Here is a 72089-nt window from a genome sequence, read left to right as displayed (position 1 = left end):
GCACATCAAACCTAGAGAGGTGAGAGTTCTATAATAATTATTAGAGAAGCAATAACAAACCTTGAGCTAAACCTTGGATATACATCCAAGTATTCAAATCATCATCTTCAAGACAACCCTAGAGAGAGATAACCATTATTGTTAAACATAGACCCTGATGATCACATCAACCTCCATGGAGCCTAATATTAGGTTAGCATTGAAGTCCTTCCCAAATGAGAGAGACCATCCATACTAATCCTAGTTCTATCTATGCAAATATCCAAATGGTTAAACCATCAGTTCTTGAGAGAACTTTAAGTGAATATCTCAGGCATTCTCCTGGGATATAAGCTATTGAGACAACCATAGTCATGACCATCTAAGAAACTATAAGAGAGATATTATGCTTAGTTGATCAAGAAAACACTTGATCATGGAAGTGAAAACCATTACATTAGAAATACCTTAGGAAGCCAGATATTGATCATTATCAAATGAGTGATGATCATAAACCCTAAGAACTTGAGGTAGAGATATTAAGAACAAGTTGATCATGCCTAATCCATGATCATGCTCTTGAGGTATGTGAGGATAAGTTAAACCCTAATATGATTATTAGATATTATTCCCCACATGAAATCATAGGGAGGTAACTAGTAAACAAACCTAGACTTATATCCTAAACCCTAACTTGTGAACCACTTGGTGATCACAAGTAGAATTCTACCACACCTACATTCCACTTATTCTTCATCTAAGAAAGCTTTAGAGTAAAACTCCATACTTGATATGGTGAGAAATCATCAATCCATATGACCAAAGTTAACTATAAAAAGAACTATAACCACTGTAGTTACTTTAATGATAAATTGAGGTTAATAATAGAAGTTAATTGGTAGAAGATAAAACCAATTCTCAAATCCTTAGTAATTAGGGAAGCACATAAGGTATTAAGCAAGTAACCCTTATCATAGATAGGGAGATTAAACTTTAGCCAATGCAATATGGTGTCACCTCATTCATACAAACTAAAAATTATATCTCAACCCTAGTTATGGTATCACTATGGAGATAGCAATATAAACCTAGACCATAATTGAGAATCAAACCCATGGCCATTATGTAAATATCATTAGAACCCTGGTAAGAATATTAATGAAATCTTATGCTTCACTTAATACACCTGAGGAAAACCCCCTGTGATACAACTGGTAAATAAGACCATAAGTGTGTTTATTCACCACTTACCTATACAATTAAGTTCCAACCCATGTGTATTTAGGTAAATCATATTGGGACCCTAGAAGTGTCCATCAATTAAATCTTATGTTTCAAATTGTTAACATATACTTATGCACATCAAATAATAAGCAAGGGATCACTCCCCAAATGGAAACTAAGTCCTGATACTAATCTCTGAAAAACCTTAAGTTCAAAGTATCAACTACAAACATTCCAAAGGATTTGATTCACAAGAGAAACTTAAGAATAAAATGAACACCTCAAACTCATGTTTAATTGAAATTTGGAATAAAGCTTCCAAACATACAAATAAAATAATATATTTGTGTTAAACCATCCAGTGACATAGTGATTCTTCTAAATAGAATTAATAGGATTTAAATAACCAGATACCTGCAAATTCATGTTGAATTTGAATCAGCAAAACATAAAATGAAATTTGAAAACAGAAAATAAAAACAGAAAAAGAAAAGAGGAGAGAAAAACCTACCTGGATTTACCTGGCCGAGCAGCCCATGGAGCAGTCCAGCACCAGAGCCCAACAGGAGCCCAAGGTCCAGCCCACCTCGGCAGCCCAACAGCACGGCCCAAACCCAGCCCGTACCCCTTCGTCCAAAATATCGAGGACGAGTTCATCCTCATCCTCTCCATCGTGCTGGAGGCCACGGCGACGCCGTGTTCTGCTTCTCCCTCTCGCTGGCGTCCTCTCCTCGCTCGGTGTCTTGACGAGGCACGCGCCCAGGCGCCGTATAAAAGCTCTGGACGAACCCTAGTCGCCCTCTTCTCCCTCGCTGTCACAATTTTTCCCTCTGGACGAAACCCTAGTCGCCCAGCTTCCGACCATCGTCGTCGGTAGGGACTTCCCCAGACCTCTCCGTGACCACCATTAGCACCGCCATGGTCGACAAGCTCTCCGTGCAAGAGGAATCGATCCCGGAGGCCCTCAGTCGCCGGAGGGAGCTCGTTCCCTTTCGCCGGTCACCTCCAGCAAACCGGCGATTGCCGTCGATTAGGACCACCTCCGGCCACGCCGTCAAGCCCTACAGCCTCCTGGTGAGCTTCCGCATCTCACCGTGCCCCTGACCTGCTCGATTATGCCCTGTAGCACCGTCTCGTCGCCGTTCCTTCGCTGCCGCCACAGCACATCATCGCCGGTCAAGCTCCGGTGGTCATTAGCGGGCGGCGCTGGTACTGTTAGATTCGCCGTGTCATGCTGGGTATCGTGGAGTGGTTGGCTTGCCCGCGGGAGCAGCCCAGCGCCGGCGACCGTCGGCAACTGGCCGTTGGCCAGCCTTTCCCTGCCACCTCGATGCCACCGTGGCGGATGATGTGGCTAGGACCCCACCAGTCATTGACTGTGGGTGTACCCTGGCCGGGTGTGTTTAGCCAATTCATTTCAAATTTAAATTCCAGAAAATACTGCAACTTCAAACAATTATAGAAAAATCATATTAACTCAGAAAAATAAAAATAAGACATCAAAATTCTTATAAAAGTAAATTCTATTTAATAAAAATATAATATGAAATTTTTATTTTTAATAAAAATTTAATTAGTTAATACTTGTTATTTAAGCCTTATTTATTAATTCTAAATTCAATTCAAACTCCAATAATTAGGAAAAATATTTAAAATAAATAAAAACCAGTAAAGTAAATAAAGAAAACATTAACCCTAATTTTCTTTATTTGTAACTTATTTAATCTTTAATGTTGGAATTTAAAACTTAATTAATAATTGTCCTAATTATTAATTGTTCAAAAATAACAAGATGCCAAGTCCTATGTTATTTTAATTTCAAAGTCAATAATAACTTCAACCTTTTTATGAAGTTATTAACCTAAGAACAACATAGTAATTAGGAAACCCTAATTACTATTAAATGAAATCACAACCTTACCAGTTCATGTGAAAACCCTAAAACCCTAAATTCATTTGGAACCCTAGTTCTATTATTACATGTGAACCATAATTTGCTTCTAACCTAAACCCAAGGTTAGAACAGGTGATCATGGTACCTTATTTTAATTCATAGAGCCATCATTAGCAACTAAAGGACATTCATATGTCCACATAAAATGTAGAAGGCCTACCACTAATATCTGGGTATCCCATGTGTTTATCATCATCAGACCTAAACAATCCAGTAGGGTCAACCAAGTGTAAACCCTAAATCCTATTACCAAAGTCATCATCCTTGTTTATCCCTATTTAGCATCACACCATTGGTATGAACCCTAATAGCAACCATACCTACTATTTTACCTTACATAACCCTGTTCCACTAAACCCTACTAGTGTGAGATACTATTCCACCATCCTACTTAGAAGTCAATTATTCCTTACTTAATAGAACCAACAGTAAAACCTAGACCACCTTAAACCTAATTGCAATACTTCTTAATATTTAAGAAGTATGTTCTTCAAAAGTTATTCTTTTGAAGTAATTAAAGAATCATCATCAAAACTGCCTAATAGGACCTATAGACAATAGCCATCGATCACCAGCAAAGTAGCACCAACCTTTATAGCACCCATATGTAATTAATTGCTTAGGATGCCTAGGCATAACTCCACCTACTATTAATGAATCCAACTCTGTTGTGATCCATCTAGTACTTACTCCATAAACTAGATGAAACCATAATCAACCATAAAACCCCACCAACCTAATTATCATACTTGTTCTTTATTCAAGAACATGTTCTTCAAAAGTTATTATTTTTAAATATATAATAAGTAATCATCAACCATGCAATATTAGACTTAAAATTGACAACTGTTCTTTCCTTATTATACAATTACTATTCCTGGGTGTGTATGATTGTTACTACTCATTTTGCCACATGTTTATGATACCATGCAACCAACCCTAAATAAGAACCTTGTTTGTGAATCACTCTAAAAGTGCAACACACCCTGAACTAATCATTACCACTTACTGATCCTAAATCATCGGGGTTAGGCCACGCTTAGAGAGATTGCATCTCATACTTATGCATTATTGCATCCTTGCCAATCTTTTAAACATCGTCCTTACCGGACGATGATGCTATTTCAGAATTTGGAGTTATTGCGTATCGAAGACCTTGCCTGCATAATCTTGCAGTCAAGAAAGGCAAGTTCATCGCTTGCTCATGTCATTTGAGTATTTTTACCAAATTACTTGCAAAGTATTATGTTTATCACTATCGCATGAAAAGCAAAACCACTATTTTCATAACTATGAATATGACTATGTGGTGGGCAATGGAACCATGGATTGTGTTGATATGGTGGAGGTTCCATTGCAAGGGTTAATATCCATCTAGGATTAACAACAAATGTCGTCCAGTGATTCTTGTGTCGTAATACCCGTATTAACCATAAGATCCGGAGTGGGATGGAGTAGTCAAAAGTGTTTCCACCTCTCGTTCATCAACGGATGCGCTTTACCGTAGTACACTTGTAATCCAAGGGGGCAAGCGGTGAGGCTGGGGAGTCCTAAGTCCCCACGGCATAGTCCGTAGTACACTTGTCGCCCGAAGGAGCAAGCGGTGAGGCTGGGGAGTCCTAAGTCCCCACGGTATTGCGGTCTAGGATGGGTTGCAGCTACCGGCGTAGGAGTGTATGGTAGAGCCCAGCACTAACGTCGTGGTCGGGGTCCACCTTGAAATCTACAGGAATAATGGGACCGACGTGGACCCAGGGTCGGGGCATGCAACAAAGGGTGGGTGTTCGAGGTAGCGGAGGAACATGATTGGCTAGACCTTATACCGGGCCTCACACCAAAGGAAGTGTGGACGGGAACATATGCCCGGTTGGCACCAAGGTTAAGATCTCTTATGGGTAAAGCAACACACCTCTGCAGAGTGTAAAGAACCGTGACCTGTCACTCCCTGTTCCGGGATATGGAACTGCGAACGCGGCCGGAAAGGAGCTCCATGAAGTTCTAGTAAACCGGTGAAGGCTGACGGACATAGTTCTTCTGAATAAAAGCAACCTTTTGAAGAAATGATTATGAAAACCTGCATTGGTATTAGACTTTCTGGTCTAATGCCGTAGCTAGTGCATTAAACACCTCTTTCCTATAATGAACTTGTTGAGTACGCTCGTACTCATCCCACTCTTAAATCCCCTGCTTAGATATGGAGGCATCGAAGGAGGATCTACAGTGCAACTCGAAGGCCAAGGAGCCAACAACTACTTCACAAGACAGGACCCTGTCAATGGAGTCAGATACCACATCCATCAAGGAGAAAACCTAGTTTAGTCATAGAAGTGAACTAGCTTCCTAAACCTAGCTCCTATTTAGCTAGAATCTATTCTTAGCCTCTATAGCTAGGTAAATACTCTACAAATAGAGTTCGTGATAGGATTAGACTACGAGTCGTTCTTCTGGAGTTTATTTGCAGATTTACCTCATTGTAAAGTAGGAGGCTGTGTTGATCTTATGTAATAGAGTCAGAATTGTAATTCTATAGACATGCCTTGGACCCACATATGTTTCTGTTGTACCACTCTGAGCGATATAATACTAGTGGAACGGTGTTTCATTGGTGTTATATCAGACTTGCATACTACACCATGCAGTGGTATGCCGGGTCACCACAGTTGGTATCAGAGCAAATGCTTTGACCCTAGGATTAAAACCCTTTAAAGGAGACCTATAGGATTGGTAGTGTCTATAGGAAGTTGTCCTAGGCAAACCAAATACTTCTTATGACTTAAGATGGATATTCACTTGAGAATAATCCTGACACACTTGAGTCAACATTTCTTACCTATCTTTCCTAAGTAAAGTTAGATAGTTAATCCCAAGTAGGTAGTATACCATTAAGTCCTTAAAACAATAGATGAGTAGATCACAGTTGGTATACAATACATGGTAGTCCAAAGAGAGGATACAACCATAAGGAAGATATCCTATTGGAAGATGTGTACCAGCACATGTTATAGTTAAATAAGAATTACTCAGACCTGCACTAAAAATAATATCAAGTGATGAAGATAATTATGATGTCCTAATAGAAGAGGTAGACCAAGTTAAGTAATGGGTAAGTAAAATTTATCTAAAAATTGTGAAACAACTGATAGTAAGGGATGAATATAAGTTATACGAGGTAGTATAAACCATGATGAGTCAATCATGGGAGGTAAGGAAGAGATATAGGAATAAAATATGTCTACTTCCATGGTAGGGATAGTAATCATATAAGATTCACCTGAGAATCATTATGTGATGGAGTAGAACATCATAAAGATTTAGGAGGAAAACAATAAGAAGCCAGTTGTTCAACAATAGTGCAAGAATTGTGTTCCAAAACCATGGGAAGTGTGCCAAGTGACGAGGGAATACCTCGGCAATGCCTACGTATTGTAGACTAGGGTTTTCGGGAAGAGCGACGATGGAGATTCCGGGGACGAGATTAGGCACACGACGTACCCAGCTTCGGGTCCCCTCGGTGGAGGATCCCTACGTGCTGCTAGCAATCCAGTATATGAGTATAATATGTTTACATGGTGTCGCCATAGGCGGATCTATGTTGTCTAGATTCTGTCTATCTGTTGTCCTCCTAATTTCGGGTGCCCTGGCTAGCTTTATATATGCAACCAGCCTAGGGTTTTACAAGAGTCCTAGTCGACTACTTCTTCGGGTTGCCTTGTTGGGCCTTCTCTCCATATTGGGTCTTCTCCATATTGGGCCGAGCCAGGTATACTAATAATGGGTATCCGAAGGGTATGCCCATGTCAGTAGCCCCCGAGTTTATAGGGAAGTCGAAGACTTGCGTAGAAACTCCAAGCATAACCATCTCTGAAGTCGAAGAAATACAAGGCGAGGTCCATGTCGTAGATCATGTGTAGCGTAGATGATGTCGACGATTCTTGAAATTATCGGGTGCGCGGCAGCGCTCCCGATGGGAGTAGCCCCCGAGTCTATGGGCAAGTGCTTGCACTTGGGCATAGACTCAAGTTGTACTACTCGATGAAGAACTTAACTATATTTCTGGAAGACTTGATGAAATCCATGTGCTCCCGATGGGAGTAGGCTCCACTCGAGTCATAGAATCGAGTTGAGTCTACAAACCTTGATCATTGTAGATGCTGTCGAAGTTACTTTTCTATCGGGTGCGCGACCAGCGCTCCCGATGGGAGTAGCCCCCGAGGCTACAGCCAAGTGTTTGCACTTGGGTGTAGGCTCAAATTGCTTTTAATCGACTCCACAATTTTTCTCTTTCTTGTATCTTATCGAGAGGGTAAACAATGCTCTCGATAAGAGTAGCCCCCGAGCCTATGAACAGGTGCTTGCACCTAGCATAGGCTCAAGTTGTACTACTCAATAAAGAACTTGGCGCAGCCCCTCTTTTTATCGACTCCAAGCCGTTGCTATTTTTATTTGACATCCATATCTATATTGTACAGGGATAATGGTAGTTGGGGCTAGTTCATCTGACGGATCAGGTACTAGTTAACTGCTCTAGTGGCAATCCGCAAAAACCTACTTCAAGATCACGTCCCCGGACATGATCTCGGGATACTGGTGTTAACTCGACAGGTGCCGCTTAAGGTCTTACCATTCTGTCGAGTCCCAGTCATGTTTTATCGGGTACCTAACGCGTCCGTTAGGATTTTTCTTCGTATCTGTTGATACGGAAAAAAGTAGCAGAGCGCAGTCTTCGGCGATGCCACGCCCAGCAGAACGGATCTGGGGTCTTACCTTCGCAAATTTGCGGCATTCAGAAATTGATCGCAACTTTGGCGTTCTGAGAATATATTGGCGAGTGCCTTATTCGGCTGAAGCAATGACCCATTTTGCGGGTTCCTGTATTTTTCTCTCGGGCTTGATGAGACAGCCGAATACATTGGTTATTCTATATTGTCGGGTATATCACCAATGCTCTTGCTCGGAACAATATGACGAGTCAATGGACCCGAAGATTTGTCCATCCTCTTTTTTTTTTTTTTTTTTTTTTTTTTTTTTTTTTGGTTCCTCCTTGATGAAAATTTCGTCGGGTCCTCCTTGAGGACAATTCTTCGGGTCCTCCTTGAGGACAATTCTTCGGGACCTCCTTGAAGATAATTCTTCGAGACCTCCTTGAGGATAATTCTTCGGGACCTTCTTGAAGATAATTTTTCGGGACCTCCTTGAAGATAATTTTTCGGGACCTCCTTAAAGATAATTCTTCGGGACCTCCTTAAAGATAATTCTTCGGCACCTCCTTGAAGATAATTTTTCGGGACCTTCTCTTTTTTTGAAGACAATTTCGTCGAGTTCTCCCTGTAGACAATTTCATCGGGTTCTCTCTTATATATTTTGAATTTTGCTTTCTCCTGCACAAATAAACAAACTTTTTCTATCTTTTCCTTGACTCTCTTTTTCGCATGCGGTGTCAGATGCTCGTATTCGATGATATGTAAAGTGAATATATGTCGCGCAGCCCCCGAGCGTCGGGTGCGACGAAAGTAAATGATAATCAACTTTATGTAAAACAAAGGAACACTTAGCTTATTGGGCACGACGGAGTCGATGCGATGAAGTCTTCGAGTGCCGAGAAGAAGTCGAGCCGAAGTAGAAAACATCAAATAGTGAAAATAGATGTCGCCAAATTATTGATGAAGAAATAGCCAAGCCCCCGAGCACTGCTGGGGCGATGTCATGATTGTTGTTTAGACGCCTTGTCACAGTTGTTACTCGAGGCGAAGTCATGATCGGGCCCCCGAGTATTTAGCCATGATGTCGAAAGAAGTTAACGGAGTCACGGCGTCATATAAGGTAAAGCCATTTAGGATGAAGCCATTCTTCATAATATAATATGAGCCCATGAAGATGAATCGAAGATGAAGTATTTGAGATGAATCCATATTGAAGATTATGCCATTAAATATAGATCATATATTGAAGATGAATCTGCCGATATCATAGAGGATGAATCCATTGACCCGAAGAATCCCGTAATAACCATAGAAGATGAATCCGCTGATATCATAAAGGACGAATCCATTGATCCGAAGAATCCGGTAATAACCATAGAAGATGAATTCATTGACCCGGAAACGCATCGGGTAATATTGTATGAATGGACCAATAATAAACAAAAGAAAACCAATCCAGTAATCCGAAGAAAATAAATCCACTAAGCCGAAGAAAATAAAGCCACTAAGTCGAAGAAAATAATTCCACTGAGCCGAAGAAAATAATTCCACTGAGCCGGAGAAGATATATCCAGAACCGAAGAAAAGAATTTCACCAAGTAACCGAGTATATTTGTACTTTAAGTCATGCAAGCTCCAGAATCTTTTTTTATCAACGAGTTCCTGTCTGGTTTTTAGCTCATGATTGTTCCAGTGAAATATGCATACATAATAGATGTGCATGTGCTCGTGGGGTTAGAACCAAATAAAATAATGAATGAAATAATCAGACACATTGAGCAGTAAAAAAGGAACCCGCTCTGCAGATACGTACTAATAGATGATAATACTTAACTTTTATTTTTCTGCGGGAGTAGACCGATCAGATCTTGGAACTTGCGAATAGCTAGGGTCTTTTTTCTTCTATGGCACACGGCTTCAATCGCCGCTGGTCTTCCGCGTGAGATGCTCTAATTCCGATTAACTCACAGTGAAGCTGGGTTGTTTTCGGCAATATCCGCCATCGATGAGCCGACGAAAGTCATTCGATTGCTGATGACGCCGGCCATATGCGATCCAGTCAGCACCATCTCTGATGTGCCTGATATTGCTCCGTGTTTGCTGTTTCATAGCAACTCGAAAATTAATGCCGGTGATCAGCCGTGCAGCTTGGGAGATACACTGTATGAGGCTTCCGAGGAAATCCTCAGCTTTTTCCATTGGTCTAGTTGCTCCGAGTCAATATGTCTACTCCAACCTCATCCAAGTTCATGGTTGTTCCCGATTAAACATGCACACAAAATATCATAGAAAGATATATACATGTACGTGGAAGATTAGATCAAAACGATGGGACGCATGGATGGTCAGTGCAAATAAATTAAACATCTGGGTGAATAATAATGAGAGAAAATATTGAAAAGCAAACTCATCTGTACGAGCGTATGGATGTTCCTCTGCCCAAGCAAGGCAGCCTGCGCGAGTCTGTGGCTCGTACGGCCACATCGTCCATGAATCCCGTCAGAGTAACACGCATCCACTCTATGCGTATCAATTACTGATCCCTTTGCTATTGGAACTTGTGCCATGGTTGATAGGATTGATCTTGGTCAGGGTTTTCTCTTGGTCTTCACGTGTGACTTGTCTGGCTGAATAGATCTTTTGGTCTCAACTTAACTGCAGCGCTCGCCGGTTGTATTGTAGTACTCGACAAACATGTCTTTGTTGGTACTTTGTCTTGCTGGTTTCCGCCTCGAACGATTTAGTTTGCAAGTCTGGACCCAACGGAACTTAAAACGACCGCGCATCGCGTGCGCAAACGATGAAGCTGAGCATGCCGCAACTAATTTAATCGGCAATCAGCGATCTGGCTTTTGAAGATGACAAAATCCAACGAGCCGCCGGATGAAGTAGTTGATGATGAACTCGATGATTTTATGCCCAGGCTGAACATTGTTGATGATGAACTTGACGGATCCCGCCCGGATGACAAAATCCAGTCGTCGCCAATTCCCACAGACGGCGCCAATTGACGAGGGAATACCTCGGCAATGCCTACGTATTGTAGACTAGGGTTTTCGGGAAGAGCGACGATGGAGATTCCGGGGACGAGATTAGGCACACGACGTACCCAGCTTCGGGTCCCCTCGGTGGAGGATCCCTACGTGCTGCTAGCAATCCAGTATATGAGTATAATATGTTTACATGGTGTCGCCATAGGCGGATCTATGTTGTCTAGATTCTGTCTATCTGTTGTCCTCCTAATTTCGGGTGCCCTGGCTAGCTTTATATATGCAACCAGCCTAGGGTTTTACAAGAGTCCTAGTCGACTACTTCTTCGGGTTGCCTTGTTGGGCCTTCTCTCCATATTGGGTCTTCTCCATATTGGGCCGAGCCAGGTATACTAATAATGGGTATCCGAAGGGTATGCCCATGTCACCAAGCATATCATGAACATAGTCTTATGATAGGAACACTAGGAAGTATAGGAGCTACATCCCAATAGTTATGTGTTTAGAATAACCATGTTAGAACCCAGAGATATTATGTGAAGTAGTCCACAACCAAATGGAAGTTAAGTTAGTACTTCCAAAGGAAATTAGGTTAACCTTAGCTATCCTAGACCACTTTGTTTCAAGTTTATCTCATTGCAAATGTGCAATTAAGGTAAAGGGTGAGAGAAATAGTAATATTCCATATACTCGTGCTAAGTATCACGATATAAACCTATCTTATGTGGTGTTATATATTACACATCAGAGCCTGATGTTTAGAGATGTCTTACTCAACAATCATATTCAGGCTTATGATGGTGTGTATTATATGCACAAAGCTGAATCTTCTTGGATTTTATTGGAATTTCATTGTTTGACTAGATCCATACATGAAGTTTGACTTTGATATGCAAATGCATGTTGCAATATCAAGTCCTTACTAGGTGCTATAGATCTAGAGGGTAATGGTAAATGTGTGAGGAAGTGAAGAATTCTAAAGATTCCGAAGATAAGATGAAGGTTCATCAGAAGAAATGAATAAAGTTGTGGGAAGCAACCACAATACTCTGAAGGAAGTACAATCAGAAACTCATGCTTACCTCAATAGAGGAGTACTTTAGTACGAAAGAAGCATGAAGGTGAGAAAGATAATGATTATGGTGAAGCTCAACAAGCAGATCCATAATTAATATAGAAGAGGGAATGCATGGGAAATCACCTTGGATACTATATTCATAGTGGTTTTCTTGCAAAATAAACCCTGAATGAAGAAAGATGACCTATGAAACCATAGCAGATATAAGAAGACCATAGTTGATATCAGAAGACCACAATTGGTATAGGATCAATATTGCGAGATAAAGCAGAAGATGTCTCGTCCAGTTGATCAGAACCTATAATAGAATCCATTTTTAGATATCAAATAGCCACAGTTGGTATAATAACCACAGCTGGTATCAGTTGGTATTACAAATAGTCCACGATTTAATTAGTTGTAACAAAAGTTTGTGAACAAATAAAAATCTTGTCAGCCCAATAGCTAGATTTATAAACATTTAGTCAAAGGATTCACATTGGATGTCCACAATTGAGTGGATACACCACAAATTTTCTTCGCAAAACCTTAGAGGAATATAAATTATAAACAAGACCTATACCAATATTCTAACCATCAATCCAATAGTTGGAAGAAAAGGAGTTGAAGACCATAAGAAAATTCTAAGGGGTAGAGTAATGATTGAGCTGGATATACAAGTACTCAATACTTTAAGCTAGATCGAAGCAGAAGGTCTGAACTGAGAGGAAGTTCGATCTTATTTTCATAAGATTATTGAACACTACTTTCAGAAAGATGTCAGACCAGAAGTCGAGGTTCATACCTCGAGGAAGTAAGAAGTGAACTTTAACTTGAGAAAGTGAGTAGTATTTACTCAGAAGTACGAAAGCTCAAGAAAGTCAAGCATAAAGAAGTTGGATGAAGAAAATACCATAGACCAAATACAACTCAAGGAGGCCAAAGACTGAAGTAGATGACCATACCAAAACTAAAGTCTAGTTGAATGATTCCTTTCATGGAACCTAAATAACCCAAAATAATTATAGGTATCAACTATAATCCCTGATTGGATGGACTAAATGAGTCTAATCCATTCTTAGAGGAATACACCATCATGATCAATTCCATAGTAAGTACCTCACCAAGTACTATTATTGCAGTTTTGGTAGTAAAGGAAAAACAAAGACCTATTTTATCAAATAGGAGAATGTTATCCAATTAGTCCTCAATTAAGACTGTCAGGACAAGAAGAAGTCCCAATAATTGAATATTCAAGGAGAGAGGAAACAAGCTAATAATATTGGAGGAAATCATGGAAGTAAAGGAAGTAATAGTTGTTTGATGACAAACCCTAATGGATTCCAGGAAGAATCTGGACAAGGGATATATTCAATTATATCCAGTGAGATCACCAAGGAGTTTGAGAAAAGATGTAGTCTGCACAAGTCAGATCCACACCCCGAAACGTGAGAGATATCAAACTTCGAGGACGAAGTTTAGTTTAAGGGGTAGAGACTGTAATATCCCAGGTATTGGGGTTACAAAAATAGAGGAAACAGATGTGTGCATTGCATTCATGCATAGAAAATCTGGGGAATTTTCGCGCTTTAAAGTAAAACAACACAAAGAATCAAGTTTCACTTGATCTTGGTGGAATTGAAGTAGCTCATCAAGTCAAGCGCTATAAACCTCAATGTGACTTTGTTAAAACCTTGTTTTGGGTAGAGATGATTTGATCAAAGGGGATAGATCAAATGGAACTAATAATCAACACAACAACACTTTAATCAATGATCAATTGCTTGATCTTATAACAGATCATAATAAGGTAATCCTTGCCATAGCATATGAACACCAATTCAACTGCAAACCAAGTAACAATAAAATGGAGAAACCATTCTTCACTTATCTTTTCCATGTCTTAAACTAATCCTTGATCCTAACATGAACCTCATGGTATTCATTCTATTTCAACCTTGGAGACAAGACCAGGAGATCCAACTAAGGAATATAATCCTTCTCTATTCCATATTGTTGCACATCAAACCTAGAGAGGTGAGAGTTCTATAATAATTATTAGAGAAGCAATAACAAACCTTGAGCTAAACCTTGGATATACATCCAAGTATTCAAATCATCATCTTCAAGACAACCCTAGAGAGAGATAAACATTATTGTTAAACATAGACCCTGATGATCACATCAACCTCCATGGAGCCTAATATTAGGTTAGCATTGAAGTCCTTCCCAAATGAGAGAGACCATCCATACTAATCCTAGTTCTATCTATGCAAATATCCAAATGGTTAAACCATCAGTTCTTGAGAGAACTTTAAGTGAATATCTCAGGCATTCTCCTGGGATATAAGCTATTGAGACAACCATAGTCATGACCATCTAAGAAACTATAAGAGAGATATTATGCTTAGTTGATCAAGAAAACACTTGATCATGGAAGTGAAAACCATTACATTAGAAATACCTTAGGAAGCCAGGATATTGATCATTATCAAATGAGTGATGATCATAAACCCTAAGAACTTGAGGTAGAGATATTAAGAACAAGTTGATCATGCCTAATCCATGATCATGCTCTTGAGGTATGTGAGGATAAGTTAAACCCTAATATGATTATTAGATATTATTCCCCACATGAAATCATAGGGAGGTAACTAGTAAACAAACCTAGACTTATATCCTAAACCCTAACTTGTGAACCACTTGGTGATCACAAGTAGAATTCTACCACACCTACATTCCACTTATTCTTCATCTAAGAAAGCTTTAGAGTAAAACTCCATACTTGATATGGTGAGAAATCATCAATCCATATGACCAAAGTTAACTATAAAAAGAACTATAACCACTGTAGTTACTTTAATGATAAATTGAGGTTAATAATAGAAGTTAATTGGTAGAAGATAAAACCAATTCTCAAATCCTTAGTAATTAGGGAAGCACATAAGGTATTAAGCAAGTAACCCTTATCATAGATAGGGAGATTAAACTTTAGCCAATGCAATATGGTGTCACCTCATTCATACAAACTAAAAATTATATCTCAACCCTAGTTATGGTATCACTATGGAGATAGCAATATAAACCTAGACCATAATTGAGAATCAAACCCATGGCCATTATGTAAATATCATTAGAACCCCTGGTAAGAATATTAATGAAATCTTATGCTTCACTTAATACACCTGAGGAAAACCCCCTGTGATACAACTGGTAAATAAGACCATAAGTGTGTTTATTCACCACTTACCTATACAATTAAGTTCCAACCCATGTGTATTTAGGTAAATCATATTGGGACCCTAGAAGTGTCCATCAATTAAATCTTATGTTTCAAATTGTTAACATATACTTATGCACATCAAATAATAAGCAAGGGATCACTCCCCAAATGGAAACTAAGTCCTGATACTAATCTCTGAAAAACCTTAAGTTCAAAGTATCAACTAAAAACATTCCAAAGGATTTGATTCACAAGAGAAACTTAAGAATAAAATGAACACCTCAAACTCATGTTTAATTGAAATTTGGAATAAAGCTTCCAAACATACAAATAAAATAATATATTTGTGTTAAACCATCCAGTGACATAGTGATTCTTCTAAATAGAATTAATAGGATTTAAATAACCAGATACCTGCAAATTCATGTTGAATTTGAATCAGCAAAACATAAAATGAAATTTGAAAACAGAAAATAAAAACAGAAAAAGAAAAGAGGAGAGAAAAACCTACCTGGATTTACCTGGCCGAGCAGCCCATGGAGCAGTCCAGCACCAGAGCCCAACAGGAGCCCAAGGTCCAGCCCACCTCGGCAGCCCAACAGCACGGCCCAAACCGAGCCCGTACCCCTTCGTCCAAAATATCGAGGACGAGTTCATCCTCATCCTCTCCATCGTGCTGGAGGCCACGGCGACGCCGTGTTCTGCTTCTCCCTCTCGCTGGCGTCCTCTCCTCGCTCGGTGTCGTGACGAGGCACGCGCCCAGGCGCCGTATAAAAGCTCTGGACGAACCCTAGTCGCCCTCTTCTCCCTCGCTGTCACAATTTTTCCCTCTGGACGAAACCCTAGTCGCCCAGCTTCCGACCATCGTCGTCGGTAGGGACTTCCCCAGACCTCTCCGTGACCACCATTAGCACCGCCATGGTCGACAAGCTCTCCGTGCAAGAGGAATCGATCCCGGATGCCCTCAGTCGCTGGAGGGAGCTCGTTCCCTTTCGCCGGTCACCTCCAGCAAACCGGCGATTGCCGTCGATTAGGACCACCTCCGGCCACGCCGTCAAGCCCTACAGCCTCCTGGTGAGCTTCCGCATCTCACCGTGCCCCTGACCTGCTCGATTATGCCCTGTAGCACCGTCTCGTCGCCGTTCCTTCGCCGCCGCCACAGCACATCATCGCCGGTCAAGCTCCGGTGGTCATTAGCGGGCGGCGCTGGTACTGTTAGATTCGCCGTGTCATGCTGGGTATCGTGGAGTGGTTGGCTTGCCCGCGGGAGCAGCCCAACGCCGGCGACCGTCGGCAACTGGCCGTCGGCCAGCCTTTCCCTGCCACCTCGACGCCACCGTGGCGGATGATGTGGCTAGGACCCCACCAGTCATTGACTGTGGGTGTACCCTGGCCGGGTGTGTTTAGCCAATTCATTTCAAATTTAAATTCCAGAAAATACTGCAACTTCAAACAATTATAGAAAAATCATATTAACTCAGAAAAATAAAAATAAGACATCAAAATTCTTATAAAAGTAAATTCTATTTAATAAAAATATAATATGAAATTTTTATTTTTAATAAAAATTTAATTAGTTAATACTTGTTATTTAAGCCTTATTTATTAATTCTAAATTCAATTCAAACTCCAATAATTAGGAAAAATATTTAAAATAAATAAAAACCAGTAAAGTAAATAAAGAAAACATTAACCCTAATTTTCTTTATTTGTAACTTATTTAATCTTTAATGTTGGAATTTAAAACTTAATTAATAATTGTCCTAATTATTAGTTGTTCAAAAATAACAAGATGCCAAGTCCTATGTTATTTTAATTTCAAAGTCAATAATAACTTCAACCTTTTTATGAAGTTATTAACCTAAGAACAACATAGTAATTAGGAAACCCTAATTACTATTAAATGAAATCACAACCTTACCAGTTCATGTGAAAACCCTAAAACCCTAAATTCATTTGGAACCCTAGTTCTATTATTACATGTGAACCATAATTTGCTTCTAACCTAAACCCAAGGTTAGAACAGGTGATCATGGTACCTTATTTTAATTCATAGAGCCATCATTAGCAACTAAAGGACATTCATATGTCCACATAAAATGTAGAAGGCCTACCACTAATATCTGGGTATCCCATGTGTTTATCATCATCAGACCTAAACAATCCAGTAGGGTCAACCAAGTGTAAACCCTAAATCCTATTACCAAAGTCATCATCCTTGTTTATCCCTATTTAGCATCACACCATTGGTATGAACCCTAATAGCAACCATACCTACTATTTTACCTTACATAACCCTGTTCCACTAAACCCTACTAGTGTGAGATACTATTCCACCATCCTACTTAGAAGTCAATTATTCCTTACTTAATAGAACCAACAGTAAAACCTAGACCACCTTAAACCTAATTGCAATACTTCTTAATATTTAAGAAGTATGTTCTTCAAAAGTTATTCTTTTGAAGTAATTAAAGAATCATCATCAAAACTGCCTAATAGGACCTATAGACAATAGCCATCGATCACCAGCAAAGTAGCACCAACCTTTATAGCACCCATATGTAATTAATTGCTTAGGATGCCTAGGCATAACTCCACCTACTATTAATGAATCCAACTCTGTTGTGATCCATCTAGTACTTACTCCATAAACTAGATGAAACCATAATCAACCATAAAACCCCACCAACCTAATTATCATACTTGTTCTTTATTCAAGAACATGTTCTTCAAAAGTTATTCTTTTTAAATATATAATAAGTAACGAATGAAGCCTGGTGACCGGGTGTATACGTGAGCACGTGGTGAGATACTGACACGTGTCCGACGGTGTTAGTTTAGCCGTTACCGTGCGAATTTTTGGCGTATGCAATGATGATTCTGGGACACCACCGCTAGCTGACCTGCACAAAGAAAGCGAAGCCGACCAAGATCCCAACTCGCCCAAGCTCGCCCTCTCCCCCTCTGCTCGACCGTGTCCAAGCTCCTGACGCGCATCCATTGATTCGACGTTGTCCACAGCCGTGCGTCGTCCGCTGGCCGGAGGACGCGGGATCTGGTCCGCCAACACGACCTGGTCCGCTCGTCGACTCGATTTGGACTGTCATGGCCAACCATCGAGCTCGCCCTTTATCCCTGTCTTCAACCGTACGCAGCGGCTCCCTCTTCCCCAGTCCCGGCCGAGGCGGTCCAGGAGGGACGACGCCGCCCGTATTTCGCGTCGCGCTGCCGTCGTGCCGCCCGGCCACACCAAATCGTCGAGCGCCGCCAGCTCTGCTGCTGCCCGCTCGCCGCCCATCTCCGACCGCGGCCCCGCGCTGTCCGGATGCGGCCGTGCCGCCCATCCGACCGCGCGCTGCTGCTCCTCTCCCCCGCCGGAGGCCTGCTCGCCCGACCACGCTCGACCGCGCCGCCGCCGCCCCGGCCTCCTCCGCCTTCTCGCGCCGCCTCCGGATGCCGGCGCGCCCGGCTCGCGGGATGCGTCTGCGGTGCCGTGGCGGGGCGGTGCTCTGGAGAAGGTCGTGCTGCAGCCCATCCGGGAGATCTCCGGCGCCGTGCAGCTGCCCGGCTCCAAGTCGCTCTCCAACCGGATCCTTCTCCTCTCCGCCTTGTTCGAGGTGAGAAAACAAGCAGACAAAGCCCCTCTCCCTACTTCTCCCCTTTGTGTGAATTGGGTGCCGAGATGGTTTAGGAGCACCTTATCATGCTTGGTGCTCGTGAGATCATAAGATTTTTTTCTTTTTACTTAAAACGATCTAGCCATAGGATTTAGTTCAAGGTTACTCTTCTTAGTAGCCAATTCCTATATTCGTTTATCGAATCGTTAGAATTATGTAGTTAGTTGGATCAATATTATATGTGGCCTTGGATGAGCAAAAGTCAGTTTATTCACTTTCCACTCATCGGAATATTATAGTGCAGCATGCCCTGTCAACTTATTTGCAGTACGATAAGCAATTGAAACTGCTTTGCTTCGCTGTCATCTCTTGCTGATCATTAACTGGCTTTTGCTCATCAGGGAACAACGGTTGTGGATAACCTGTTGAACAGCGAGGATGTCCACTACATGCTCGAGGCCCTGGACGCGCTTGGGCTCTCAGTGGAAGCAGACAAAGTTGCAAAAAGAGCTGTAGTCGTCGGCTGCGGCGGCAGGTTCCCGATTGAAAAGGATGCCAAGGAGGAAGTAAAGCTCTTCTTGGGCAACGCTGGAACTGCAATGCGGCCATTGACGGCAGCTGTAGTAGCTGCTGGTGGAAATGCGACGTATGTTTCAGTTATGTTCTTGATGGAGTACCAAGAATGATGGAGCGTCCTATCGGTGACTTAGGTGTCGGTTTGAAACAACTAGGTGCGAGTGTTGATTGTTTCCTCGGCACTGACTGCCCACCTGTTCGTATCAACAGCATTGGAGGGCTACCTGGTGGCAAGGTTAGCTTCATGAACTTCCATGTTATACGCTTTTGTACAAACATTTCACTTGTCTGGAGGTGTCCCGTCCCTCGATTCATCTGGAAGGCGCGAGCTCAAGCACTCAAGCCGCCCGCCGGCCGCTGGTAGCAGCGACGACAGCAATTCGGAGCAGCGTGAGTTTTCTTCCATTTTCGAGCTGGGATCTCTTTGTTTCGATGGACTTTATGTGTGATTGGTCTCGGTCTCACATAATGGTCAATACAATAGAATTCAACTTTTTCCTGTGCTGAAGTGATGAACACCAAAACAGTACTGATTTTCGTCTACTAATTCATGGAGAACCGATGGAATGCATGGAGAAAATCTTCAAACACTGTGCAGTGCGTACTAGCGAAATGGATCCAGCAATTGATCCAAGCTTATTTTGTTTTAATTCATTCCTGAGCAGACAGGCTCCAAATCGAGCCAACGTAAGCTCATTTGGTTGTTGCTACTCAAGCGGGTCCCACACACGTTTGGTTGTTGCTACTCAAGCATGCATGCTAGCGACTGCTGGGCCTTACACGGAGCAAAAGTTCACAGAACCGTTAGTCGCTGTTTGTTGATAGGCTGAATCCAACGGTGGTGGACTAGATCCAACGGTGATGACCGCGTGCTCACGTATACACCCGGTCACAGAATCCACTCTCTAATAAGTAATCATCAACCATGCAATATTAGACTTAAAATTGACAACTGTTCTTTCCTTATTATACAATTACTATTCCTGGGTGTGTATGATTGTTACTACTCATTTTGCCACATGTTTATGATACCATGCAACCAACCCTGAATAAGAACCTTGTTTGTGAATCACTCTAAAAGTGCAACACACCCTGAACTAATCATTACCACTTACTGATCCTAAATCATCGGGGTTAGGCCACGCTTAGAGAGATTGCATCTCATACTTATGCATTATTGCATCCTTGCCAATCTTTTAAACATCGTCCTTACCGGACGATGATGCTATTTCAGAATTTGGAGTTATTGCGTATCGAAGACCTTGCCTGCATAATCTTGCAGTCAAGAAAGGCAAGTTCATCGCTTGCTCATGTCATTTGAGTATTTTTACCAAATTACTTGCAAAGTATTATGTTTATCACTATCGCATGAAAAGCAAAACCACTATTTTCATAACTATGAATATGACTATGTGGTGGGCAATGGAACCATGGATTGTGTTGATATGGTGGAGGTTCCATTGCAAGGGTTAATATCCATCTAGGATTAACAACAAATGTCGTCCAGTGATTCTTGTGCCGTAATACCCGTGTTAACCATAAGATCCGGAGTGGGACGGAGTAGTCAAAAGTGTTTCCACCTCTCGTTCATCAACGGATGCGCTTTACCGTAGTACACTTGTAATCCAAGGGGGCAAGCGGTGAGGCTGGGGAGTCCTAAGTCCCCACGGCATAGTCCGTAGTACACTTGTCGCCCGAAGGAGCAAGCGGTGAGGCTGGGGAGTCCTAAGTCCCCACGGTATTGCGGTCTAGGATGGGTTGCAGCTACCGGCGTAGGAGTGTATGGTAGAGCCCAGCACTGACGTCGTGGTCGGGGTCCACCTTGAAATCTACAGGAATAATGGGACCGACGTGGACCCAGGGTCGGGGCATGCAACAAAGGGTGGGTGTTCGAGGTAGCGGAGGAACATGATTGGCTAGACCTTATACCGGGCCTCACACCAAAGGAAGTGTGGACGGGAACATATGCCCGGTTGGCACCAAGGTTAAGATCTCTTATGGGTAAAGCAACACACCTCTGCAGAGTGTAAAGAACCGTGACCTGTCACTCCCTGTTCCGGGATATGGAACTGCGAATGCGGCCGGAAAGGAGCTCCATGAAGTTCTAGTAAACCGGTGAAGGCTGACGGACATAGTTCTTCTGAATAAAAGCAACCTTTTGAAGAAATGATTATGAAAACCTGCATTGGTATTAGACTTTCTGGTCTAATGCCGTAGCTAGTGCATTAAACACCTCTTTCCTATAATGAACTTGTTGAGTACGCTCGTACTCATCCCACTCTTAAATCCCCTGCTTAGATATGGAGGCATCGAAGGAGGATCTACAGTGCAACTCGAAGGCCAAGGAGCCAACAACTACTTCACAAGACAGGACCCTGTCAACGGAGTCAGATACCACATCCATCAAGGAGAAAACCTAGTTTAGTCATAGAAGTGAACTAGCTTCCTAAACCTAGCTCCTATTTAGCTAGAATCTATTCTTAGCCTCTATAGCTAGGTAAATACTCTACAAATAGAGTTCGTGATAGGATTAGAGTACGAGTCGTTCTTCTGGAGTTTATTTGCAGATTTACCTCATTGTAAAGTAGGAGGCTGTGTTGATCTTATGTAATAGAGTCAGAATTGTAATTCTATAGACATGCCTTGGACCCGCATATGTTTCTGTTGTACCACTCTGAGCGATATAATACTAGTGGAACGGTGTTTCATTGGTGTTATATCAGACTTGCATACTACACCATGCAGTGGTATGCCGGGTCACCACAAGTAAAGAGAATTGGACCGGGGTCCACAGTTCACTAGAGGTGTCTCTCCCATAAGACAAACAGCATGTTGGGTGAACAAATTACAGTTGGGCAATTGACAAATAAAGAGAGCATGACCATGCACATACATATCATGATGAGTATAGTGAGATTTAATTGGGCATTACGACAAAGTACATAGACCGCCATCCAACTGCATCTATGCCTAAAAAGTCCACCTTCAGGTTATCATCCGAACCCCTTCCAGTATTAAGTTGCAAAGCAACAGACAATTGCATTAAGTATGGTGCGTAATGTAATCAACAACTACATCCTTAGACATAGCATCAATGTTTTATCCCTAGTGGCAACAGCACAACACAACCTTAGAACTTTCTCATCCTTGTCCTGTGTCAATGCAGGCATGAACCCACTATCGAGCATAAATACTCCCTCTTGGAGTTACAAGCATCTACTTGGCCAGAGCATCTACTAGTAACGGAGAGCATGCAAGATCATAAACAACACATAGATATAATTTTGATAATCAACATAACAAGTATTCTCTATTCATTGGATCCCAACAAACGCAACATATAGAATTACAGATAGATGATCTTGATCATGTTAGGCAGCTCACAAGATCCGACAATGATAGCACAATGGGGAGAAGACAACCATCTAGCTACTGCTATGGACCCATAGTCCAGGGGTAGACTACTCACACATCACACCGGAGGCGACCATGGCGGCGTAGAGTCCTCCGGGAGATGAATCCCCTCTCCGGCAGGGTGCCGGAGGCGATCTCCTGGATCCCCCGAGATGGGATCGGCGGCGGCGGCGTCTCAGTAAGGTTTTCCGTATCGTGGCTCTCGGTACTGGGGGTTTCGTCACGGAGGCTTTAATTAGGCGGAAGGGCAAGTCAGGAGGGGGCACAGGGGCCCCACACCATAGGCCGGCGCGACCAGGGGGGGCCGCGCCGCCCTAGGGTTTGGGCACCCTGTGGCCCCACTTCGTTTCGTCTTCGGACTTCTGGAAGCTTCGTGGAAAAATAGGCCCCTGGGCGTTGATTTCGTCCAATTCCGAGAATATTTCGTTACTAGGATTTCTGAAACCAAAAATAGCAGAAAAAACAGAATCGGCACTTCAGCATCTTGTTAATAGGTTAGTTCCAGAAAATGCACGAATATGACATAAAGTGTGCATAAAACATGTAGATAACATCAATAATGTGGCATGGAACATAAGAAATTATCGATACGTCGGAGACGTATCAACCACCGCCATCTCCATCAATGCTGCTGTCTCCCATGAGGAGGGAGTAGTTCTCCATCGAGGCTCGGGGCTGTACCGGTAGCTATGTGGTTCATCTCTCTCCTATGTACTTCAATACAATAATCTCATGAGCTGCCTTACATGATTGAGATTCATATGATGTTGCTTGTAATCTAGATGTCGTTATGCTAGTCAAGTGAATTTTACTTATGTGATCTCCGGAGACTCCTTGTCCCACGTGTGTAAAGGTGACAGTGTGTGCACCGTGTGGGTCTCTTAGGCTATATTTCACAGAATACTTATTCACTGTTATGAAGAGCATAGTGAAGTGCTTATTTATATCTCTTTATGATTGCAATGTGTTTTGTATCACATTTTATCTATGTGCTACTCTAGTGATGTTATTAAAGTAGTTTTATTCCTCCTGCACGGTGTAATGGTGACAGTGTGTGCATCCGTGTTAGTACTTGGCGTAGGCTATGATTATGATCTCTTGTAGATTATGAAGTTAACTATTACTATGATGGTATTAATGTGATCTATTCCTCCTCTCATAGTATGAAGGTGACAGTGTGCATGCTATGTTAGTACTTGGTTTAGTCGTATTGATCTTTCATGCACTCTAAGGTTATTTAAATATGAACATTGAATTGTGGAGCTTGTTAACTCCGGCATTGAGGGTTGATACGTCTCCAACGTATCCATAATTTCTGTTGTTCCATGCTTGTTTTATGACAATACTTACATGTTTTGCTTGCACTTTATAATGTTTTTATGCGTTTTCCGGAACTAACCTATTAACAAGATGCCACAGTGCCAGTTCCTGTTTTCTGCTGTTTTTGGTTCTAGAAAGGCTGTTCGGGCAATATTCTCGGAATTGGACGAAATCAACGCCAAACCTCCTATTTTTCCCGGAAGGCTCCAGAACACCGAAGAAGAGTCGGAGAGGGGCCAGAGGGCCACCAGACCATAAGGCGGCGTGGCCTGGCCTGGGCCCGCGCCACCCTATGGTGTGGAGCCCCCAGGCACCCTCCTGCGCCGCCTCTTCGCCTATAAAATCCCTTTCGACCTAAAAACACCGTACCAATTGACGAAACTCCAGAAAAGTTACTGTGGCGCCACCGCCATCGCGAAACTCCAATTCGGGGGACAGAAGTCTCTGTCCCGGCACCCTGCCGGGACGGGGAAGTGCCCCCGGAAGCCATCTCCATCAACGCCACCGCCTCCACCATGCTCCGTGAGTAGTTCCCCCATGGACTACGGGTTCTAGCAGTAGCTAGTCGGTATTCTCTCCTCCATGTACTTCAATACAATGGTCTCATGAGCTGCCGTACATGATTGAGATTCATCTGATGTAATCGGTGTTGTGTTTGTTGGGATCCGATGGATGATACATTATGATTAGTCTATCTATAAAGTTTGTGAAGTTATTGTTGCTGCAATCTTGTTATGCTTAATGCTTGTCACTAGGGCCCGAGTGGCATGATCTTAGATTTGAGCTCTATACTTATTGCTTAGATTGTATGTACAAGTTGTATGCACATGTCACTGTCCGGAACCAAAGGCCCCGAAGTGACAGAAATCGGGACAACCGGAGGGGATGGTAGTGATGTGAGGATCACATGTTTTCATGGAGTGTTAATGCTTTGCTCCGGTACTCTATTAAAAGGAGAACCTTAATATCCAGTAGTTTCCCTTGAGGCCCGGCTGCCACCGGCTGGTAGGACAAAAGATGTTGTGCAAGTTTCTCATTGCGAGCACGTACGACTATATACGGAAAACATGCCTACATAATTAATAAGTCTGATGTTCTATCTTAATGCTTTGATTCCTATCAATTGCCCAACTGTAATTTGTTCACCCAACACTTGTCACTTGTTATTGGAGAGTTACCACTAGTGTAGATCGCTGGGAACCCCGGTCCATCTTTCATCATCATATACTTGTTCTACATGTCATTGGAAGTAATATCAACTATCTTCTGGTGCCATCGCTCTCATATTGCTATTACTGCTGCTGTGTTACTGTTACTACTGCTCTCATATTACTGCTACTTTCACATCACCCCTGTTGCTAGTACTTTTCCAGGTGCAGCTGAATTGACAACTCAGTTGTTAAGGCTTATAAGTATTCTTTACCTCCCCTTGTGTCGAATCAATAAATTTGGGTTATACTACCCTCGAAGACTATCGCGATCCCCTATACTTGTGGGTTATCAAGGGTTCGTGTAATCCTACGCAATGGTGTTCATCATCCAACAAAAGAGTGTAGAGTATGCATTTATCTATTCTGTTATGTGATCAACGTTGAGAGTGTCCACTAGTGAAAGTCTAATCCCTAGGCATTGTTTCCAATACTGCTATCGCTGCTTGTTTACTGTTTTACTGCGTTACTACTGCTGCGTTACTACTGCTTGTTTACTGTCCTGGGCAAAGCACTTTTCTGGTGTTGTTGCTACTTATTCATACCACCTGTATTTCACTATCTCTTCGCCGAACTAGTGCACCTATTAGGTGTGTTGGGGACACAAGAGACTTCTTGCTTTGTGGTTGCAGGGTTGCATGAGAGGGATATCTTTGACCTCTTCCTCCCTGAGTTCGATAAACCTTGGGTGATCCACTTAAGGGAAAACTTGTTGCTGTTCTACAAACCTCTACTCTTGGAGGCCCAACACTGTCTACAGGAAAAGGAGGGGGGCGTAGACATCAGGCAGCGACTCCGCGAGATGAAGATTCCTGCCAATCCTTGATAAGTTCCGGCACGTTCCGCATGAGTTTCGTCATGCGGTCAATCACCGTTGTCTTGGCTCTCTTCAGGTTGAGGGACTTGGCGATTCCGCGACATGCTTCGACGAGATCATCGATTGAGGTCCGCGCTTCATCATATGCCTCAGTTCTTTTGAGGGTTGAATCTTTGGTCCACTCAAAGCCTAGGCTTGCTGCAAAGTAAAAAGGATCAGTTTCTTCCGTGGACAGAGTAAATTTTGAGGAAGCCGGAGTCAAGACAATAACAAAAAGGGTCCTTACGGAAGATCAGCTTGTCAATTGCTTCCGCCTCTGCCTCCTGGCTCTTGTTCTTGGCCACCAGGGTGGTCACCCTTTGCTGGCTCTTCTTGAGTTTATCAGCCAGTTCCGCCATCTCGCGGGAATGTTTCTCGGAGAGCTCCTTCTTTTCTTTAGTTTCCTTCTCGGAGGACTCTTTCAAGAAGTTCTTCAGAGTTTCATTCTCCGCCTCCAATACTTGGACCTTGGCGGATAAGGCATCAATGGTGGGGCGTTTGTCAGTTTCTTCTGAGAACAGAACATCACACAAGTTATATACTATAGTGGTTCACACAGTACAAATTTAGGCAACCCGGATTTCTCACCCTTCAATCGGGTCTCCAGGCGGAGCACAGCTTGACGACTATTCTCAGCAGTCTGGCGCAGCCCTTCTATCTCCGTCATCTGCTCCAGCACATGGACGCGCAGATCTTCGTGCAGCTTCCGCGTGCTCTGAGACGCAGAGAGGATTTAGCCGGAAATTCAAAATTCTGGGGGCTGGCGAGGAGTTTAAAGTTTTGGATTGAGAAAATTTCAAATTTCCGTCTAAGACTAATGTTGAGAGAAGCATCGGCTAACACATGTTACACGAAAAAATGTCTAAACCAATGCTTGGGGGCTAGTGTTACCTGGCGCACCTCCTTATGCTTAGCAAAAAAGACCTTGAGTCCGCTCTCAAGGTCGGAGAGCTCCTTCATCTCCGTATCCGCAGGCCCCCATACTTTCTCCATCATGGCTGAAATTTCCGCGTGACGTTGAGAAAGGGGAGCTTCTGCAGTGACAAAGTTTGGGACGCGCCAGTGGCATGGATCAGCTGCACTTTCTGCTCGTACTGTTCGGCCGTTGGCTCGGCGGAAGTAGCGGTAGGTTGCTCAGGCGGAGGAGCAGATGAGGAGGCACCTTTGCCGGAATCGCCTTGCGCAGTCTCGGTGGCCGGATCTTCAGGGATGTCATCAACGTTGATAACGTCCTTAGGATCCGGCTTGGCGGCTGAAGCGGCTTTGGGTGGAAATCCGACTTCTGGTGTGACTGGTATGGAAGCCGGAGATGGCCTGGTCTTCTTCTTGGGGGCTTTAGGGGCTTTGGGGGGCTGGTTTTCGGAACTTCTGTTGCGAAAAGAAAAGAGCATTACGATTAGGTATGTGCTGATTCACGATAGCGGAAGAATTTTATTTCGAAGACTTTGCGCTTACCCGGAAGGTCTGAAGAACTGCTGGATATCCGTTTGGGACCGGTTGCTGGTATCGATGAGCTTAAGGCGCTTTTTCTCCGCCTCCGCCTTGCGAGTTGCCGCGATGCTGAGCACGTCGCGAGCACGTTTGGCCGAAGGGCTGGAGGGGGCAGCCCTTTTCCTCTTAGAAGGGCGCGGAGCCTCGTGAGCTTCCGCCTCTGAGGCAGCTTCCGGATCTGTGTTGCCGATGGAAGGAACCCGGAGGAGAGTTCCGAGTTCACTTTCTTCAAGCGCCTCGAGCTGATGCATAGAGTTAAACACTTAGACAAAAATTTGAATGCGAATAAACACAATGGGCTAAAGTCAAGGCGACGTACCGCGGTTCCGGAGCCATTCATGTGAATGTCTTTATTGCACACGTGAACGTGAAGTTCACGCGGAATCTTGATGAGGACCCGGATCCTCTTGTCGATGGCGTTGGCGGAAAGATTGTCTTTTGTGGCGCGCATTGGGTCGTCGCGCCCTGTGTACTGAAACATCAGCTGGTCCCTGTGTTGGAGCGGCTGGATCTGCTTGGTGAACCAGGAAAGGGTCAAGTCCTTCCCTGTCAGCCCCTCTTCCGTCAGCTTGCAGATCCGTCTGACGGCGCATGTGAGCTGGGGCGAGTCGGAAAGGTGGGGGCAGTGTGACCATGCCGGAAGCTCGGTGGCGGGGCAGTTCTTGAACGGCGGCAACTTCCTCATGCTCGCCGGGTTGGAGACGTCCTTCAAGTAGAAGAAGCCCCCAGACCAGTACCGCGCGGATTCGTGGCGGTCGGTGTGGGGGTAGACGCGGCCTGGGCGGATCATGAAGGTGATGGATCCGCATGTTGCTAGCTCGGTGGACTGCCGGATCCTCTCCTTCTTGACAGCGAAGTAATATTGGAACGGGGAGAGCTCGGGAGTTACCCGGAGATGGCCCTCGCAGAGGGTGACGCGCTTGCTGATCGCAAGCACGCTGTTCGGAGAAATGTTATGGGGCTGGAGCCCATAGACCTTCAGGATTTCCAGGAAGAAGTCCGAAGGCGGAAATGAAAAGCCCCGCTCCACCAGTGCTTTCGTCAGCACCATCTCGTTGTCCTCCGGAGCTGGAGCTAAAGCATTTGGAACTGACCTCCAGCTTCCGGGTTGCAGGAAGCCCTCCACCTCGAGGTTCTTCAGCTCCATCTCAGTGGTGGTACAGGGCCACCACTTTCCCTTGGCTTTAGAGTCTCGTTGACGAGCCTTCGATTTTTTGGCGACTTCTTCCGCCTTGTGCTCCGCCTGATCCGCCTCGGAGGCTTTTTTCGGGTTAGCGGAAGTCCCTTTAGCCTCCTTGCCGGAATCCTTTGAAGGATCCAGCCTGACTGGGACGAAGGGTGGAGGGGCGGAAGAGATTGGGGTTGCCAGGATTGGTTCAGAAGTTGGAGGCGGAGTCGTTGAAGACATCTGAAGAAAAGACATTGGCGGAAATATTCCTTAGTCGGATCCAGCGTCGTCAACCTAATGATCATCCCTACCGACTACGGCGCGAGAGCGAAGCTCGAGAATTCACCGTGATGGAGTCCGCGGTGGCCGGAGTCGCTGACGACGAGGTTTCGACGCGGTGGCTCGCTGAAGTTAAGAACAGGACGAACTCCGTACGGCGGCGAAGCAGCTCCGGCGAGAGTCCGGCGAGATTCCGGCACGGCGGAGAGACAGCTCAAGGCGGCGCTTCGCAGAGAGGTAGAAAGGGGGGTGAATGAGGGTTAGGGGGTCGACGGCGGACATTTTTAGGCAGGGGGGACGAGATTCGTGCTCCGCATCCTGTGGTCGGAACGCAAGCGTCGCGCCGTTGGATGCGTGACACGTGTCCCAAACCCTAACGGTAAAAATGGCTAGAGATAAGTTACTGCACAAATCGCGCGAAAATGGCGCCAGAATTGGCGGAACCGTTTGAGTCTGCTAAAGATTCCGGGTAAAGGCGCGAAGATAAGAAATCCCCATTCGCAAGCGGGGGAGTAACCCGGAGACATGTTTGAAACTGTCGATGTATGAAGTCCCGCAGGATGGGGGATTTTCTGACTAAAGGTTGGGAAAGAAGAAAATGTGAAGTTGGAGTTCTTCAAATTTCTCCGCGTTACCAAACGATGCCGGAAACCTAAGGTGCAAGCATGGCGGAAACTACAGGCGAAACTCGGAGAACTCTGGGGGCTACTATTGTGGGTATACTTCATGGGTGTACCATCGACAGTGCCTAGATCCGGCAAGCCCGGGTGGCCCACAGATGGTGATGAGGCATGTGGCCCATCGGGTGGCCCAGTTGCAGTTGATCATGACGGAAGATGTCCGGCCCAGGAACAGGGAGCCGGATCCGACCGACCTTGTGGAAGAACCCGGATCCATGGAGGCCCAGTAAGGACCCGGATCCGGGTGAGATAGATGGAAGGGTGGATCCTTGACGTACACGGCAAGACATTGTACCGTAGTTAGGCAAACCTGTAATCCGGCTAGGACTCTCCATGTAAACCCTAGATCCGTGCGCCTTTATAAGCCGGATCCCGGGGAGGCCTAGAGGCACAACCACAACTCATTGTAACAACGCGAAAGCGCCCAGATAATTCCAGACAAGCAGCAGTAGGCCCTGTCGTCGTGCAGGTGTTCCGAAGCTGGGTAAATCGCGTACCACCGTCCCGTGTGCACTCCGCCCTATGGCCCCTACTTCTCTCCCCCTCATGAGGATCCCTCCTCCGAGGTACCGTCGAATAGGCAACGACACTCAAGGAGGAGGTTTCTTCGACAGAATTTACCTTCTTACCTTGTGGAGCTCTTTCCGTGTGCCATTTAGAGTAATTGATCATCATATCATCAAGAAGCTTTGCAGCCGCCCCCAAAGTGATGGACATAAAGGTACCTCCAGCAGCTGAATCCAATAGGTTTCGCGAAGAAAAATTTAGTCCTGCATAGAAGGTTTGGATGATCATCCAAGTAGTCAGTCCATGGGTTGGGCAATTCTTTACCAAAGATTTCATTCTCTCCCATGCTTGAGCAACATGTTCATTATCTAATTGCTTAAAATTCATTATGCTACTTCTCAAAGATATAATTTTAGCGGGAGGATAATATCTACCAATAAAAGCATCCTTACATTTAGTCCATGAATCAATACTATTCTTAGCCAAAGATAGCAACCAATCTTTAGCTCTTCCTCTTAATGAGGAAGGAAACAATTTAAATTTTATAATATCACCATCTACATCCATATACTTTTGCATTTCACAAAGTTCGACAAAATTATTAAGATGAGCAGCAGCATCATCAGAACTAACACCAGAAAATTGCTCTCTCATAACAAGATTCAGTAAAGCAGGTTTAATTTCAAAGAATTCTGCTGTAGTAGCAGGTGGAGCAATAGGTGTGCATAGGAAATCATTATTATTTGTGGTTGTGAAGTCACACAACTTAGTATTTTCAGGGGTATTCATTTTAGCAGTAGTAAATAAAGAAAACTAGATAAAGTAAATGCAAGTAACTAATTTTTTTTGTGTTTTTGATATAGAGAACAAGACAATAAATAAAGTAAAGCTAGCAACTAATTTTTTTTTGTGTTTTGTTTAAGTGCAGCAAACAAATAGTAATTAAAATAAAGCAAGACAAAAACAAAGTAAAGAGATTGGATTGTGGAGACTCCCCTTGCAGCGTGTCTTGATCTCCCCGGCAACGGTGCCAGAAATTTGCTTGATGCGTGTAGTTGACACGTCCGTTGGGAACCCCAAGAGGAAGGTGTGATGAGCACAGTAGCAAGTTTCCCTCAGTAAGAAACCAAGGTTTAATCGAACCAGTAGGAGTCAAGAAGCACGTTGAAGGTTGATGGCGGCGGGATGTAGTGCGGCGCAACACCAGGGATTCCGACGCCAACGTGGAACCTGCACAACACAACCAAAGTACTTTGCCCCAACGAAACAGTGAGGTTGTCAATCTCACTGGCTTGCTGTAACAAAGGATTAGATGTATAGTGTGGATGATGATTGTTTGCGAAGAACAGTAAAACAAGTATTGCAGCAGATTGTATTCAATGTAAAGAATAGGACCGGGGTCCACAGTTCACTAGAGGTGTCTCTCCCATAAGATAAATAGCATGTTGGGTGAACAAATTACAGTCGGGCAATTGACAAATAGAGAGGGCATGACAATGCACATACATGATATGATAAATATTGTGAGATTTAATTGGGCATTACGACAAAGTACATAGACCGCTATCCAGCATGCATCTATGCCTAAAAAGTCCACCTTCAGGTTATCATCCGAACCCCTTCCGGTATTAAGTTGCAAACAACAGACAATTGCATTAAGTATGGTGCGTAATGTAATCAATAACTACATCCTCGGACATAGCATCAATGTTTTATCCCTAGTGGCAACAGCACATTGATACGTCTCCAACGTATCTATAATTTCCGATGTTCCATGCTTGTTTTATGACAATACCAACATGTTTTGTTCACACTTTATATCATTTTCATGCATTTTCCGGAACTAACCTATTAACAAGATGCCACAGTGCCAGTTCCTGTTTTCTGCTGTTTTTGGTTCCAGAAAGGCTGTTCGGGCAATATTCTCGGAATTGGACGAAATCAACGCCAAACCTCCTATTTTTCCCGGAAGCGTCTAGAACACCGAAGAAGAGTCGGAGAGGGGCCAGGGGGCCACCACACCACATGGCGGCGCGGGCCAGGCCTAGGCCGCGCCGGCCTAGGGTGTGGCGCCCCCAGGTGCCCCCCTGCGCCGCCTCTTCGCCTATAAAAGCCCTTTCGACCTAAAAACGCAGTACCAATTGACGAAACTCCAGAAAGACTCCAGGGGCGCCGCCGCCATCGCGAAACTCCAATTCGGGGGACAGAACTCTCTGTTCCGGCACCCTGCCGGACGGGGAATTGCCCCCGGAGCCATCTCCACCGCCGTCTTCACCGCCATCTTCACCGCCATCGCTGCCTCCATGATGAGGAGGGAGTAATCCACCCCCGAGGCTGAGGGCTCCGCTGTAGCTATGTGGTTCATCTCTCTCCCATGTACCTCAATACAATAATCTCATGAGCTGCTTTACATGATTGAGATTCATATGAGTTTTGTATCACTACTATCTATGTGCTACTCTAGCAAAGTTATTAAAGTAGTTCTATTCCTCCTGCACGTGTGTAAAGGTGACAGTGTGTGCACCGTGTTAGTACTTGGTTTATGCTATGATCATGATCTCTTGTAGATTGCGAAGTTAACTATTGCTATGATAATATTGATGTGATCTATTCCTCCTACATATGCATGAAGGTGACAGTGTGCATGCTATGTTAGTACTTGGTTTAGTAGCGTTGGTCTATCTTACACTATAAGGTTACTTAAATATGAACAAATTGTGGAGCTTGTTAACTCCGGCATTGAGGGTTCGTGTAATCCTACGCAATGTGTTCATCATCCAACAAGAGTGTAGAGTATGCATTTATCTATTCTGTTATGTGATCAATGTTGAGAGTGTCCACTAGTGAAAGTGTAATCCCTAGGCCTTGTTCCTAAATACTGCTGCGTTACTACTGCTTGTTTACTGTTTTACTGTGTTACTACTGCTGCAATACTACCACCATCAACTACACGCCCGCAAGCTATTTTCTGGCACCGTTGCTACTGCTCATATATATTCATACCACCTGTATTTCACTATCTCTTCGCCGAACTAGTGCACCTATTTGGTGTGTTGGGGACACAAGAGACTTCTTGCTTTGTGGTTGCAGGGTTGCATGAGAGGGATATCTTTGACCTCTTCCTCCCTGAGTTCGATAAACCTTGGGTGATCCACTTAAGGGAAAACTTGCTGCTGTTCTACAAACCTCTGCTCTTGGAGGCCCAACACTATCTACAGGAAAGGAGGGGGAACGTAGACATCAAGCACTTTTCTGGCGCCGTTGCCGGGGATGAAAGGTAAAAGGTACTCACACTCCGGACCTCGGCTACCAAGCTATTTTCCGTCGTTGTAAGTACTCAAAGCTATTTCCTTTAGATCCTGCAATTGCATCTTTTTGTTTCTTGTTTACACTAGTTTGGCATAATGGATAAAAATGAGCTTCTATTGCTATTTCCTGATTTAAAACATGGATTGTTTGATGCGAAAATTAAAAAACCTATGGAATCTTATTTGCATGCTGGTAGTAATATTAGTATGAACGCTTTGAACACCATTGTTGATAATAATATAGAAAGTTCTAAGCTTGGGGAAGCTGGTTTTCATGATCTTTTTAGTCCCCCAAGCATTGAGGAGAAAATTTTCTTTGATGATACTTTGCCTCCTATTTATGATGATTATAATGATAGTGGTCTTTTGGTGCCACCTACTATGGAGAGTACATTTTATGATAATTATACTATGCCTCCTACACATGATGAGAATAATAATGATAGCTACTTTGTTGAATTTGCTCCCACTACAACTAATAAAATTGATTATGCTTATGTGGAGAGTAATAATTTTATGCATGAGACTCGTGATAAGAATGTTTTATGTGATGGTTATATTGTTGAGTTTGCTCATGTTTCTACTGAAAGTTATTATGAGAGAGGAAAATATGGTTGTAGAAATTTTCATGTTACTAAAACACCTCTCTATGTGCTAAATTTTTTGAAGCTACACTTGTTTTATCTTTCTATGCTTGTTGCATTATGCTTCTTGAACTTGTTTATTTACAAGATTCCTTTTCATAGGAAGCATGTTAGGCTTAAATGTGTTTTGAATTTGCCTCTTGATGCTCTCTTTTGCTTCAAATACTATTTCTTGCGAGTGCATCATTAAAACTGCTGAGCCCATCTTAATGGCTATAAAGAAAAGAACTTCTTGGGAGATAACCCATGTGTTATTTTGCTACAGTACTTTGTTTTATATTTGTGTCTTGGAAGTTGTTTACTACTGTAGCAACCTCTCCTTATCTTAGTTTTGTGTTTTGTTGTGCCAAGTAAAGCCGTTGATAGAAAAGTAAGTACTAGATTTGGATTACTGCGCAGTTCCAGATTTCTTTGCTGTCACGAATCTGGGTCCACCTTCCTGTAGGTAGCTCAGAAAATTAAGCCAATTTACGTGCATGATCCTCAGATATGTACGCAACTTTAATTCAATTTGAGCATTTTCATTTGAGCAAGTCTGGTGCCATTTTAAAATTCGTCAATACGAACTATTCTGTTTTGATAGATTCTGCCTTTTATTTCGCATTGCCTCTTTTGCTATGTTGGATGAATTTCTTTGATCCACTAATGTCCAGTAGCATTATGCAATGTCCAGAAGTGTTAAGAATGATTGTGTCACCTCTGAATATGTTAATTTTTATTGTGCACTAACCCTCTAATGAGTTGTTTCGAGTTTGGTGTGGAGGAAGTTTTCAAGGGTCAAGAAAGGAGGATGATATACTATGATCAAGAAGAGTGAAAGCTCTAAGCTTGGGGATGCCCCGGTGGTTCATCCCTGCATATTTCAAGAAGACTCAAGCGTCTAAGCTTGGGGATGCCCAAGGCATCCCCTTCTTCATCGACAAATTATCAGGTTCCTTCTCTTGAAACTATATTTTTATTCGGTCACATCTTATGTGCTTTACTTGGAGCGTCTGTATGCTTTTGTTTTTGTTTGTGTTTGAATAAATGCTTGTGTGGGAGAGAGACACGCTCCGCTGGTTCGTATGAACACATGTGTTCTTAGCTCATAATATTCATGGCGAAGGTTGAAACTGCTTCGTTAAATTATTATATGGTTGGAATTGGAAAATGTTACATATAGAAATTGGTGTGATGTCTTGAATAATGTGATACTTGGCAATTGTTGTGCTCTTGTTTAAGCTCTTGCATCATATACCTTGCACCCATTAGTGAGGAAATACATAGAGCTTGTTAAAATTTGGGTTTGCATGAGTGGTTTCTCTAGAGTCTAGATATTTTCTAGTAAGATGTTTGAACAACAAGGAAGACGATGTATAGTTTTATAATGCTTGTAATATGTCTTTTATGTGAGTTTTGCTGTACTAGTTCGTGCTTGTGTTTGCTTCAAACAACCTTGCAAGCCTAAACCCTGTATCGAGAGGGAATACTTCTCATGCATCCAAATCCTTGAGCCAAACAACACTATGCCATTTGTGTCCACCATACCTACCTACTACATGGTATTTTCCGCCATTCCAAAGTAAATTGCTTGAGTGCTACCTTTAAAATTCCATCATTCACCTTTGCAATATATAGCTCATGGGACAAATAGCTTAAAAACTATTGTGGTATTGAATATGTAATTATGCACTTTATCTCTTATTAAGTTGCTTGTTGTGCGATAACCATGTTCACTGGGGACGCCATCAACTATTCATTGTTGAATTTCATGTGAGTTGCTATGCATGTCCGTCTTGTCTGAAGTAAGAGAGATCTACCACCCTATGGTTAAGCATGCATATTGTTAGAGAAGAACATTGGGCCGCTAACTAAAGCCATGATCCATGGTGGAAGTTTCAGTTTTGGACATATATCCTCAATCTCATATGAGAAAATTATTAATTGTTGTTACATGCTTATGCATAAAAGACGAGTCCATTATCTGTTGTCTATGTTGTCCCGGTATGGATGTCTAAGTTGAGAATAATCAATAGCGAGAAATCCAATGCGAGCTTTCTCCTTAGACCTTTGTACAGGCGGCATAGAGGTACCCCTTTGTGACACTTGGTTAAAACATGTGCATTGTGATGATCCGGTAGTCCAAGCTAATTAGGACAAGGTGCGGGCACTATTAGTATACTATGCATGAGGCTTGCAACTTGTAAGATATAATTTACATGATACATATGCTTTATTACTACCGTTGACAAAATTGTTTCATGTTTTCAAAATAAAAGCTCTAGCACAAATATAGCAATCGATGCTTTCCTCTTTGAAGGACCATTCTTTTACTTTTATTGTTGAGTCAGTTCACCTATCTTTCTCCACCTCAAGAAGCAAACATTTGTGTGAACTGTGCATTGATTCTTATATACTTGCTTATTGCATTTGTTATATTGCTTTGCATTGACAACTATCCATGAGATATACATGTTACAAGTTGAAAGCAACCGCTGAAACTTAATCTTCCATTGTGTTGCTTCAATGTCTCTACTATGAATTTATTGCTTTATGAGTAACTCTTATGCAAGACTTATTGATGCTTGTCTCGAAAGTACTATTCATGAAAAGTCTTTGCTATATGATTCACTTGTTTACTCATTGCATTTACATTGTTTCGAATCGCTGCATTCATCTCATATGCTTTACAATGGTATGATTAAGATTATGTTGGTAGCATGTCACCTCATAAATTATCTTTTATCGTTTACCTACTCGAGGACGAGTAGGAACTAAGCTTGGGGATGCTGATACGTCTCCAACGTATCTATAATTTCCGATGTTCCATGCTTGTTTTATGACAATACCAACATGTTTTGTTCACACTTTATATCATTTTCATGCATTTTCCGGAACTAACCTATTAACAAGATGCCACGGTGCAGTTCTGTTTTCTGCTGTTTTGGTTCCGTAAAGGCTGTTCGGGCAATATTCTCGGAATTGGACGAAATCAACGCCAAACCTCCTATTTTTCCCTAAGCGTCCGTAACACCGAAGAAGAGTCGGAGAGGGGCCAGGGGCCACCACACCACATGGCGGCGCGGGCCAGGCCTAGGCCGCGCCGGCCTAGGGTGTGGCGCCCCAGTGCCCCTCGCGCCGCCTCTTCGCCTATAAAAGCCCTTTTCGACCTAAAAACGCAGTACCAATTGACGAAACTCCGAAAGACTCCAGGGCGCCGCCGCCATCGCGAAACTCCAATTCGGGGACAGAACTCTGTTCCGGCACTTGCCGGACGGGGAATTGCCCCGGAGCCATCTCCACCGCCGTCTTCACTGCCATCTTCACCGCCATCGCTGCCTCCATGATGAGGAGGGAGTAATCCACCCCGAGGCTGAGGGCTCCGCCGTAGCTATGTGGTTCATCTCTCTCCCATGTACCTCAATACAATAATCTCATGAGCTGCTTTACATGATTGAGATTCATATGAGTTTTGTATCACTACTATCTATGTGCTACTCTAGCAAAGTTATTAAAGTAGTTCTATTCCTCCTGCACGTGTGTAAAGGTGACAGTGTGTGCACCGTGTTAGTACTTGGTTTATGCTATGATCATGATCTCTTGTAGATTGCGAAGTTAACTATTGCTATGATAATATTGATGTGATCTATTCCTCCTACATATGCATGAAGGTGACAGTGTGCATGCTATGTTAGTACTTGGTTTAGTAGCGTTGGTCTATCTTACACTATAAGGTTACTTAAATATGAACAAATTGTGGAGCTTGTTAACTCCGGCATTGAGGGTTCGTGTAATCCTACGCAATGTGTTCATCATCCAACAAGAGTGTAGAGTATGCATTTATCTATTCTGTTATGTGATCAATGTTGAGAGTGTCCACTAGTGAAAGTGTAATCCCTAGGCCTTGTTCCTAAATACTGCTGCGTTACTACTGCTTGTTTACTGTTTTACTGTGTTACTACTGCTGCAATACTACCACCATCAACTACACGCCAGCAAGCTATTTTCTGGCACCGTTGCTACTGCTCATATATATTCATACCACCTGTATTTCACTATCTCTTCGCCGAACTAGTGCACCTATTTGGTGTGTTGGGGACACAAGAGACTTCTTGCTTTGTGGTTGCAGGGTTGCATGAGAGGGATATCTTTGACCTCTTCCTCCCTGAGTTCGATAAACCTTGGGTGATCCACTTAAGGGAAAACTTGCTGCTGTTCTACAAACCTCTGCTCTTGGAGGCCCAACACTGTCTACAGGAAAGGAGGGGGAACGTAGACATCACACATCCACAACCTTAGAACTTTCTGTCACTGTCCCAGATTTAATGGAGGCATGAACCCACTATCGAGCATAAATACTCCCTCTTGGAGTTAAGAGCAAAAACTTGGCCAGAGCCTCTACTAATAACGGAGAGCATGCAAGATCATAAACAACACATAAGTAATAGATTGATAATCACCATAACATAGTATTCTCTATCCATCGGATCCCGACAAACACAACATGTAGAATTACAGATAGATGATCTTGATCATGTTAGGCAGCTCACAAGATCCAACAATGAAGCACATAAGGAGAAACGACCATCTAGCTACTGCTATGGACCCATAGTCCAGGGGTGAACTACTCACTCATCACTCCGGAGGCGATCATGGCGGTGAAGAGTCCTCCGGGAGATGATTCCCCTCTCCGACAGGGTGCCGGAGGCGATCTCCTGAATCCCCCGAGATGGGATTGGCGGCGGCGGCGCCTCAGTAAGGTTTTCCGTATCGTGGCTCTCGGTACTGGGGGTTTCGCGACGGAGGCTTTAAGTAGGCGGAAGGGCAACGCGGGGGGCCTCACGAGGGCCCCACACACCAGGGCCGCGCGGCCAAGACCTGGGCCGCGCCGCCTTGTTGTGGCGGTGCCTCGTGGCCCCACTTCCTTTCCCCCTCGGTCTTCTGGAAGCTTCGTGCAAAAATAGGACCCTGGGCGTTGATTTCGTCCAATTCCGAGAATATTTCCTTTGTAGGATTTCTGAAACCAAAAACAGCAGAAAACAACAACTGGCTCTTCGGCATCTCGTTAATAGGTTAGTGCCGGAAAATGCATAAATACGACATATAATGTGTATAAAACATGTAGATATCATCAATAATGTGGCATGGAACATAAGAAATTATCGATACGTCGGAGACGTATCAGCATCCCCAAGCTTAGTTCCTGCTCGTCCCGAGCAGGTAAACGATAACAAAGATAATTTCTGGAGTGACATGCCATCATAACCTTGATCATACTATTGTAAGCATATGTAATGAATGCAGCGATCAAAACAATGGTAATGACATGAGTAAACAAATGAATCATAAAGCAAAGACTTTTCATGAATAGTACTTCAAGACAAGCATCAATAAGTCTTGCATAAGAGTTAACTCATAAAGCAATAAATCAAAGTAAAGGTATTGAAGCAACACAAAGGAAGATTAAGTTTCAGCGGTTGCTTTCAACTTATAACATGTATATCTCATGGATAGTGTCAACATAGAGTAATATAACAAGTGCAATATGCAAGTATGTAGGAATCAATGCACAGTTCACACAAGTGTTTGCTTCTTAAGGTGGAGAGAGATAGGTGAACTGACTCAACATAAAAGTAAAAGAAAGGCCCTTCGCAGAGGGAAGCATTGATTGCTATATTTGTGCTAGAGCTTTGGTTTTGAAAACATGTAGCAATTTTGTCAACGGTAGTAATAAAGCATATGTATTATGTAAATTATATCTTACAAGTTGCAAGCCTCATGCATAGTGTACTAATAGTGCCCACACCTTGTCCTAATTAGCTTGGGTTAACACTGATCATCATTGCATAACATATGTTTCAACCAAGTGTCACAAAGGGGTACCTCTATGCCGCCTGTACAAGGGTCTAAGGAGAAAGTTCGCATTGGATTTCTCGCTTTTGATCATTCTTCAACTTAGACACCCATACCGGGACAACATAGACAACATATAATGGACTCCTCTTTTAATTCTTAAGCATTCAACAACAGTTAATATTCTCATCAGAGATTGAGGTTTTATGTCCAAACTGAAACTTCCACCATGATTCATGGCTTTAGTTAGCGGCCCAATGTTCTTCTCTAACAGTATGCATACTCAAACCATTTGATTGTGAAAACCGCCCTTACTTCAGACAAGACGAACATGCATAGCAACTCACATGATATTCAACAAAGAGTTGATGGCGTCCCCAGAAAACATGGTTATCGCACAACAAGCAACTTAATAAGAGATAAAGTGCATAAGTACATATTCAATACCACAATAGTTTTTAAGGCTATTTTGTCCCATGAGCTATATATTGCAAAGGCGAATGATGGAAATTTAAAGGTAGCACTCAAGCAATTTACTTTGGAATGGCGGAGAAATACCATGTAGTAGGTAGGTATGGTGGACACAAATGGCATAGTGGTTGGCTCAAGGATTTTGGATGCATGAGAAGTATTCCCTCTCGATACAAGGTTTAGGCTAGCAAGGTTTATTTGAAACAAACACAAGGATGAACCGGTGCAGCAAAACTCACATAAAAGACATATTGTAAACATTATAAGACTCTACACCGTCTTCCTTGTTGTTCAAAACTCAATACTAGAAATTATCTAGACTTTAGAGAGACCAAATATGCAAACCAAATTTTAGCAAGCTCTATGTATTTCTTCATTAATGGGTGCAAAGTATATGATGCAAGAGCTTAAACATGAGCACAACAATTGCCAAGTATCAAATTATTCAAGACATTTTAGAATTACTACATGTAGCATTTCCCAATTCCAACCATATAACAATTTAACGAAGAAGATTCAACCTTCGCCATGAATACTATGAGTAAAGCCTAAGGACATATTTGTCCATATGCAACAGCGGAGCGTGTCTCTCTCCCACACAATGAATGCTAGGATCCATTTTATTCAAACAAAAACAAAAACAAGAACAAACCGACGCTCCAAGCAAATCACATAAGATGTGACTGAATAAAAATATAGTTTCAGGGGAGGAACCTGATGATGTTGTCGATGAAGAAGGGGATGCCTTGGGCATCCCCAAGATTAGACGCTTGAGTCTTCTTAAAATATGCAGGGGTGAACCACCGGGGCATCCCCAAGCTTAGAGCTTTCACTCCTCTTGATCATAGTATATCATACTCCTCTCTTGACCCTTGAAAACTTCCTTCACACCAAACTTCAAGCAAACTCATTAGAGGGTTAGTGCACAATCAAAAATTCACATGTTCAGAGGTGACACAATCATTCTTAACACTTCTGGACATTGCACAAAGCTACTGGACATTAATGGATCAAAGAAATTCATCCAACATAGCAAAAGAGGCAATGCGAAATAAAAGGCAGAATCTGTCAAAAACAGAACAGTCCGTAAAGACGAACCTGGAAGGGGCACTTAACATGCTCAAACAAAAAAACTCAAAACTAATGAAAGTTGCGTACATATCTGAGGATCATGCACGTAAATTTTCAGATTTTTTTGATTTTTTTACAAAGACTTCTGCGCGAATTCGTGACAGACAGCAATGCTGTTTCTGTGCAGTAATCCAAATCTAGCATCAACTTTACCATAGAGACTTTACTTGGCACAAAAACATGATAAGGAGAGGTTGCTACAGTAGTAAACAACTTCCAAGACTCAAATATAAAACAAAGTACTGTAGTAAAAACATGGGTTGTCTCCCATAAGCGCTTTTGTTTAACGCCTTTCAGCTAGGCGCAGAAAGTGTGAATCAAGTATTATCAAGAGATGAAGCATCAACATCATAATTTATTCTAATAATAGAATCAAAAGGTAACTTCATTCTCTTTCTAGGGAAGTGTTCCATACCTTTCTTGAGAGGAAATTGATATTTAATATTACCTTCCTTCATATCAATGATAGCTCCAACAGTTCGAAGAAAAGGTCTTCCCAATATAATGGGACAAGATGCATTGCATTCAATATCCAAGACAACAAAATCAACGGGGACAAGGTTATTGCTAACCATAATACGAACATTATCAACTCTCCCCAAAGGTTTCTTTTTAGCATTATCAGCAAGATTAACATCCAAATAACAATTTTTCAATGGTGGCAAGTCAAGCATATCATAGATTTTCTTAGGCATAACAGAAATACTTGCACCAAGATCACATAAAGCATTACAATCAAAATCATTGACCTTCATCTTAATGATGGGCTCCCAACCATCTTCTAACTTTCTAGGAATAGAGGTTTCAAGTTTTAGTTTCTCTTCTCTAGCTTTTATGAGAGCATTTGTAATATGTTTTGTAAAGGCCAAATTTATAGCACTAGCATTGGGACTTTTAGCAATCTTTTGTAAGAACTTTATAACTTCAGAGATGTGGCAATCATCAAAGTCTAAACCATTATGATCTACAGCAATGGGATCATCACCCCCAATGTTGGAAAAAATTTCAGCAGTTTTATCACAAGCAGTTTCAGCAGTTTTAGCGATTTCAGCGCTTTTGTACGCTTTGTACTAGGAGTAGAAACATTGCCAACACCAATTATTTTACCATTATTAGTAGGAGGTGCAGCAACATGTGGAGCATTAACATTACTAGTGGTGGTAATAGTCCAAACTTTAGCTACATTATTCTTTTTAGCAAGTTTTTCATTTTCTTCTCTTTCCCACCTAGCATGCAATTCAGCCATTAATCTTATATTCTCATTAATTCTAACTTGGATGGCATTTGCTGTAGTAACAATTTTATTTTCAATATCCTTGTTAGGCATAACTTTCCATTTTAAAAGATCAACATCAGAGGCAAGTCTATCAACTCTAGAAGCAAGAATATCAATTTTATCAAGCTTTTCCTCAACAGATTTGTTAAAAGCAGTTTGTGTACTAATAAATTCTTTAAGCATGGCTTCAAGACCAGGGGGTACACTCCTATTATTGTTGTAAGAATTCCCATAAGAATTACCATAACCATTACCATTATTATAAGGATATGGTCTATAGTTATTACTAGAATTGTTCCGATAAGCATTGTTGTTGAAATTATTATTTTTAATGAAGTTTACATCAACATTTTCTTCTTGAGCAACCAATGAAGCTAATGGAACATTATTAGGATCAACATTAGTCCTATCATTCACAAGCATAGACATAATCACATCAATCTTATCACTCAAGGAGGAGGTTTCTTCAACAGAATTTACCTTCTTACCTTGTGGAGCTCTTTCCGTGTGCCATTCATAGTAATTGATCATCATATCATCAAGAAGCTTTGCAGCCGCCCCCAAAGTGATGGACATAAAGGTACCTCCAGCAGCTGAATCCAATAGGTTTCGCGAAGAAAAATTTAGTCATGCATAGAAGGTTTGGATGATCATCCAAGTAGTCAGTCCATGGGTTGGGCAATTCTTTACCAAAGATTTCATTCTCTCCCATGCTTGAGCAACATGTTCATTATCTAATTGCTTAAAATTCATTATGCTACTTCTCAAAGATATAATTTTAGCGGGAGGATAATATCTGCCAATAAAAGCATCCTTACATTTAGTCCATGAATCAATACTATTCTTAGGCAAAGATAGCAACCAATCTTTAGCTCTTCCTCTTAATGAGAAAGGAAACAATTTAAATTTTATAATATCACCATCTACATCCTTATACTTTTGCATTTCACAAAGTTCGACAAAATTATTAAGATGAGCAGCAGCATCATCAGAAGTAACACCAGAAAATTGCTCTCTCATAACAAGATTCAGTAAAGCAGGTTTAATTTCAAAGAATTCTGCTGTAGTAGCAGGTGGAGCAATAGGTGTGCATAGGAAATCATTATTATTTGTGGTTGTGAACTCACACAACTTAGTATTTTCAGGGGTATTCATTTTAGCAGTAGTAAATAAAGCAAACTAGATAAAGTAAATGCAAGTAACTAATTTTTTTGTGTTTTTGATATAGAGAACAAGACAATAAATAAAGTAAAGCTAGCAACTAATTTTTTTGTGTTTTGTTTAAGTGCAGCAAACAAATAGTAAATAAAATAAAGCAAGACAAAAACAAAGTAAAGAGATTGGATTGTGGAGACTCCCCTTGCAGCGTGTCTTGATCTCCCCGGCAACGGTGCCAGAAATTTGCTTGATGCGTGTAGTTGACACGTCCGTTGGGAACCCCAAGAGGAAGGTGTGATGAGCACAGTAGCAAGTTTCCCTCAGTAAGAAACCAAGGTTTAATCGAACCAGTAGGAGTCAAGAAGCACGTTGAAGGTTGATGGCGGCGGGATGTAGTGCGGCGCAACACCAGGGATTCCGACGCCAACGTGGAACCTGCACAACACAACCAAAGTACTTTGCCCCAACGAAACAGTGAGGTTGTCAATCTCACCGGCTTGCTGTAACAAAGGATTAGATGTATAGTGTGGATGATGATTGTTTGTGAAGAACAGTAAAACAAGTATTGCAGAAGATTGTATTCAATGTAAAGAATAGGACCGGGGTCCACAGTTCACTAGAGGTGTCTCTCCCATAAGATAAATAGCATGTTGGGTGAACAAATTACAGTCGGGCAATTGACAAATAGAGAGGGCATGACAATGCACATACATGATATGATAAATATTGTGAGATTTAATTGGGCATTACGACAAAGTACATAGACCGCTATCCAACATGCATCTATGCCTAAAAAGTCCACCTTCAGGTTATCATCCGAACCCCTTCCGGTATTAAGTTGCAAACAACAGACAATTGCATTAAGTATGGTGCGTAATGTAATCAATAACTACATCCTCGGACATAGCATCAATGTTTTATCCCTAGTGGCAACAGCACATCCACAACCTTAGAACTTTCTGTCACTGTCCCAGATTTAATGGAGGCATGAACCCACTATCGAGCATAAATACTCCCTCTTGGAGTTAAGAGCAAAAACATGGCCAGAGCCTCTACTAATAACGGAGAGCATGCAAGATCATAAACAACACATAAGTAATAGATTGATAATCACCATAACATAGTATTCTCTATCCATCGGATCCCGACAAACACAACATATAGAATTACAGATAGATGATCTTGATCATGTTAGGCAGCTCACAAGATCCAACAATGAAGCACATAAGGAGAAGACGACCATCTAGCTACTGCTATGGACCCATAGTCCAGGGGTGAACTACTCACTCATCACTCCGGAGGCGATCATGGCGGTGAAGAGTCCTCCGGGAGATGATTCCCCTCTCCGGCAGGGTGCCGGAGGCGATCTCCTGAATCCCCCGAGATGGGATTGGCGGCGGCGGCGCCTCGCAAGGTTTTCCGTATCGTGGCTCTCGGTACTGGGGGTTTCGCGACGGAGGCTTTAAGTAGGCGGAAGGGCAACGCGGGGGGCCACACGAGGGCCCCACACACCAGGGCCGCGCGGCCAAGACCTGGGCCGTGCCGCCCTGTTGTGGCGGCGCCTCGTGGCCCCACTTCCTTTCCCCCTCGGTCTTCTGGAAGCTTCGTGCAAAAATAGGACCCTGGGCGTTGATTTCGTCCAATTCCGAGAATATTTCCTTTGTAGGATTTCTGAAACCAAAAACAGCAGAAAACAAAGAACGGCTCTTCGGCATCTCGTTAATAGGTTAGTGCCGGAAAATGCATAAATACGACATATAATGTGTATAAAACATGTAGATATCATCAATAATGTGGCATGGAACATAAGAAATTATCGATACGTCGGAGACGTATCAGCATCCCCAAGCTTAGTTCCTGCACGTCCCGAGCAGGTAAACGATAACAAAGATAATTTCTGGAGTGACATGCCATCATAACCTTGATCATACTATTGTAAGCATATGTAATGAATGCAGCGATCAAAACAATGGTAATGACATGAGTAAACAAATGAATCATAAAGCAAAGACTTTTCATGAATAGTACTTCAAGACAAGCATCAATAAGTCTTGCATAAGAGTTAACTCATAAAGCAATAAATCAAAGTAAAGGTATTGAAGCAACACAAAGGAAGATTAAGTTTCAGCGGTTGCTTTCAACTTATAACATGTATATCTCATGGATAGTGTCAACATAGAGTAATATAACAAGTGCAATATGCAAGTATGTAGGAATCAATGCACAGTTCACACAAGTGTTTGCTTCTTAAGGTGGAGAGAGATAGGTGAACTGACTCAACATAAAAGTAAAAGAAAGGCCCTTCGCAGAGGGAAGCATTGATTGCTATATTTGTGCTAGAGCTTTGGTTTTGAAAACATGTAGCAATTTTGTCAACGGTAGTAATAAAGCATATGTATTATGTAAATTATATCTTACAAGTTGCAAGCCTCATGCATAGTGTACTAATAGTGCCCACACCTTGTCCTAATTAGCTTGGGTTAACACTGATCATCATTGCATAACATATGTTTCAACCAAGTGTCACAAAGGGGTACCTCTATGCCGCCTGTACAAGGGTCTAAGGAGAAAGTTCACATTGGATTTCTCGCTTTTGATCATTCTTCAACTTAGACACCCATACCGGGACAACATAGACAACAGATAATGGACTCCTCTTTTAATGCTTAAGCATTCAACAACAGTTAATATTCTCATAAGAGATTGAGGTTTTATGTCCAAACTGAAACTTCCACCATGATTCATGGCTTTAGTTAGCGGCCCAATGTTCTTCTCTAACAGTATGCATACTCAAACCATTTGATTGTGAAAACCGCCCTTACTTCAGACAAGACGAACATGCATAGCAACTCACATGATATTCAACAAAGAGTTGATGGCGTCCCCAGAAAACATGGTTATCGCACAACAAGCAACTTAATAAGAGATAAAGTGCATAAGTACATATTCAATACCACAATAGTTTTTAAGGCTGTTTTGTCCCATGAGCTATATATTGCAAAGGCGAATGATGGAAATTTAAAGGTAGCACTCAAGCAATTTACTTTGGAATGGCGGAGAAATACCATGTAGTAGGTAGGTATGGTGGACACAAATGGCATAGTGGTTGGCTCAAGGATTTTGGATGCATGAGAAGTATTCCCTCTCGATACAAGGTTTAGGCTAGCAAGGTTTATTTGAAACAAACACAAGGATGAACCGGTGCAGCAAAACTCACATAAAAGACATATTGTAAACATTATAAGACTCTACACCGTCTTCCTTGTTGTTCAAAACTCAATACTAGAAATTATCTAGACTTTAGAGAGACCAAATATGCAAACCAAATTTTAGCAAGCTCTATGTATTTCTTCATTAATGGGTGCAAAGTATATGATGCAAGAGCTTAAACATGAGCACAACAATTGCCAAGTATCAAATTATTCAAGACATTTTAGAATTACTACATGTAGCATTTCCCAATTCCAACCATATAACAATTTAACGAAGAAGATTCAACCTTCGCCATGAATACTATGAGTAAAGCCTAAGGACATATTTGTCCATATGCAACAGCGGAGCGTGTCTCTCTCCCACACAATGAATGCTAGGATCCATTTTATTCAAACAAAAACAAAAACAAGAACAAACCGACGCTCCAAGCAAAGCACATAAGATGTGACTGAATAAAAATATAGTTTCAGGGGAGGAACCTGATGATGTTGTCGATGAAGAAGGGGATGCCCAAGGCATCCCCAAGATTAGACGCTTGAGTCTTCTTAAAATATGCAGGGGTGAACCACCGGGGCATCCCCAAGCTTAGAGCTTTCACTCCTCTTGATCATAGTATATCATACTCCTCTCTTGACCCTTGAAAACTTCCTTCATACCAAACTTCAAGCAAACTCATTAGAGGGTTAGTGCACAATCAAAAATTCACATGTTCAGAGGTGACACAATCATTCTTAACACTTCTGGACATTGCACAAAGCTACTGGACATTAATGGATCAAAGAAATTCATCCAACATAGCAAAAGAGGCAATGCGAAATAAAAGGCAGAATCTGTCAAAAACAGAATAGTCCGTAAAGACGAACCTGGAAGGGGCACTTAACTTGCTCAAACGAAAAAACTCAAAACTAATGAAAGTTGCGTACATATCTGTGGATCATGCACGTAAATTTTCAGATTTTTTTGATTTTTTTACAAAGACTTCTGCGTGAATTCGTGACAGACAGCAATGCTGTTTCTGTGCAGTAATCCAAATCTAGCATCAACTTTACCATAGAGACTTTACTTGGCACAAAAACATGATAAGGAGAGGTTGCTACAGTAGTAAACAACTTCCAAGACTCAAATATAAAACAAAGTACTGTAGTAAAAACATGGGTTGTCTCCCATAAGCGCTTTTGTTTAACGCCTTTCAGCTAGGCGCAGAAAGTGTGAATCAAGTATTATCAAGAGATGAAGCATCAACATCATAATTTATTCTAATAATAGAATCAAAAGGTAACTTCATTCTCTTTCTAGGGAAGTATTCCATACCTTTCTTGAGAGGAAATTGATATTTAATATTACCTTCCTTCATATCAATGATAGCTCCAACAGTTCGAAGAAAAGGTCTTCCCAATATAATGGGACAAGATGCATTGCATTCAATATCCAAGACAACAAAATCAACGGGGACAAGGTTATTGCTAACCATAATACGAACATTATCAACTCTCCCCAAAGGTTTCTTTTTAGCATTATCAGCAAGATTAACATCCAAATAACAATTTTTCAATGGTGGCAAGTCAAGCATATCATAGATTTTCTTAGGCATAACAGAAATACTTGCACCAAGATCACATAAAGCATTACAATCAAAATCATTGACCTTCATCTTAATGATGGGCTCCCAACCATCTTCTAACTTTCTAGGAATAGAGGTTTCAAGTTTTAGTTTCTCTTCTCTAGCTTTTATGAGAGCATTTGTAATATGTTTTGTAAAGGCCAAATTTATAGCACTAGCATTGGGACTTTTAGCAATCTTTTGTAAGAACTTTATAACTTCAGAGATGTGGCAATCATCAAAGTCTAAACCATTATGATCTACAGCAATGGGATCATCACCCCCAATGTTGGAAAAAATTTCAGCAGTTTTATCACAAGCAGTTTCAGCAGTTTTAGCAGTTTCAGGCAGTTTTGTACGCTTTGTACTAGGAGTAGAAACATTGCCAACACCAATTATTTTACCATTATTAGTAGGAGGTGCAGCAACATGTGGAGCATTAACATTACTAGTGGTGGTAATAGTCCAAACTTTAGCTACATTATTCTTTTTAGCAAGTTTTTCATTTTCTTCTCTTTCCCACCTAGCATGCAATTCAGCCATTAATCTTATATTCTCATTAATTCTAACTTGGATGGCATTTGCTGTAGTAACAATTTTATTTTCAATATCCTTGTTAGGCATAACTTTCCATTTTAAAAGATCAACATCAGAGGCAAGTCTATCAACTCTAGAAGCAAGAATATCAATTTTATCAAGCTTTTCCTCAACAGATTTGTTAAAAGCAGTTTGTGTACTAATAAATTCTTTAAGCATGGCTTCAAGACCAGGGGGTACACTCCTATTATTGTTGTAAGAATTCCCATAATAATTACCATAACCATTACCATTATTATAAGGATATGGTCTATAGTTATTACTAGAATTGTTCCGATAAGCATTGTTGTTGAAATTATTATTTTTAATGAAGTTTACATCAACATTTTCTTCTTGAGCAACCAATGAAGCTAATGGAACATTATTAGGATCAACATTAGTCCTATCATTCACAAGCATAGACATAATCACATCAATCTTATCACTCAAGGAGGAGGTTTCTTCAACAGAATTTACCTTCTTACCTTGTGGAGCTCTTTCCGTGTGCCATTCAGAGTAATTGATCATCATATCATCAAGAAGCTTTGCAGCCGCCCCCAAAGTGATGGACATAAAGGTACCTCCAGCAGCTGAATCCAATAGGTTTCGCGAAGAAAAATTTAGTCCTGCATAGAAGGTTTGGATGATCATCCAAGTAGTCAGTCCATGGGTTGGGCAATTCTTTACCAAAGATTTCATTCTCTCCCATGCTTGAGCAACATGTTCATTATCTAATTGCTTAAAATTCATTATGCTACTTCTCAAAGATATAATTTTAGCGGGAGGATAATATCTACAAATAAAAGCATCCTTACATTTAGTCCATGAGTCAATACTATTCTTAGGCAAAGATAGCAACCAATCTTTAGCTCTTCCTCTTAATGAGAAAGGAAACAATTTAAATTTTATAATATCACCATCTACATCCTTATACTTTTGCATTTCACAAAGTTCGACAAAATTATTAAGATGAGCAGCAGCATCATCAGAACTAACACCAGAAAATTGCTCTCTCATAACAAGATTCAGTAAAGCAGGTTTAATTTCAAAGAATTCTGCTGTAGTAGAAGGTGGAGCAATAGGTCTGCATAGGAAATCATTATTATTTGTGGTTGTGAAGTCACACAACTTAGTATTTTCAGGGGTATTCATTTTAGCAGTAGTAAATAAAGCAAACTAGATAAAGTAAATGCAAGTAACTAATTTTTTTGTGTTTTTGATATAGAGAACAAGACAATAAATAAAGTAAAGCTAGCAACTAATTTTTTGTGTGTTTTGTTTAAGTGCAGCAAACAAATAGTAAATAAAATAAAGCAAGACAAAAACAAAGTAAAGAGATTGGATTGTGGAGACTCCCCTTGCAGCGTGTCTTGATCTCCCCGGCAACGGCGCCCGAAATTTGCTTGATGCATGTAGTTGACACGTCCGTTGGGAACCCCAAGAGGAAGGTGTGATGAGCACAGTAGCAAGTTTCCCTCAGTAAAAAACCAAGGTTTAATCGAACCAGTAGGAGTCAAGAAGCACGTTGAAGGTTGATGGCGGCGGGATGTAGTGTGGCGCAACACCAGGGATTCCGGCGCGAACGTGGAACCTGCACAACACAACCAAAGTACTTTGCCCCAACGAAACAGTGAGGTTGTCAATCTCACCGGCTTGCTGTAACAAAGGATTAGATGTATAGTGTGGATGATGATTGTTTGCGAAGAACAGTAAAACAAGTATTGCAGCAGATTGTATTCAATGTAAAGAATAGGACCGGGGTCCACAGTTCACTAGAGGTGTCTCTCCCATAAGATAAATAGCATGTTGGGTGAACAAATTACAGTCGGGCAATTAACAAATAGAGAGGGCATGACAATGCACATACATGATATGATAAATATTGTGAGATTTAATTGGGCATTACGACAAAGTACATAGACCGCTATCCAGCATGCATCTATGCCTAAAAAGTCCACCTTCAGGTTATCATCCGAACCCCTTCCGGTATTAAGTTGCAAACAATAGACAATTGCATTAAGTATGGTGCGTAATGTAATCAATAACTACATCCTCGGACATAGCATCAATGTTTTATCCCTAGTGGCAACAACACATCCACAACCTTAGAACTTTCTGTCACTGTCCCAGATTTAATGGAGGCATGAACCCACTATCGAGCATAAATACTCCCTCTTGGAGTTAAGAGCAAAAACTTGGCCAGAGCCTCTACTAATAACGGAGAGCATGCAAGATAATAAACAACACATAAGTAATAGATTGATAATCACCATAACATAGTATTCTCTATCCATCGGATCCCAACAAACACAACATATAGAATTACAGATAGATGATCTTGATCATGTTAGGCAGCTCACAAGATCCAACAATGAAGCACATAAGGAGAAGACGACCATCTAGCTACTGCTATGGACCCATAGTCCAGGGGTGAACTACTCACTCATCACTCCGGAGGCGATCATGGCGGTGAAGAGTCCTCCGGGAGATGATTCCCCTCTCCGGCAGGGTGCCGGAGGCGATCTCCTGAATCCCCCGAGATGGGATTGGCGGCGGCGGCGCCTCAGTAAGGTTTTCCGTATCGTGGCTCTCGGTACTGGGGGTTTCGCGACGGAGGCTTTAAGTAGGCGGAAGGGCAACGCGGGGGGCCACATGAGGGCCCCACACACCAGGACCGCGCGGCCAAGACCTGGGCCGCGCCGCCCTGTTGTGGCGGCGCCTCGTGGCCCCACTTCCTTTCCCCCTCGGTCTTCTGGAAGCTTCGTGCAAAAATAGGACCCTGGGCGTTGATTTCGTCCAATTCCGAGAATATTTCCTTTGTAGGATTTCTGAAACCAAAAACAGCAGAAAACAGCAACTGGCTCTTCGGCATCTCGTTAATAGGTTAGTGCCGGAAAATGCATAAATACGACATATAATGTGTATAAAACATGTAGATATCATCAATAATGTGGCATGGAACATAAGAAATTATCGATACGTCGGAGACGTATCAGGGTTCCACCTATATAATGAGGGGCATAGGGGAGGGGGCCGGCCACCACAAGCCACCAAGCTGGCCGCACCCATAGAGGCCGGCCACCCCCTCTCCCAAACCCTAGCCGCCCCCCTCTCTCCTCCACCTCTCCCGCACGCTTAGCGAAGCTCCGCCGGAGTTCTCCATCGCCACCGCCACCACGTCGTCGTGCTGCCGGAGTCAAGGAGGAGCTACTACTTCCGCTGCCCGCTGGAACGGGGAGAAGGACATCATCTTCATCAACACCGAACGTGTGACCGAGTACGGAGGTGCTGCCCGATCGTGGCGCCGTGATCAAGATCTTCTACGCGCTTTTGCAAGCGGCAAGTGATCGTCTACCGCAGCAACAAGAGCCTCATCTTGTAGGCTTTGGAAATCTTCAAGGGTGAGTCTCGATCATCTCCTCGTTGCTCCCGTCTTCTAGATTGCATCTTGGCTTGGATTGCGTTCTCGCGGTAGGAAAATTTTTGTTTTCTATGCAACGAATCCCTACACGCTGGTGCCAGACGACCTGCGGGAGCTTCCTCGATCGTTTGCCCGCCGCGCCGAGCCTCGCCGGAGCCCAGGTGAGCCTCCGACCCCCCACCACCGTCGCCAGCAAGGTTGGATCTCGTCGATGACGACGACGACCGTGCACCGTGCGATCTAATTCTAATCCTACGGCTCACCTCACTCATACCGTTTTGAGGTGTTATTACACACCGACGCATGGGGCCCCCTGTCAGGCCGCCCGCTCGCGCGAGACACACAGCTGGGCCGGCCCATTTCTTTTTCTCTCCCTGGCCCAGATACGTTTCTCGCCAGAGCCCACCGTTTGAATTCGAATAAATTCTTTTAGTCTAAATTCAATACTGATGCTTTGCTAGAATTTGAATAAAACCAAATCTACAAACCCAAATTGAGTGATTTTAATGTTGTTGGAAAGCTTATGAAATTATCTAGCAAACCCCACTGGTTTCAAACCCTAGGTCATTATAGATCACTTGCAATGAAAATAACAAGTCAGTACCTTTTCAAAATTTGAACATTTATTAAAAATCAACCAAAATGAATTTTGAGGAGATTCCACCTCTCATAATTCACATTTCAAACCCTCTATTTGATTATGCAAAAATATGACATAGTTGTTTCAGATGATCATGGGCTAGATTCAAATAATGGCTATGTAGTCATTTCTAGCCCATTTAAATTATTTCAAATTTAGTATTTCAAATCTATGAGGTGTAGCATCTCATTTAAATCACTTTCTCAAGTAACTCAAGGTGAGGTGATGACATTAGTCTTCATGACCCCATATGTTATTACTTGAGAAAAATAAATCTTTTCCAAAGTAGTATTTAAATTGTATGAGATGTAGTATCTCATTTAAATCATTTTCCCAAATGAATAAATATGAAGTGGTGACTTTGGTCAACATAATCTCATACTTATTATTTGAGGATATTAAATCTTAGTAATGTTCAACAAGAGGAAATTATTCTTCAAAGGAAATAAATGGAAACCCTAGCCAATATTTTAATGAGAGGAAATTATTTTTCTTAAAAAGAAAACAAGGCCAACCACAATATTAATAATGTTGTGATGCTAGAGTAGCTTGTGTGACCCCTTTGAGTGTTAAGTCTAGTACTTAAGCATTGTTTGGTGATTGTATACCTCGTATCCGTTTATAGACGCTGGTACCGAAGGCTATGAGGAGGAGGAGGTCTTCTACGAAGAAGAAAAAAACTTTGACCACTGTACCAATCAAGGCAAGCTATTACCAATACAAGCTCCCATACTACAAGCTATACCTTTGCAAGATATTCTTGTAATATTCTTTTGTTTAAGAATTTTGTCCAAACCCAAGTTTTTATCTTGCCATCATTTACTTTGTTTACCACATCTTTTTCTTATAATTAATATTGGTCTAGAGGTAGAATGCTACCAGAGCTTCAAACTTAGCCTAGAGAGCTAAAACTTAGTTAGCACCCCTCATGATTAGTTGCTAGTGCTAAACTAAAATTGACCACTCTAGATGGGAACTTGTGAAGCAAATGATTTTGAAAACCTTGGAATGATGATTCATTATATTGAAAGTTTTGGAAGGTGAATATGACTTTTGGTGAACAAGGTGACTCTTTGACAAAAACTGATGGTTGGGTTCGAATGAGATACCATTCCAATTTTTAAGTACCCCCACAATACCTGAATCTGGGTAGGGCTTAACTGGAAACTTATGTATGTTAGTACGGGTTCCCTCTGAACAAGCGTCATAGGGGTTATGCCGAGGCTGCCTCCATTGAAAGTGAAATAACGTGAAATGAGGTGAATGTCCGACCCAAGCCCTTTGCAGTTCCCAGGATGGCGGTTTGCCATGGCTGGGAGGCCAAACTCATAGGGAGAGGTGCATGTACTAGGGTATGTAAATGAAAGGTTATGATTGGTAGTCCGCACACTGAGTGTGATAAATCAGGGCCAGTTACCCCTGACGGATTATTGTAATTATTGTGGCACAAGTGTACGATCTCTGCAGAGTGTAAAACTATTCGAATTGCCGCGTCTGCGGTCATGGACAGTTGGAAAGGCCATATTGTTCCGTCATCAGAACTTTTCAAAAAGGTGACATGTAACTGGTGACTTGTGACTTGAATGGTGACTTTGACTTGACTACCACCAAGTTGTGGGGATGACACTAATGTTCCCACTTGAGTAGTTTTTGACACATAAAGTGTCTTTGACTAATAAAGTGTTTATGAAATAAAACTGGCTTTATGCAAATAAACCTAGAAGCTTAGAAACCATTATTAGAGCTATTAGTACTTCTATTAGTGGTAGTTTGCGAGTACTTTAAAAGTACTCACGGCTTTTTCCCTGGCTATTCAAATGGCCAGACTATGAAGAGGAGAACCAGTACCCGGAGGATGGACAGCAGGACGTCTATGATAACTAGGACTACTTCCTGACGTCAAGCGTTGCCTGTGGAACAGATGGACCGCTGATACGTCCCCGACGTATCCATAATTTCTGTCGTTCCATGCTTGTTTTATGACAATACTTACATGTTTTGCTTGCACTTTATAATGTTTTTATGCGTTTTCCGGAACTAACCTATTAACGAGATGCCACAGTGCCAGTTCCTGTTTTCTGCTGTTTTTGGTTCCAGAAAGGCTGTTCGGGCAATATTCTCGGAATTGGACGAAATCAACGCCAAACCTCCTATTTTTTCCAGAAGGCTCCAGAACACCGAAGAAGAGTCGGAGAGGGGCCAGGGGGCCACCACACCACATGGCGGCACGGGCCAGACCCAGGCCGCGCCGGCCTAGGGTGTGGCGCCCCCAGGTGCCCCCCTGCGCCGCCTCTTCGCCTATAAAATCCCTTTCGACCTAAAAACGTCGTACCAATTGACGAAACTCCAGAAAAGTTACTGTGACGCCGCCGCCATCGCGAAACTCCAATTCGGGGGACAGAAGTCTCTGTTCCGGCACCCTGCCGGGACGGGGAAGTGCCCCCGGAAGCCATCTCCATCGACGCCACCGCCTCCATCATGCTCCGTGAGTAGTTCCCCCATGGACTACGGGTTCTAGCTGTAGCTAGTTGGTATTCTCTCCCCCATGTACTTCAATACAATGGTCTCATGAGCTGCCTTACATGATTGAGATTCATCTGATGTAATCGGTGTTGTGTTTGTTGGGATCCGATGGATGATACATTATGATTAGTATATCTATAAAGTTTGTGAAGTTATTGTTGCTGCAATCTTGTTATTCTTAATGCTTGTCACTAGGGCCCGAGTGGCATGATCTTAGATTTAAGCTCTATATTATTGCTTAGATTGTATCTACAAGTTGTATGCACATGTCACTGTCCGGAACCAAAGGCCCCGAAGTGACAAGAATCAGGACAACCGGAGGGGATGGCGGTGATGTGAGGATCACATGTTTTCACGGTGTGTTAATGCTTTGCTCCGGTACTCTATTAAAAGGAGTACCTTAATATCCAGTAGTTTCCCTTGAGGCCCGGCTGCCACTGGCTGGTAGGACAAAAGATGTTGTGCAAGTTTCTCATTGCGAGCACGTACGACTATATACGGAAAACATGCCTACATAATTAATAAGCCTGATGTTCTTTCTTAATGCTTTGATTCCTATCAATTGCCCAACTGTAATTTGTTCACCCAACACTTGTCACTTATTGGAGAGTTACCACTAGTGTAGATCGCTGGGAACCCCGGTCCATCTCTCATCATTATATACTTGTTCTACATGTCATTGGAATTAGTATCAACTATTTTCCGGTGCCATTGCTCTCATATTGCTATTACTGCTGCTGTGTTACTGTTACTATTGGTCTCATATTACTGCTACTTTCACATCACCCCTGTTGCTAGTGCTTTTCCAGGTGCAGCTGAATTGACAACTCAGTTGTTAAGGCTTATCAGTATTCTTTACCTCCCCTTGTGTCGAATCAATAAATTTGGGTTATACTACCCTCGAAGACTGTTGCGATCCCCTATACTTGTGGGTCATCAAGACTGTTTTCTGGCGCCGTTGCCGGGGAGGCATAGCTCTACTCATAAGTTCACCTGGGGAGTACACTCTACCTCTCTCTCTGCTTTTATTTTATTTTATTTTGTTTTGCTTAGTTTACTTTTTCCTAGTTTTCTTGTGCTTAGTTTATTTCTGTCTAGTATTAGTTTGCGTAGTTTACTTTTGCTTAGTTTATTTTTGTCTTGTTTTATTTGTCTCATATACCCAAAAATCCATAAAAATTTGAAAAACAAAAAAATTAAAAACTGCTGTTATGGGAGAACCTACAACCTACTTGGAGCTTATGGAATGTTATAATTGTTATAGAGAATCAAGAACTGGTAGAATAATGAGTGCTATGATAGAAAAATTAAATACAATTTCTAGAATCTTGCTTAGACGCCATGATATAAACTGTTGCTCTCAACAGGATACTAAACATCTTAAATTTCAATGTGGCTTTAGTGAGGAATATTTTATTAAGAGCTATAATCGGAATTGCTATATTCATTATGGGTTCGAAGAGGTAGAACAATTTGTCTTATTTATGGGAGCCTCTGAGATAGAATCCTTCATGGTTGAGAATTATGAAACTTGTGCTATTTGTAAGGACCTTAAAGATTATGTCTCTACTATCCTTAATTCTTGCATAGAATGCTACAGTAGGAATCCTTATATCCTTGATTATAAAGAGAGACTCATTAATGCACAAGAATGCACTCACAATTTGCAGGAACCTGTGGAAGAAGAAATTGATGAACCTGAAAGCTCATTGGATGAAAAAGAGGAGGAAATTGATGAACCTGAAAGCTCATTGGATGAAAAAGAAGAGGAGAGCGACGAACAAAAGGAGGAAGAATGGATTAGCTACCCATGCCAACCTTCTAATGAGAGTAACTCTTTATCTCTTACACTATTTGATTGTCCTCCATGCTTACCGAAAGAGGTTGAATGTTATGTTCCTGTGGATTCTCTTGAAATATTTCCTATAAGTAAAACTTGTGAGAATAATTATGCTACTATTATATATGATAATCCATGCTACTTTGATAAATCTTATGAAAATGCTTTGTTTGTGCCTGATGTCGAAATGCATGGTACTAAAGAATTTTGCTTAGCAAATGTTTATGATAAAGCTCTAGATGATGGTCCTATGTTACTTGATACTATTAATTGTACTACTAATGAAAATGGGATTGGAGAGTCCTTGACTTATTCTATGAGTCCCATATCTCTTGAGATTGATCAACTACCTTGTTATATTATTAATAAAAGTAAGTTTGAAAGTTTTTATTCCACTATTCTTGAACTTGATAAAAATTATGTGTTTGGAAATCATGAGAAGCATGCTGCATGTGATAGTTATATTGTTGAGTTTATTCATGGAGCTACTGAAAATTATTATGAGAGAGGAAAATATGGTTGTAGAAATTTGCATGGTACTAAAACACCTCTCTATGTGCTTAAAATTTTGAAGTTACACTTGTTCTATCTTCCTATGCTTGTTACTTTGCTTTTCATGAACTTGTTTATTTACAAGATTCCTATGCATAGGAAGCATGTTAGACTTAAATGTGTTTTGAATTTGCTTCTTGATGCTCTCTTTTGCTTCCAATACTATTTCTTGCGAGTGCATCATCAAAATTGCTGAGCCCATCTTAATGGCTATAAAGAAAGCAACTTCTTGGGAGATAACCCATGTGTTATTTTGCTACAGTACTTTATTTTTTTATTTGTGTCTTGGAAGTTGTTTACTACTGTAGCAACCTCTCCTTATCTTAGTTTTGTGTTTTGTTGTGCCAAGTGAAGCCTCTAATCGAAGGTTGATGCTAGATTTGGATTTCTGCGCAGAAACAGATTTCTATCTGTCACGAATCTGGGTCTAATTCTCTGTAGGAAACTCAGCAAATTATGCCAATTTACGTGCGTGTTCCTCAGATATGTACGCAACTTTCATTAGTTTTGATTTTTCTGATTTGAGCAACGGAAGTATTTTATTAAAATTCGTCTTTACTGGCTGTTCTGTTTTGGCAGATTCTGTCTCTGTTTTTTGCATTGTCTCTTGTGGACTTTAAACGAGGTTTTCTAGACGTAGAGAGCTGTAGCTGATGTTTTATTGAGTTATTGCAATGTGCCACTACAGGACCAAGGTGGATTCAATTTTTTTGAGTACTAACCCCTCTAATGAAGTTTATGAGAAGTTTGGTGTGAAGGAAGTTTTCAAGGGTCAAGAGAGGAGGATGATATATGATCAAGAAGAGTGAAAAGTCTAAGCTTGGGGATGCCCCCGTGGTTCATCCCTACATATTTCAAGAAGACTCAAGCGTCTAAGCTTGGGGATGCCCAAGGCATCCCTTTCTTCATCAACTTATCAGGTTCCTCCCCTGAAACTATATTTTTATTCAGTCACATCTTATGTGCTTTATTTGGAGCGTCTGTGTGTTTATTTTTGTTTTTGTTTGAATAAATTCGGATCCTAGCAATCCTTGTTTGGGAGAGAGACACGCTCCGCTTTTTCATATGAACACTTGTGTTCTTCGTTTTACTTTTAATGTTCAATGATAAAAGTTGGAAGCTACAATACTTATCTTTATTTGGTTGGAAGCAGAAAATGCCTCATATGTCTTGGATAATTTGATACTTGGCAATTGTTTTGAGCTCTCAAGTAGATCATAAGTTTTTGCATGTAGTTTAAACCTATTAGTGGAGAACTACCGTAAAGCTTGTTAAAATTGGTTTGCATAATTGATCTCTCTTAAGGTCTAGATATTTTCTGGTAAAAGTGTTTGAGCAACAAGGAAGACAGTGTAGAGTATTATAATGCTTGCAATATGTTCTTATGTAAGTTTCTTTGCATACCGGTTCATACTTGTGTTTGCTTCAAACAACCTTGCTAGCCAAAGCCTTGTACTGAGAGGGAATACTTCTCGTGCATCCAAAAACCTTGAGCCAAAACCTATGCCATTTGTGTCCACCATACCTACCTACTATGAGGTATTTCCTGCCATTCCAAAGTAAATTGCTTGAGTGCTACCTTTAAACAATTCAAAATTTATCACCTCTGATTTGTGTCAATGTTTTATAGCTCATGAGGAAGTATGTGGTGTTTTATCTTTCAATATTGTTGGGCAACTTTCACCAATGGACTAGTGGCTTCATCCACTTATCCAATAATTTTGCAAAAAGAGCTGGCAATGGGATTCCCAGTCCCAAATTAATTAACCAAAATAGACACTCCTCCATGGTATGTGATTGTTGGACGGCACCCGAAGGATTCGGTTAGCCATGGCTTGTGTAAGCAAAGGTTGGGAGGAGTGTCATCATCATAATAAAACCGAAATAAAAAGGCACTCCTTCATGGTATGAGATTGTTGGCAGGCACCCGAGGATACGGTTAGCCATGGTTTGTGAAAGAAAGGTTGGAAGGAGTGCCACACAAAATAAAATAATTCATGGGAGCCGCTCTTTGAAGGTTTGTCTGGCGAGGGGGTTAGAGTGCCCACTACCATTCGTTGACAACAACAAACACCTCTCAAAACTTTACTTTTATGCTCTCTATATGTTTTCAAAACCAAAGCTCTAGCACAAATATAGCAATCAATGCTTCCCTCTGCGAAGGGCCATTCTTTTACTTTTATGTTGAGTCAGTTTACCTACTTCCTTCCACCTTAGAAGCAAGCACTTGTGTCAACTGTGCATTGATTCTTACATACTTGCATATTTGCATTCATCATATTACTCTATGTTGACAATATCCATGAGATATACATGTTGAAAGTTGAAAGCAACCGCTGAAACTTATATCCTCCTTTGTGTTGCTTCGATGCCTTTACTATGAACTTATTGCTTTATGAGTTAACTCTTGTGCAATCTTTTGATGCTTGTCTTGAAAGTACTCTTCATGAAAAGTTTTGCTATATGTTATCTACTTGTTAGCAACTATAGATTATTGCCTTGAGTCACTTCATTCATTTCTTATGCTTTGTAACAGTATGATCAAGGTTATGTAAGTAGCATGTCACTACAGAAATTATTCTTTTTATCGTTTACCTGCTCGGGACGAGCAGGAACTAAGCTTGGGGATGCTGATACGTCCCCGACGTATCCATAATTTCTGTCGTTCCATGCTTGTTTTATGACAATACTTACATGTTTTGCTTGCACTTTATAATGTTTTTATGCGTTTTCCGGAACTAACCTATTAACGAGATGCCACAGTGCCAGTTCCTGTTTTCTGCTGTTTTTGGTTCCAGAAAGGCTGTTCGGGCAATATTCTCGGAATTGGACGAAATCAACGCCAAACCTCCTATTTTTCCCGGAAGGCTCCAGAACACCGAAGAAGAGTCGGAGAGGGGCCAGGGGGCCACCACACCACAAGGCGGCGCGGGCCAGACCCAGGCCGCGCCGGCCTAGGGTGTGGCGCCCCCAGGTGCCCCCCTGCGCCGCCTCTTCGCCAATAAAATCCCTTTCGACCTAAAAACACCGTACCAATTGACGAAACTCCAGAAAAGTTACTGTGACGCCGCCATCGTGAAACTCCAATTCGGGGGACAGAAGTCTCTGTTCCGGCACCCTGCCGGGACGGGGAAGTGCCCCCGGAAGCCATCTCCATCGACGCCACCGCCTCCATCATGCTCCGTGAGTAGTTCCCCCATGGACTACGGGTTCTAGCTGTAGCTAGTTGGTATTCTCTCCCCCATGTACTTCAATACAATGGTCTCATGAGCTGCCTTACATGATTGAGATTCATCTGATGTAATCGGTGTTGTGTTTGTTGGGATCCGATGGATGATACATTATGATTAGTCTATCTATAAAGTTTGTGAAGTTATTGTTGCTGCAATCTTGTTATTCTTAATGCTTGTCACTAGGGCCCGAGTGGCATGATCTTAGATTTAAGCTCTATATTATTGCTTAGATTGTATCTACAAGTTGTATGCACATGTCACTGTCCGGAACCAAAGGCCCCGAAGTGACAAGAATCGGGACAACCGGAGGGGATGGCGGTGATGTGAGGATCACATGTTTTCACGGTGTGTTAATGCTTTTCTCCGGTACTCTATTAAAAGGAGTACCTTAATATCCAGTAGTTTCCCTTGAGGCCCGGCTGCCACCGGCTGGTAGGACAAAAGATGTTGTGCAAGTTTCTCATTGCGAGCACGTACGACTATATACGGAAAACATGCCTACATAATTAATAAGCCTGATGTTCTTTCTTAATGCTTTGATTCCTATCAATTGCCCAACTGTAATTTGTTCACCCAACACTTGTCACTTATTGGAGAGTTACCACTAGTGTAGATCGCTGGGAACCCCGGTCCATCTCTCATCATTATATACTTGTTCTACATGTCATTGGAAGTAGTATCAACTATTTTCCGGTGCCATTGCTCTCATATTGCTATTCTTTTCTTTGTATTCTTGTTACTATTGCTCTCATATTACTGCTACTTTCACATCACCCCTGTTGCTAGTGCTTTTCCAGGTGCAGCTGAATTGACAACTCAGTTGTTAAGGCTTATCAGTATTCTTTACCTCCCCTTGTGTCGAATCAATAAATTTGGGTTATACTACCCTCGAAGACTGTTGCGATCCCCTATACTTGTGGGTCATCAACCGCTACTACGTTTCTTCCGCTATGTGTTTTGTATTTGATCTTTAGATCAATTGTTGTATTAAGACTGGATCATGTGATCCTTTGATGTAAGACTTGATGAGTTCGTCGCATAGAAAACAAAAAATTTCCACTGTGAACAAGAACAAAACCAAGATCCAATCTAGGAAAAGCCAAGATCTAATCTATGAAGATCGAAGCAACGAGATGTATGTGAGACTAACCCTCGAAGATTTCCAAAGCCTACGAGATTAGATCTCGTTGTTGATGTAGTCGATCATCCTGTGATGCAATCCGGCAGCACTTCCGTACTCGGTCGTGCGTACGGTGTCGAAGAAGCCCGTCCTCTCCCCGTTCCAGCGGGCAGCGGAGGTGTGGTAGATCCCCTCGGAATCCCAGCAGCACGACGGCGTGGTGGTGGTGGAGGAGAAAAGCTGCAGGGCTTCGCCAAGCCGGAGCAGACTTGCGGTGGAAGAGAGCGGGGCGGCCAGGGTTAGGGTATCAAGGGTGGTCGACCCCCCTGCCCCCTCCCCTCTTTATATAGGGGGGGAGGTCGGTTTGGGTGGCCCCCCAACCGCCAAACCCATCTAGGGCCGGCGGCCAAAGGGGGAGGGGTGACATGGGCATACCCTTCGGGTACCCATTATTACTATACCTGGTTCGGCTCGGCCCAATATGGAGACAACCCGAAGAAGTAGTCGACTAGGACTCTTGTAAAACCCTAGGCTGGTTGCATATATAAAGCCAGCCAGGACACCCGAAATAGAGGAGGACAACATATAGACGGAATATAGACAACATAGCTCCGCCTACGGCGACACCCTGTAAACATACTTATGATCTTATACTGGATTGCTAGCAGCACGTAGGGATCCTCCACCGAGGGGACCCGAAGCTGGGTACGTCGTGTGCCTAATCTCGTCCCCGGAATCTCCATCGTCGCTCTCCCGAAACCCTAGTCTACAATACGTAGGCATTGCCGAGGTATTCCCTCGTCAATTGGCGCCGTCTGTGGGAATTTGCGACGACTGGATTTTGTCATCTGGGCGGGATCCATCAGATTTATCGTCAACATCATCGGCAAGATCGAAGTCAAGAAAAAGAAGTCATCGTTATCAGCTATGTCGAGATCGCAACTGCGTGGAAGAATCCGTCGAGTTCATCGCCAACATCCTTCAAGTTCATCTTCGATAGAGTCAATTTCGTCGATATCAAGCAGCAATTTCATCGCGAATCCAGAAAATTTCAACGTTTTGACAACAACGGCACACTTCATCGGCTGTGTCCACTTCATCGACTCCATCTGTCGGATGACCTACTTTTACACCGACTTCGTCGCATCCAATAATAGAGCTAAGTATTTCCTTTTCAAAGTTGATTATCGTTTATTTTCGTCGCTCCCAACCAATCGGAAGCTGTACCATTACATTGTTACCATAAAAATAAACTTGATTACTTGGATACTATGAAGTAAAATTTATCGGGATTTTTTCGCAAGATATATATTACTTACGTGATGTACTTCAGGATTAGTGAAAGGCTTAGTGAATATAACTTTTCCGGACTCAGCGGATTAATTTTCTTCGGCTTTGGATACATATTCTTCGGCTTAGTGGAGTTATTTTGTTTGACTTAGTAAAAGTATCTCCTTCGGCTCAGTGGATTTATCTTCTTTGGATTACTGGATTCATCTTCTTTGGATTCATCTTATAAGATTATCATCGGTTTCCTCTATTACCCTACGCATCTTGGGTCAGTGAAATTATTTTTCTTCGGATTAGTAGATTTATCTTCTTCGGCATGCTGGATATATTTTTCGGGTTATCATTGGTTTCTTCTTATACAATACTATCCGAGGCATCAATGGATACATCTTCTGTGATTATTACTGGAACTATTTTCTTTGGATCAATGGATTCATCCTCTCTGATATCAGCGAATTCATCTTCTACGATTATTACTGGATCAATGGATTCATCCTCTCTGATATCGATGAATTCATCTTCTACGATTATTCTTTGGATTCTTGGTCAATGGATTCATCCTCTATGATATCGACGGATTTATCATCAATATATGCTTTATATTTAATGGCGTAATCTTCAATATGGATTCATATCAAATACTTCATCTTGGATTCATCTTCATGAACTCATATTGTATTATTTGACAATGGCTTCATCCTAAATGGCTTCACCTTATATGACGTTGCGACTCCGTCAACTTCTTTCGACATCACGGCTAATACTCGGGGGCTCGACAACGACTTCACCCCGGGTAACAACGGTGACATGGCGTCTAAGCAACAATCATGACATCACCCCAGCAACGCTCGGGGGCTCGGCTATTTCTTCATCAACAATTTGGCGACATCTATTTTTTGCTATTTGGTGGTTCCTACTTCGGCTCGACTTCTTGGTTTCATTCAAAGACTTCATCGACTTAGCTACACGGCATATCTCCGTTAACTCCGTCGTATCTAATAAGCTAAGTGTTTCTTTTTAATAAAGTTGATTATCATTTACTTTTGCCGCACACGACACTCGGGGGCTGTGCGGCATAAATTTACTTTACATATCATTGAATCTGAGCATCTGACACCGCATGTGAAAAAGAGAGTCAAGGAAAAGATAGAAAAAGTTTGTTCATTTGTGCAGGAGAAAGCAAATTTCAAAGTATATAAAAGAGAACCCGACGAAATTGTCTACAGTGAGAACTCGACAAAATTGTCTTCAGGGAGGAACCCGACGAATTCAAAAGAGTACCCGACGAAATCTTGAGAGAATCCGACGAAATTATCTTCATGGAGGTCTCGACAAATTATCTTCATGGAGGTCCCGAAAAATTATCTTCAAGGAGGTCCCGAAGAATTGTCCTCAAAAAGGTCCCGAAGAATTATCCTCAGGAAGAACCCGAAGAATTAGGGAGGACCCGGAAAAAATTTCTTGAAGGAGGAACCAAAGAAAAAAAAAAAAAAAAATATAGAAGAGCATCGGGTCTATTGACTCGTCATATTGTTCCGAGCAAGAGCATCGGTGATGTACCCGACAATATAGAAGAACCAATATATTCGGCTGTCTCATCAAGCCCGAGAGAAAAATATAGAAGAACCCGCAAAATGGGTCATTGCATCAGCCGAACAAGGCACTCGACAATATATTCTCAGAACGCCAAAGTTGCGATCAATTTCTGAATGCCGCAAATTTGCGAAGGTAAGACCCCAGATCCGTTCTGCTGGGCGTGGCATCGCCGAAGACTGCGCTCTGCTACTTTTATCCGTATCAACAGATACGAAGAAAAATCCTAGCGGACGCGTTAGGTACCCGATAAATATGACTGGGACTCGACAGAATGGTAAGACCTTAAGCGGCACCTGTCGAAGTTTACACCAGTATCCCGGGATCATGTCCAGGGACGTGATCTTGAAGTAGGTTTTTGCGGATTGCCACTAGAGCAGTTAACTGGTACCTGATCCGTCAGATGAACTAGCCCCAATTACCATTATCCCTGTACAATATAGATATGGATAACAAATAAAAATAGCAATGGCTTGGACCCGACAAATATGGCCTGCGCCAAGTTCTTTATCGAGTAGTACAACTTGAGCCTATGTCCAAGTGCAAGCACCTACCCATAGGCTCGGGGGCTACTCTTATCAAGAGAGTTGTTTACCCTCCCGACGAGATACAAGTTTTTGCCCAAATGCTCGGGAGCTACTTTGAGAAAAAGAAAAATTCAAGTATGACAATATAGAATTGCGGGGGCCTATGATCAAACACAAGCATTTGTTCATAGCCTCGGGGGCTACTCCCATCGGGAGCGCTGTTCGCGCACCCAATCAATATGAAGAAGTTCGAGAAAGAATGACAATATAGCGGCATAAAATGTTGAGCCTACAACCAAGCGCAAGCACTTGGCTGTAGCCTCGGGGGCTACTCCCATCGGGAGCGCTGGTCGCGCACCCGATAGAAAAATAACTTCGACAGCATCTACAACAGTCAATGTTTGTAGACTCAACTCGATTCTATGACTCGAGTGGAGCCTACTCCCATCGGGAGCACATAGATTTCATCGAATTCTCCAGAAATATAGTAAAAGTTCTTCATCGAGTAGTACAACTTGAGTCTATGCTCAAGCGCAAGCACTTGTCCATAGACTCGGGGGCTACTCCTATCGGGAAACAACGGCGCGCACCCGACAGGAAAAATAATTTCAAGAATCATCGACATCATCTACGCATGATCTTCGGCATGGACCTCGCCTTGTTTTTCTTCGACTTCGGAGATGGTTATGCTTGGAGTTTATACGCAAGTCTTCGACTTCCCTATAAACTCGGGGGCTACTGACATGGGCATACCCTTCGGGTACCCATTATTACTATACCTGGTTCGGCTCGGCCCAATATGGAGACAACCCGAAGAAGTAGTCGACTAGGACTCTTGTAAAACCCTAGGCTGGTTGCATATATAAAGCCAGCCAGGACACCCGAAATAGAGGAGGACAACATATAGACGGAATATAGACAACATAGCTCCGCCTACGGCGACACCCTGTAAACATACTTATGATCTTATACTGGATTGCTAGCAGCACGTAGGGATCCTCCACCGAGGGGACCCGAAGCTGGGTACGTCGTGTGCCTAATCTCGTCCCCGGAATCTCCATCGTCGCTCTCCCGAAACCCTAGTCTACAATACGTAGGCATTGCCGAGGTATTCCCTCGTCAAGGGGGAATTCTTCCCCCCCCCCCCCCCCAAGTTGATCCCCCCTAGGGTTTTGGGGAAAACCCTAAGGGTGGACGACTTGGGCCTTGAGGGGCATGTGCCCCTGGCCCATTAGGGCTAGGATGCACCCCCTAGGCCCATGTTGGACCCCCTAGGTCGTGGGCCCCATGGTGGACCCCCTGGAACATTCTAGAACCTTCTCGGTCTTCCACCGGAAAAATCCCGAACTTTTCCGAAACCTAGAAATCAACTTCCCTATATGAATCTTATTCTCCAGACCATTCCGGACCTCCTCGTGATGTCCTGGATCCCATCAGAGACTCCGAACAAACTTCGGTCTCCATCTCATATTCTGAATCTACTTATGCGACATCGAACCTTAAGCTCGTCACCCTACGGTTCATGAACTATGCAGACATGGTCGAAACTCCTCTCTGACCAATAACCAATAGCGGGATCTGAAGATCCATAATGGCTCCCACACATTCAATGATAACTTAGTGATCGATTGAACCATTTACATACGATATCAATTCCCTTTGTCACGCGATACTTTACTTGTCCGAGGTTCGATCATCGGTATCTCTATACCTTGTTCAACCTCGTTACCGACAAGTACTCTTTACTCGTACCGTGGTATGTCATCTCTTGTGATCCAATCACATGCTTGCAAGCTAATCAGACGACATTCCACCAAGAGGGCCCAGAGCATATCTATCCGTCATCAGGATGGACAAATCCCACTGTTGATCCATATGCCTCAACTCACACTTTCCGAATAATTAATCCCATCTTTATAACCACCCATTTACGCAATGGCGTTTGATGTAATCAAAGTACCCTTCCGGTGTAAGTGATTTACATGATCTCATGGTCGAAGGACTAGGTAACTATGTATCGAAAGATTATAGCAAGTTGAACTTAATGACTTGATCTCATGCTACGCTTATTTGGGTGTATGTCCATTATATCATTCACCCAATGACATAACCTTGTTATTAACAACATCCAATGTTCATGAGCACGAAACCATGATCATCTATTAATCAACAAGCTAGTTATACAAGAGGCTTACTAGGGACTCCTTGTTGTTTACATAACACACATGTATCAATGTTTCGGTTAATACAATTATAGCATGGGATGTAAACATTTATCATGAACACTAAGATATAACAATAACTTAATTTATTATTGCCTCTTGGGCATATCTCCAACAGTCTCCCACTTGCACTAGAGTCAATAATCTAGTTTACATTTGTAAAGATATAACACCTTGGCCTTCTGGTGCTTATCATGTTTTCTCACGGGAGAGGTTTCAGTCAACGGATCTGACATGCTCAGAAACGTATGTATTTTGCAATTCATTTGCGTCTCAACGCATCACTCATTTTCCAAATGAGTCGGCATTAATCGTATATGCTTAGTCCTCTGGTGGAACCTTAATTCCGCTGTCTAAAATAAGTCACTAATATTGTCACACACAATATAGCTTCAAAGTTCTGACACTATCGGAACTACACCAAGTTCTCAAAGAACTCCTCGACTTAACATCCTCAGTCATTGTTAAAACAATGACATACACTGCCTTTGTTTGTAGAATCCGTCACAATATTTAGAACTCATCTAAATCTAGCATAGACTTCTTCTAGCTCATTGTGCTACCTTTTAAACAACACTTAGCCTAATTGAGATTGAAATTTTATTTTTATATGTGACCAAACTAATATCGGTGCAACACCTTACAGCGATATGTTTGTCATTACCCCATACAAAACTATATATATATCCTTGGTTCTTCTAAAGCACTCAGGGATATTCTTACTGTTGTCTAATGATCATTGCATGAATCATTCTGGTATATGCTCGTAACACTTTAGAGCACATGACATCTGATTTTGTACATATTATTCGTGATCTAAAATCACTCATGTGTTTTTACTCATCGAGTGTCAAATACACTCAAGTCTTGTTAAACCTTCACATGGAAAAGAACGTCTTTTTAATATTTTTATATTGAACTACTTCAATATTCATTCTATGTACTTTGACTTAAACTTATTATGTGTTTCAATCTATCTTCATAGATCTTGATACTAAATATGTTTCAGTCCATATCCTTTCATTGAAGTTAATTCTCAATGAAACCTTTTAATCCCATCAAGTATATAATTACATTATTTATAATCAATGATATGTCATCCACATATAATATTATAACTATGTCTCAGCGCTCCCACTTAATTTCTTGCAAATGCAAGCATCTTCATCGTTTCTGATGAAATCAAAACTCTTTGATTATTTCATCTGGTGAAGATTCCAACTCCGTGATACTTACTTCATCCAGTAAAGTTTGTATACCCATCTAGTATTGCACAGACTAGCAAAACTCTTTGGTTTGTATCTAGTATACATCCTTAATACACACTTCTGGAAGGTATGTATTTCTGCCATCCTACTAACATATCTCATAAAAGAAATATGTAGTGATTACTAGAATAATCCACATAGACTATAAGCATTGATACGGAAGATCTGATCTTATCGTAGTCAACTGTTTGAACTTTGTCGTAAACAAATTTTCGACAAGTCGAGCTTCTTCAAGGATATTTCATCCAAGTCCATCAATTTTGTAGATCATTTTACTTTCAAAAAGTATTCACCTATCTTGGATTTCATGGCGCATAGCCATTTTAACGGAGTCAGGACCCATCATAACTTCTTTGTATGTAGTTGGTTTATCATTGTTCAAAATCAATCCTTTGTCCACAAATCATTTATTTGATCACAAACTAAACCACATCTACAAGGTTCAATAGGTACTTTGATCTTCATGACTATAACACTTTGTAGACATGTGACCCATGATCGTCGTGGCCGCTTCCGGAACCATTTCCGATGCTGCGCTACTCTGATCATCATGCTCAGGTTCATGAACCTTATCAAGTTACATTGTCCTCCCACTCAAATACTTCGCTAGAAAACAATTTCTTGGAAATAAGCAAGTAACATTAACAAACACTTTTGTCTTTTACTTCATAGTGGAAAGAATTCCCAATTTGTTCTCTGGGATAACCAACAAAGACATTCATCCGATTTTGGTTGTAAACTTATTTACTTATGCTATGCATACCAAAATTTAAGAAAGGACTATTAGGGTTTATACCCATGCCATAACTCGTATGGTGTCATTTCAACGGATTATGATGACACTCTATTTAGTGTAAAAGCGGTAGTCTCTAAATCATAACCCACAAAAATATAATGGCATCATTTTATCTCATCATTAACCCAAAAAGGTTTAGATATGTCTCTCGGATACTCCATCATCACTATGATACTCCAAGAAACATGAGGCGTAGAACAATTTCATAACTCTCTTAGATGTTCGCTAAAACTCGTAATTCAAATATTTCCACCATGATCCAATCATAGATATTTTACTTTTCTATTACGATGATTTCCACTTCATGCTGAAATTTATTTGAATTCATTCAAATGTTTCGAACTTCTTCCTTATCGAATATATCCACATATATATACTCAATTCATTGTTGGAAGTTTTCATGAAGTGGAAGAATCTTCCACACACAACTATGCCTAGTGAACCACATACATCATCATGTATGTTTCCACTATGTTAGTTGCCCGTTCAACTCTTGGCCTATGAACGGTATTTCAGTCATTCTCTTTAGAAGAGATTTGCAAGCGCCGGACGATTCAAAAATCGAATGACTGCAAAAATCCATTTGCATGGAGTTTCTTCATGCGTTCCTTTCTAACATGACCTAAATGGCGGTTCCACAAATAAGTGGAATTCAAATCATTTGCCTTATGGCATTTTAGCATCAGTGTTATGCATGTGTGTTTCACCATAAAGATTTATAATAACCTATCCATTGTACATGGAATACTGTCAAAATTTGAACAACTCATTGTTTTCATTTTACCAGAACAAAACAACAATTATGAAGTTCTTTATTATAAATCTGAAGGGCTAGATAGAATGCCAACGACAAACATAATAACACTTTATTTTTGTTCCAGACGTGCATTCCTATCATATTCTTTGTCAGTCACTTAGGCCATTGAATTCTTGCATTGCGTTGTTTTGTATGACACTTCATACCAACCAATATGGTACAAATACCCAAGAATTTCATTGTGTGACCAAACTAGGAATACATTCATAACATGTATATCATCTATATACACCTGAGCTAGACATTCTAGTCTTTTCTTTCTTTCTGCCAATAATCTTTTGTAGTTTCTCTTTTAGCTTTCCTCATTCTCAGAAAAACAGTTCAACATCAATAACTTCTAGGTTTATTGGTCAAATACCAATAACCTTGAGGTTCTTACTTTGAAGTTGATCATCATATGACAAGTGTTCCGGATTTCACTATTAGTAACCTTTTAATTGATGAACAATTTCACTCATAATTTTTATCCATCAAATCATGACGAATTTCTGAGACCATGTTTGTACATGCTAGGCTCATAAAGTTTAACCTCAGTATTTGCATGTGCAAATCTGGCTTGCACCCGTTGTATGCACACGTAGAATTTATAACACCCGATCATCACGTGATGCTTCGAAACGACGAGTCTTAGCAACGGTGCATACTAAGGACGATCATTTCATGGATATGCGAATATTGTTAGTTCCCAACTAGTTGGAGGATTGGGAAGCCTAGCGTCTTCAACCTTCGTACATTCCCATAAAACTTATGAGTTTATGTAGTCTCACCAGATTATATTCTATCATCTTGCAATAA

The 72089-nt window shown here is 41.9% G+C and overlaps 1 pseudogene; it reads left to right on the top strand.

The window, feature by feature from the left end:
• Positions 1–16045: 16045 nt before the first annotated feature.
• Positions 16046–19684, top strand: LOC127329646 (uncharacterized; annotated as a pseudogene).
• The last annotated feature ends 52405 nt before the right edge of the window (positions 19685–72089 follow it).

This window comes from Lolium perenne, chromosome 2, assembly GCF_019359855.2.
Source record: "Lolium perenne isolate Kyuss_39 chromosome 2, Kyuss_2.0, whole genome shotgun sequence".
Taxonomy (NCBI): Eukaryota; Viridiplantae; Streptophyta; class Magnoliopsida; order Poales; family Poaceae; genus Lolium; species Lolium perenne.
This window is presented reverse-complemented; position numbering and strand designations above follow the sequence as displayed.